Source organism: Rattus norvegicus, chromosome 11 (genome assembly GCF_036323735.1).
Source record: "Rattus norvegicus strain BN/NHsdMcwi chromosome 11, GRCr8, whole genome shotgun sequence".
In the NCBI taxonomy this organism is placed as follows: domain Eukaryota; kingdom Metazoa; phylum Chordata; class Mammalia; order Rodentia; family Muridae; genus Rattus; species Rattus norvegicus.
Genome location: NC_086029.1, coordinates 48,471,954 through 48,542,730, shown reverse-complemented (window position 1 = coordinate 48,542,730; position 70,777 = coordinate 48,471,954). Strand labels below are relative to the sequence as shown.

General features: G+C 47.8%; 1 protein-coding gene and 2 long non-coding RNA genes across 6 annotated transcripts in view; 1 reads left to right on the top strand and 2 right to left on the bottom strand.

Annotated features, from left to right (window-relative positions):
- Positions 1-7,054, top strand: part of LOC103693523 (uncharacterized) — a 13,291-nt gene extending 6,237 nt beyond the window's left edge. The window contains exon 4 of the long non-coding RNA XR_005491277.2: positions 5,671-7,054. This is a non-coding gene — a long non-coding RNA (uncharacterized LOC103693523). The remainder of the gene's footprint in view (positions 1-5,670) is intronic.
- A 27,833-nt stretch (positions 7,055-34,887) lies between these two features.
- Positions 34,888-51,674, bottom strand: Ets2 (ETS proto-oncogene 2, transcription factor). 2 transcript variants are annotated; one of them, NM_001107107.1, is made up of 10 exons: positions 51,450-51,674; positions 48,011-48,082; positions 45,192-45,303; positions 43,403-43,522; positions 42,895-43,095; positions 41,523-41,606; positions 40,704-40,928; positions 39,608-39,871; positions 37,999-38,117; positions 34,888-37,079 (listed from the first exon to the last, which is right to left on the bottom strand). In NM_001107107.1, the coding sequence occupies exons 2-10, from the start codon at positions 48,080-48,082 to the stop codon at positions 36,864-36,866; spliced, it is 1,413 nt and encodes a 470-aa protein (NP_001100577.2). In that variant the 5' UTR covers positions 51,450-51,674; the 3' UTR covers positions 34,888-36,863. The 2 variants fall into 2 exon arrangements, with proteins under 2 accessions (NP_001100577.2, XP_006248239.1); XM_006248177.4 differs by lacking the exon at positions 51,450-51,674 and adding an exon at positions 50,991-51,420 and having other exon boundaries at positions 34,891-37,079.
- Positions 51,675-61,075: 9,401 nt separating this feature from the next.
- Positions 61,076-68,092, bottom strand: LOC120095640 (uncharacterized). Of its 3 annotated transcripts, none has more exons than XR_010056076.1 (3): positions 67,884-68,092; positions 63,060-63,286; positions 61,076-61,391 (listed from the first exon to the last, which is right to left on the bottom strand). It is a non-coding gene; the product is annotated as an uncharacterized LOC120095640 (long non-coding RNA). The 3 variants fall into 3 exon arrangements; XR_010056077.1 differs by having other exon boundaries at positions 67,941-68,049; XR_005491276.2 differs by lacking the exon at positions 67,884-68,092 and adding an exon at positions 66,836-67,296.
- Between the last annotated feature and the right edge of the window lie 2,685 nt (positions 68,093-70,777).

Here is a 70,777-nt window from a genome sequence, read left to right as displayed (position 1 = left end):
AACATCCTGTCCCCAGCAGTGCACGCGTGTCCCAGGCACACAACATCCTGTCCCCAGCAGTGCACGCGTGTCCCAGGGACACACCATCCTGTCCCCAACAGTGCACCCATGTCCCAGGGACACACCATCCTGTCCCCAGCAGTGCACGCGTGTCCCAGGCACACACCATCCTGTCCCCAACAGTGCACGCATGTCCCAGGGACACACCATCCTGTCCCCAGCAGTGCACGCGTGTCCCAGGCATACAACATCCTGTCCCCAGCAGTGCACGCGTGTCCCAGGCACACACCATCCTGTCCCCAGCAGTGCACGCGTGTCCCAGGCACACAACATCCTGTCCCCAGCAGTGCATGCGTGTCCCAGGCACACACCATCCTGTCCCCAGCAGTGCACGCATGTCCCAGGGACATACCATCCTGTCCCCAGCAGTGCATGCGTGTCCCAGGGACACAACATCCTGCCCCTAGCAATGCATGCATGTGCCATGCATTCAGCATCCTGCTCCTAGCAATGTATGCATGTCTCAGGCATGCAGCATCCTGTCTCTAGCAATGCATGCATGTCCCAGGCACACAACATCCTCCCCCCAGCAATGCATGCATGTGCCATGAATACAGCATATCCTGCCCCCAGCAATGCATGCATGTCCTAGGAATACAGCATGTCCTGCCCCCAGCAATGCATGCATGTCCTAGGAATACAGCATGTCCTCCCCCCAGCAATGCATGCATGTCCCAGGCACACAGCATCCTGACAACAGTTTGCTGTCAATCATTTTTATGGGAGCAATTCTAACAGCTATGGAGTGACACCTTGTTGTAATTTCAGTTTTCATTTTCCCACTAACAAGCTATTATGGGCTTAGCCCATTCATTTATTCTGCCTGGGTCTGCTTTCTTCCACATTTAAAATGGAATTACTTGTTTGTTTTTTAAATCTTGATTTGTAGGAATTATATTACCTATTTCTTAATTTATCTTTTTCTTTCTAGTTACACTCTAAGTTTCTTGAGATATTATACCCTCTCTCTAGTACCTCCCACAGATCTTCGTAAACATTTAATGCAGGATTTTCAGCAAAAGGAAGAGCTCTGCTTGTATGGTTTGCTGACTTTACTAAATAACTCAGGCTTAGGAACAGAATGTGTGTAGTTTTGGGACAGGGTCTCTCTGTGTAGAGCTGGCCGACCTGGAACTCACTCCGTAGACCAGGCTAGGTGCAAACTCTGCCTCCCAAGCGCTGAGATTTAAGCTGCACAGCACTGTGCCTGGCAGGAATGGAGTATTTTGACTGGCAGTTCGACTTTTTGTTTTGAATTGAACTCCCCCTCTCTCCCCCACCATATTGGTCTTCTGTAAACATCCAAGAGATTGATTTTCAAATGTTACCAGTCAATTCAGCAAATACAGCTTGAATTTAGGAGTTATCATAAGTGCCATAGTTCATTTTTACAGATTCAGGAAGAGCTGAAGCTTTCATGATGGGAGATCCCTTCTAGAAGGCAAAATATTTATAGTCTTAAAGACGAGAACGTTCTGTGCTGTCTTTCACCTCGTGCTTTCTTCTGCTTCTGCAGTTGACATTTCTCAGTGAAGCACCAGAGCCTAGAGGGGGAGGAAGACACACAGACACTTTTATTTGAAGACAAAGAGGCTGAGCATCCACCAAGAGAATAACTTGAGGGTTTTAAAGCCCTGTCTCCCTTCCAACTTTGCTAGCCAGAAGTGTTGTAAACTTACGTTCTGGAAAGACACCTGCGATGATGTCACCTTCATTTTCTTAAATTAGATTCTAGGCGGACTGACTAGCCCAGGAGGCCAGGGATCTGTTCCCACCATCATCCATCCCAACCATATCTCAGACTATACTCCCAGTGTTACCCTGCATTTGGAAGAGCTCTTAACCTCAAGTTATTTCTCAGATCCACCTAGAATCTGTCTCATCTGTTGACCTTTGTCTTGAATTTTATTGGTTTTGTTACTTGTGTGTGTGTGTGTGTGCACATGTGTGCATACGTGTGTGTGTGCATGCATGTACATGTGCTTGTGTGTGTATAGGTGTTCACGTGCATGTGTGTGTATATATATGTATGTCTATGCAATGGGTATATGTGTGTGTATGTGTGTGTATGTACATGTGTATGCACATGCAGTGTGAATATGTGTATGCATGTATCTGCATGTGTGTGTGCATGTGTGCATATATCTGTGTGTATACATGTGCACAGCTGTATGTGTATATGTTATCTGTGTACGTATGTGTATGCACATGCAGTGTGAATATTTGTATGTGTGTGCATGTGTATGTATGCATGTATCTGTGTGTGTGTGTGTTCATTCCCTGGAAGACTGGAATGGTGTGAGGCAGTAAGACCATGCATCCAGTTTGTTCATGGGGTGTATGGAAAGGTTGTTGTCCGGCATGCACTTAGCAGTTTTAAATTTATCCCCTTTAAAACTTTCTTCTAAATTCTGTGTTTTAGCCTTAGTCCCCTTGGGAACCAATTACTTAATGCTATTTAATCATCCTCAGTATAGTGTGAACTTTTGACCTTCCCCTTTCTAATAGCTACAGCTGTAATTTCTATTCAGAGCCTACGACCTGGCCCAGATCTTCTCCACGCTGGGAAGTCATAATTCAAGCAGGCACTGTCCTTTCTTTTAATTTCCTCAGAAATGCTTCCCACGCTCCTCAGTTCAGTTAGATGCTGCCATTTGAGTGACCACAACATGAAAGGAGCCATTCTTCACTTATGACCTTTCCCAAGACTTTATTTAACTATTTAAATCAGCATACCTGGCTTTAGATTTGTATGGTGGCATTTTTAAACAAATTATTTTCGTTGATTTTCTTCTTCCTCCATGAACCCTGATCCGCCTTGCACCCTTCCACCACCCGCCCCCACGACCTCCTGATGTCTGATGTACCCAAGGACCTCAACACCTTCCCTACCATGTGGTGCCCTTTCTATCATAGCCTCTGCTCACACCTCACCCTCACTCAGGCCTTCTCAAATGTGTCTCAGTTGATGTTCAATGCCCACCAATCTCCATTAGAGGGAAATATTGACATGAAGCACTGTAATACTAGACTTTCTAATGTTAAAGCCATCCCATCTTAAGGTAGAACAGGTTTTCCTCAGGGTTGCTAGAAAATTCCTTAAGATAATTTATAAGTACATTAGGATTGGAACGTTATTTTTATCTAAATCTGACCTATAGCTTGTGTGCGTGTGTGTGCGTGCGTGTGCGTGTGCGTGTGCGTGTGTGTGTGTGTGTGTGTGTGTGTCTATGTGTGTGTGTTATTTCTGTCACACACTGGAGCTTGGGTTGATTTAGACTCACAGACAGACTATGCGTCTCTGGGATCTTTTTCTCGGCTATGCTATTTTGATGTAACTAATGTTTTCAAAACTTTGAAAGTCCCTTTTGGGATATTTTAATTGAGCTTTAAATTTTATCTGTGGTTGGTAATATACTCACATTTAAGTTTTCTTCTTATATCCGTGTTGTTACCACGCTCCCTAAAGCTTTCTCATTTGAAAAAATCTTCATTATATTTTTCAGAGTAGGATATTAAAGCTGCTTGTCATTCTTGTTTCTTCTTTAGTTTACTTTTTCAAAATTAAAAACAAATACTTACTATGAGTGTGTATATGTGTGCACATGTATCGTGTATGTGTGCATGCATGTGTGTATATGTGTGCCCCTGTGTGTGCACATGTGCATGTGCATGTGTGTGTGTGTGTGTGTGTTTGTATGTGTACACCTTTGTGGGGTCAGTTCTCCCCTTTTACCTTTACTTGAGTTCTGGTGTTAGAGCTCCGGTTCCCAGGCTTACAAACTGAGGACCTTTACCCTCTGAGTCATCTGCCTGCACTAATCCTTCAAGCTTTTTATTCAACAGTGTAAGAGCTGCACATCTTCATTGTGAACCAGCTCACTATGGAACTTCCTATCTCCATGTTCCCAGTTACCGCCTCTCTCACTGCCGCTCCCCTCCCTCCCAGCATTTTGAACAAATTGTGTCTCAATTTAGAGGCATATAAATATTTCTCTAAAATGTCTTCTTGAGAAGTAAAGTCTGGCACCACCCATCACGGCCTTTGAATAGCACAACTGTGCAGCTGATGCTCTTATCTCCCAGGTCTCAGGAATTATTTGGTTGAGAATTTATCAGTTGACCTCTGGCCTGCATTCCTATATTTCTCCCACTATCTCTTCCCTCCTCTGACCCCGGAAATGTCTAATTTTCTTGTATGCTCTTGGTTAGGTTAGCCAAAGGGAGAAATATTTTATCCTTGCGATTTCCACATGTTCAGTGTCCCTGTTTTCTTAGTTATGTGCACACGGGGATTTTAAGAATGAAACGTTGAATGGTATCAGCTCGACCTTCTGCTCCCTACAAGCGTTGATTCTATGAGTTTCGGTTTCCTCAGAATGCTTTTCTATTTCGGCAAACCCATTTATCTCTCTATCCTGTGCCTTGGCCCACCTCCACTATTTTGGGGTCCACTGTTTCGGGGTGTGTGCGTGTGTGTTTACACTGATGTTAATGTTTCACTAATGTTCTTTCTGAGATCTGTGGGAGAGAGGCTGAGACCTCCTCTGAAGGTTCCTGTTCCCATGGGGTCCAAGGGCAGGAGCCCAACATGTCTGCAGCGGCAGGCTCTTGCTCCACTCTTTGGTTGGGACCAGGGCTCAGGCCTGGACCTTCACAGACATCCCTCACAGGGCTTGGAAGCAGCAGCCTCAGGAGCTTTCAGAGTCCTTCCTTCCAAACTTTTCCCTGGCCAGAGCCTCCCAGCCGTGACCTGCTCTGCCTTTCTGGTTCCCCTGGGAAAGCAGAAGAGCCCTAGCACCTGTGGACATCACAGGGGATGCCACCAACGGCAGAGCTTCCAAAGCCAACACCCACTTTTCATTGAACGGGCTCTTTGCCATTTTTCAAATGTTTGCCCTGTCCTCATCTATAGAACTGATATCAACCCTGGCTCACTGGGCCGGTCTCCTACAGGTTAGGAAAAGCTTGCTTCGTATGCAGCAGATCCACAGCCATCTCTTGCTTTTAATGTTCACTTGCCAGAGTCTTTGATCTTTTACTGCAGTTTGCTCCCCTGAGGCTACCACCCTGCCTGCTACATTTAGGAGGTACACATTCAACGATCAGATTTTCATTCTCAGATATTGCTTGATGATGGAGTATTTTATGTCAAACCATTGCCAAATATTTTTGAATTATCCAATACTAACTTTCCACTGCCAGATAGATTTCTGGTCCGCATAGTAAGTCATGTGTAAGAGCCTCCCTCCCTTTTCTGAGTCACCAGGGTTTGTTTCTGACTTTTTCGAGTTTCATTCCAATTGGTAGCACATTAACTTTTCCTCTTAGACAAACCTTCTGTGAACCGTTTATCTAGATTCGACTCTCTGCAGAAAAATGTGTTATAACTGCCCCACCTCTCGTGTTGATGAATGCCACTGTTCATAGCGCAGACTGTAGAATGTACTCCGGACAGGAGTGACTTTTCAGAGGGTGTGATAAATCTTGCAGAATCTCAGTGAGATCAGGGACTATTTGGTTGCTATGTAACAACAACCATTAGGGGAAATTTCCAATCGCACATGCATCAACTCCTTCCACCACCTACTGCCCTGTACCTGTTTCTAGGAACTGGACTTCAGAAACCCGGCCAGAAGAGACTAATGCACCTACTTCCATGGCCTCCGATGGCGAGACCTGCTTGCTGGCACCCATTTGTCTCCTGCCAGCATCTGACTGATTCTACTCCAGATCCAGAATCCCTCCTAGCATCTGGGATACAGAGGTCTGACAGCAGGAAAGATGGTGGAGAGACTTGCCGCACTATGCCAGCTTTGTACTACAGGAGTGAACCGTCCTTCGTGGCACTGACTCTCTATGGCTCTGCCAAAAGATGGCTATAAAACCAACCGATTCTTTGTTTCCCAGATGCTAGGGTTCTTACCTGTCTCCCCCACAGAAATTTACTTTCTCAAATGAAACCTGACACCAGCAATCTCTTTTCAAACCTTCCCCACCCAAGCTCACCTCACCCACTAATATTCTTTGGTTATAGTGTCTGAGCGAGAATAGAGGTATGTACGGAAAAGTGAACCGTGCTCACCAACACAAGAGAACCTGGCGTGAGCGGAGATAAACCCCCACCCCCCAGGTTGTTTATGGTCGTGGTGATCTGTCACAGCAGTGGAAACCCTGGCCAAGAGAAAAATTAACTCGGATTCAGGAACACAAACATTCCATGGCCTCTTTTATCATGGGTTCTGGCTTATGGATGTGTATATATATGGGGGTGAGTTGGAGTACAGTTAATGAAATCAGGGAAGAGACTGTGAGAAGGGGGAACGCTGCTGAGGAAGGCATGGAGGTTAATAGGGGCTGCGTGCCATCCAAGTAGAAAAGCAACTACCAGGACGGAAGGGTAAAGGAAGGCCAGGAGTGTGCAAGGAGAGAAAAACTCAGGATATTTGAAAAGGTCACAGTAAACTTAACACTTTGCTAATTTTAGAAGTAAAAAAACCATACATGAGTGGTGATAGTCTTAAAAAAAAAACAGGTTTGATCTGAGGAAAGAGAATCAAAGGCTCTATACATAGAGAGTTGAAATCTTTACTGGAAAAGAAACCACAGATAAGAGTGGCAGCGTGACAGGCTTTTCCTGCCAGGATAGCTCTCAGGAAGAAGGAAAGACAGACAGCAATAAACATTCGTGATGAAGCTGCCTTGAAATACGGTTTGAAAATTCCCCCAAGGAGCTGGTCTTGGAGCAGTCATCTGACTCAGTGGTTCCACTCCATGAGCACCGAGGACACGTGTCTACACAGACATCTGTACACCAGTGTTCCTGGCAGCACTGCCCATAATAACCAAAGGATGAGAAGGCCGGCATTGGCAGATGAAGAATGGAAAGTCAGAACAGGACACATTGTCTGCCATCAAAGAATGAACTGAACCCATGCTCAGCTTGGATGGGAACTGGAGTCTGTGTATTTAGTGAAAAGTACTAACCACCAAATATGGCTCCTGTACGGTTCTGTGTTCATCACACTCTGCAATGGGCAAGTCCTCCATGACAAAAAACAGATCGGTGGCTGCCAAAGGGTTTCAGGGAAACACAGAGAATGTTGTTAACTGGACTAGGGATGCAGCTCAGTGATGAACTGCTTGCTTAGCGTGCGTGAGGCCTAGTGTTCAGTTCCCGGCACAAACAACACAAATACAGGGGCTGAGAGTCCTTCTTGGTGCATAGGTTTTCTTCCAGGCTGTGTGCTTTACAAAGGTGGGTTGTGGTGTGTCAATGCCCGAGAGTATTTGGATCTTACCTAATTGCTCACATGGTCTGGAATCATTCATGGCCTGCTCATTGTGTGAGCTATAGTCCTAACTTAACTACAGGGCCTAAAAGTTAAAATAAAATGTGAGGATCATAGTTCTGAATCAGAACTTTAAAATAAAATGGAAAGGAAGAGGAGAGGAGGTGGCGTAGAGGGAGGCATAGGAGATGGAGTTAGAGGAGAGGGGGCACAGGAGAGGGGGGCACAGGAGGGGCATAGGAGAGGGGGCACAGGAGGGGGCACAGGAGAGGGGGCATAGGAGAGGGGGCACAGGAGAGGGGGCACAGGAGAGGGGGCACAGGAGACAGGGCGGCACAGATAGCTATGACAAAATACCTGAGACAAACCCTGAACAAAGGGTTTATTTTTGGCTCTCAGTTTCAGAGGTTTCAAGCCATGGTTAGCTGGCTCTGCAGCCCTGGGTCTGAGGTAAGGCAAGACACCTGGATGGCAAGATTGTGCAGTGGAGGCAGAAAGCAGAGGTGACCAGAAGTGACAAGAATTGAGATACCCCCTAGGGCCTACTTCCTTAGCTAGTACCACCTCCATCACCAGCTTGGGACCAAGCCTTGAAGCCAGGAGCCTGTGAGGAACATGCATATTTAAATCCTACCTAAACCCTACCAACAGATAAAGGTTAATGAGTTAGGAACTTAAAAACCATTACATATGATAACGTCAAATTTAATTTGAAAGAAATACAAGGCACAGAAGCCAATCTAAGGAAGAGAGAGAATGGGGAGAGAGAGAGAGAGAGAGAGAGAGAGAGAGAGCACAAAACAGACAAACAAAAAACCCACAAAGGGAGAAAGAACTATTGACGCAAATTAACTTAAAAAAATAGACATTGCCGCCCTCTGACCCTGAGGAAATAACAAGACCCAGGCTTCCTGACTACCCGGCTACTTGACATCTGGATACAACAGATTAGACGGCTCTTCTAGAAATGGACTTTAAATAGTTTGGTGCTATTGTTAGTTTGTTTCCCATTGCATTGTTTCAGAGTAGCATCTGAGATCGGTGTAAAGGGAAGAGGTTTATTTAGCTGACAGAGGCTGAAATCCAGGTGGCTGCATTGCCTTCTCTGAGGAGGGTCCCCTAGGTTAGGGCACAGTCTCTTATCAGTGTAGGAGGCATTGTGGAGGCATTTTGTGTGAGAGACAGAGATCACATGACAAGAAAGAAAACCAGAGTACAGGAGAAATTAGATTCACTCCTATTTCTTTTCAAATTGAAACCTTAATAAGAGTTGTACAAAAGAGTGAGTTTGGTTATGCCATGTGTATAACACTTCAATCAGATTCTTGAAATGTCCTCTTCCCAACCCCTCCCCTGGAACTTCCTCCTCTAAAGTAGAGTTGGCCTTTTCAGTCTTGGGAGAATGATGATCCCAAGGGAGCTATGCTAATCCCTCCTGAGGGCTGTGTCCTAGTGGTACAATCTACCCACTCCTTAAAGTCTCAACACCTCTTCTGTCTCCAGTCTCGAGACCAAGCCCTAGTAAATGAACCCTTGAGGAGCACCTAAGCCATGGAAACATAGATGAGCCCCAATAATGGGCAAACTGAAGGTTAAACTACACGTGCCTGACTTTCTATCTTGAGGCATTTTTCAGATGTCGGATGCAGAAGTTGCATCCTTAACAGAGCCCTGTAGCTTTTCAATGAGTTGAAGAGGTAGCCATGACAGTTCAGGCAGCGGGTGAAACTAATGTTACGGAAAGTTGCAGAGCGGAGTTCCAAACAGAAGGAAGCTATTCAGAATAACAGCTGTAAAAATTGCATGGGGGCTTTTGTGGGTTTTAGCGAGCATTGCAGTTTGCTCCCCTCAGCATGCACCTTAATATCTACAGGTAGAAAATGACCAGGGAGCTATAAGATATAACTCAAGGACTAGGCCCTGTGGGGGTCACCCAGGGGGGGATATTAAATTCTGACTTGTGAGAACAGAGGCTCCACACAGAACAGCTTGGAGAAGCCACTTCCACCCGGGCAGCATCGGGCCCTGCTGGAGCATCTTTATTTTAGACTCCCCTAGTAAAGCATGTGTGGGCCTGCCAGGCGTCCAGCCTTCAGGTTACTTAGCTACCTTCCAAAGTGAAGCCCTGCAGCCTCCAAAGAAACCCAGAGTTATCTGGATCCCAAACCAGGCCATACATAGACCTACTAGATTTAGCATAGCCCAAATGAGAAAGGAGCAAAAAGACAGCTTGGTCACATACTGGTCAAGAACCCTGTCAGCGTGCAAGGTAAGTCAGTAAGAAACACGGAGAGTCAAAATCTGAGAACTCCAGTGATATGCAGACAGGCTTAAGTCCTCCAGCTCCCTGAAGTCACTGAGAGGACAAGCAGAAGACACCGAAGGGGTAATGGCTGCAGTGTTTCCAATTATGATGAAAATCATACAGCTAGACACCTAAGAAGCCTGTACCATAGCGTGCGCGCGCGCGCGCGCGCACACGCACACACACACACACACACACACACACACACACACACACACATGCATACACATTTGTGTATACAGTCCATGATAAAACCTCATATAAAATAGCTTAAAAGAGTAGAAGAATTCTTGTGAACAGAGCAAGGGAAGGAACATCTGTGCCAAGAGAGCAAGAGTGGCAATGGATTTCTCTCAGAACCACGCAGTGCCAAAGAGAAAACCAGGGTGTGTTTAACAGTAGGCAGATTGACAGATAGTAAATAAGCCCTGTGTTAACGAGTGGAAAGTAACTGTTTGGCAATGGGAACAAAATCCGTTTGGAAACAAAGACCCACTCCGCTTCACTTCCAGGGACCTGCCATAAATTTAGGAGAGTAAATTTAAGCTAAGTCCCTTAAACCACAGGCGTAAGAAACCTATGTCTGCGTGATTTAAAGATTACCCAGCACTGCTAAGCAGACAGATGGATACATCCAAAATATTTGCCTTGTTAAATTTTTTCTTTTAAAGTCACTTAAGGGCCAGGAGGTGGCTCGGCAGGCAAAGGTGCCACCAGAGCTGACAATGTGAACAATCCCAGAATCGTAGAGTAGGAGGAAAGAAGTGGTCCTCTGGCCTTCTGCGTGAGAGCACAGGGGTACTCATTCCCCACACAAGAGAAGTGGATGTGACTTTTTAAGTCACTTAAAATTTGCCAGATGTGGTGCCCACCTTCAACCCCAGCACTTGGGGGGGGGGCAGAGGCAGGTGGATCTCTCGGGACTACACAGTGAAACCCTGTCTTTAGAGAAAGGTCCTCAAAATTTGAGGCGAAATAGCAAAACCATATTTTTTCAGTCAAAATCACACAAGAAATAAAGCAGCCCAGCAGAAATCTGGCAAAGGTGTGATATTCTAAGGACGCGGTGTTACCTATGGAGTGGCTGAGCTGCTGGGTGCTGAGTATCTTAGCATGAGTGCGTCTTAGACTGTGCACATTTGAAATACCAGGGGTATAGCTTTTCACCCAATAACCTGTATAAAATAGAGACTATGCATCCACCCCAGAACATTAGAATGGGAAGCAAAGGTATAATAGGGATTTAGGAGACATGGGAAGGAAAAAAGCAAGATGGTAGACTCACTCAGCTATCCTGTAGCTACACGATGCACATTGGTGACACTCTGATCAAAAGGCTGAGAGAGCCTATATGAGGGTAAAAATACTCAGAAGGTGGGCATGGGTGAGCCCAAGGGGAAGTGGGCAAATCTCATAGGATGAGCAAACAAGGCCGGAGAGAGGGCTCAGTGGGTTACGGTGCTTGCTGCGCAACCCTGGTGATCTGGGTTCAATTCCCAGAGGCCACATAAAAGTGGAAGGGGAGAATTGACTCCACGAGTTGTCCCCTGACCACCACATGTACACAACGGTATGAACATTTCCATATTACACACACACACACACACACACACACACACACACACACACACAGAGCTAAAACTTTGAACAAACAAACAGAAAGTTGGTTAAAAACAAATGTGTTGGGTCTAAAAATCGCTATTTGCCAAGATGACTAGTGGATGTGACCGTGTGGACTGTGACGTGTACAGAGCATGCACTCTCTGTGTGTGCACTCAGACGGATCCTGTGCTGAACCCAAGAACAGGCCCCAGCAGATTTAAGAGAATTGAAATCATACAAAGTTTATATTTTGCCCACAGCAGAACTTCATGTGTCAACAACAGAAGAATCTGGAAAATCCCCAACTATTTGGAAGTTAAACAACATACTTCTAAACAGCTCATGGATCAGGGAAGAAGTCACAGGAAGGATTAACACTATTTTGAGCTAAATGAGAATAGCAACACAGCATGTACAAGTTTGTGGGAAACAGCTAAGAAAAGACCTAAGCTTTCATGTTAAGAGATGAAAAATTAAACCCAGAAATAGGAAGGAGGATATAATAAACATGAAGTAGACAGGAGTGAAAAATGTCAAACCTGAAAAAAAAAAAAAAGAATCAAGCAAACAATAGCAGTAAAAACAGATGTGCAACCCGCAGCTGGTAAACATCTAATGGGATCCACTTAGCCCAGGAGATGTGCACTACCGCAGGACCAAAAGGTGGCAGGACAGACCCTGCAGACTGAAAACCAAACCGGACAACCGAACCAGCGACAAACAAGCACGGGGAATGCTCAGACCAGTTCACTCTAGCCATTTGGAGTACATCTTTGTCACCATGATTGTGTTTGCACTAGATTGTGTTTGCTTTTCCTCTTAGAAGGTGTGTGCAGAACAATGGAGCAGTGTCCACCATGATTGGGCGCAGGTAGTGAGCTCACAGCCATGCCCTGCTCTCTCTCCTTTCCAGGCTCAGGTGGCCCCTCCCCTTCTGTAAGCTCTCCCTCCAAACAATGATGCCACCAACTGTGGGTAGAACTTATTCAAGGGGAAAAACCCGCATCTCTGCTGTCTTGTTCCAGGCATTGTTTCCTAAGCAGAGTATAATGTTTATATTGCATTTATACTGGTTATTATAGCTAATCTAAAGGTATTAACACACACAGGGAGATGAACATAGACCATCCTATGTAAGGGAGGTGGAACACAGATTGTGTTTCGGGGCTGACCAGGAATGAGTACTCTGCGGGTACAGAGGAAACTATATTTAAAATATCCAAGAGACTAGGAAGATGACTCAGTCCATAAATTACTGGTCTTTACAAGCATGAGGGCTGAGTATGTTCCCTAGAACTCTCATTTAAAACAAAAAACAAAAAAACAAAAACGCCAGGACTGGAGGCCACACTTGTGATCCCAGCACAGGGAGACAGAGACAGGTAGGTCTCTGGGGCTTGCAAGTCAGCCAGTCTGGCAGGAACATCACTGGAAAATACCTGTGGCCTCCATATGTGTTACATGCATGTGAACACACATACACTTTTGAAAATCTAATGCATAGTTGGGAACTGTAAGGCAGCTGAGATGTTAGTCAGCAGGGAGACTCACTACATACATGTCTGCCTACAAGGATAGTGTTGTAAACTTGTCACTCATAGGGCAGGGCAGGGCTGGGCCTTCCTTATGGTCAGCATAAGGAGATAGTGAATTGAGACTAGCGAACTGCGGACCCTCTAAGGGATCGGTCGTTTGGCCTTCAGTAGGCCCCTTTCACAAGGACCAACATGAGAGCATGGACTGGCTTCCTCTAGCTACCAGGGATAACTTGAACACAGCCTGCAGCCGTCAGCATGGCTCCGCTCTGTAAACAGAGGCCTGACCTATTTAATTCTTCCCAGAGGTTGGGTAAGAGCTTGACTCACGCAGACATGAAACTGTGGCCTAATTGGATACTAATTACTCAGAGAGCTGCTGTTTACCCAAACTTCCAGTAAACTGGACTCCTCACGCCATTTGAGCAGGCAGCAAGGGCAAGAGGCAGCGAGGAGTGCAAAGCAGGTCAAGACTCGTCATCCCTGGAAGTCCTTTTGTAAAAGATGTGATGTCACTAATTGCTCAAGGATAAACAAAAGCAAGGCTGGTGAAGCCTAGTTTCTGGATTGAGAATGGCTTTCCTGCGTTTCTAAGGGGCCATCCTCTTGGAAATATTTTCAAATATGTAAGACTAGTGGGAATGCCAGGCAGGGTCCCCTAACAGTGTGGTAGCACACATGCACACACACACATGGACACACGTACACACACTGTGATAGAGTAATCTGCAATGGAGATAAACCTCTGTATATCCAACAACTTAGCAAAGAAAAGGAGGTGGATGGGCAGCCTTTTAGGGGACCCAGGTGATGTCAGGGTAGGACTGGGCAGGAGGGACAGTGGGGAGCAGGCCTCTGCACGCATGTAATCCTTTCCATGGAGAAGAACGTTAAGTAAACCAAACCCAACATGTGTTATATTCTTGCTTACGTGTGAAGCCAGAGGAGGTGATATCATAGAAACTGAGAGCAGAGGTCACTGGAGTCACTGAAAGGTGGGGGAGGGGAAGTAAGTGTCAGATTAAAATGGTGTGGGATGATGAAGTCATGTTTATTGTATATTTTATAAAGAACTAGAACCAATCCCCAATACTACATAGTAAATGCCCAAGGAGGGAGAAACGCACATGACACAGAGTTGTCACCATGTTACACAATGCATCAAATTAGCATACTGTGACCCATACATATGTATAATTTCACTCACACAAAACATTTCTTTGAAAAAAAAAACAACCCTGTATATATGGAAGCTATATCACTATTTTTCCAAATGTCAGCCATTATGGGTGATTCATTTCAATTTAAGCTTTTCTTTTTCTTCATTCCATACGAAATGGACCCGAGGAGAACAAAATTCCTTCTCGGAACATTGTCACTCCTTTCCTGTCACCCGTGTGTCAGCGGCAGCGCTCCCATGACTCTAGACACTACGGTGGTAAAGGGCTTTGACAAGCTGGAATAGACGACTGGCTGCCTCCCGTGAACAGAGGAGCCATACAGCTCACTCAGAACTAAATAAAGCCACCCTCACCCCCACCGCACCCCGCTCCCATGGTGCCGTGAGTCTCCTGTGACTGCGGAACAAAGTGCTTCCACGCAGTCTTTCCACAGCCGTACCACACGGCTCAGCCCTCAGAAGTGCGAAGGGAGAGGTAGCCTAGGCGCATTGGAGACCCTCTCCTAGCTTCTCTGCAGCTCCTCTGGCTGTCCCTTACTGGTGCTCTGCGGCTGCGGCTTCCCTTCCTTGGGTTCTGCTGGACCTTTTATCATCTTATACTTCATTTCTGTCTTCATGGCTCCATTTTCTCACTTATAAAGATACCTGTCATTGCCTGGGGTGCCCACCCTTATCCATTGTGACTTTATCCTAACAATTAAATTATTTCTGGGACGGGGGAGAAAAGCCTTCCAATGTTGTTGGACCTGTGGCTTTGGAAAGGTTGTGGGCTTTGGGTTCCTCCTTTAGTGCAGAGACTACATACCAAATGCTCATTTTTTCCCCAATTCTGCAAATCTACGTAGACCCTAGGTCCTACAGCACTGATCTGGAGAGAGGAAGTCGAGACCAAGCCACAGGGAAGAAAGGGCTAGAGAGCTGGTTGCCATGGTGATTCCCTCTGCAGTTTCCATGATACTATGGCTGCCTCCCACATGGTCCTGTGCATCCCACATGGCTCTAGGTTATTTTGAGTCAATCCATCCCACGCAAAGGGCCACAGGTGACTGGACAACCTGTCCTCCTTCCCATAGTTTGGGGTCCAGAGAGGTCTTAGAGAAGGAAGGGCTTCACTTCAAGGGGGAGATGCAGGGTGAGTTCCAGGCAGGAGTAGGTAGGCTCAGGGCCACTGGGAGGCTCAACTGCAGCAGCCTCCAGCCTTCAGGGATGGTCTCCAAGCAAGGCAAACATTGCATCTGGGGCTTTCTGACAACCATGACTGAGTCTTGGAGGTTTGCATTATGGGATATGTGTTTAGGAAACTCAAGAAAAGGGCCAGGGTCTTAAAGTCACACTGGGACTCCGAATGGGACATTTCTATCAGTATGTTCAGGGGATAGTCTACCATGTGTCTGGAAAGCCAGGGGCCCTCTGAACTCCTCCCATCCAATTCATCCTGATCCCACACCCTCTGTCGCCTCTGACAGAACAGGCAGAGAACACTTTTACTTCTGTGAAGACTGCTTTCTGCGGACTTTGATGGAGTGAGCTGACTCACACCCTTACCCCTTTCAGAGACTCTGTTAGCACTGCATCAGGTACTGGTTTGATTTTCTTTGAAGGACGACTTCTGTACCTGACATTAGAAATGGTGCAGGCACAGGGAGAGTCATTGTCCCTGGGACATCAATTTTGCCATTGCTCTAATCTAGTGGATTTTGTTCAGCCCGGTCTCAATGATTTGGACTTGAAATTTCATCCACGAACAGAAAAGAATATTCAAGTATGAAACCAGCTTCGGATTGGCTGTTCACTATTCTTTTGAGCTAATCACATCTCAGCAGTGTTCATGGAGGTCAGAAACCAGGGGCTTACGAGAGAGGGGGAAGCAGAGAGGTGGCTCAGTAGAAGTCCGTCCTCTGGTCTCACAAGTAGCTTATACTGTGTGTATCTAAGGGTGGGTCCCCATCTGGACCACTGCTGCCTTGGTTGGTGTCTTGGTGCTGAGGCCCAAGGAACCCTGAGGATGCCTTGTACGGTGGTTTGAATGAGATGTCCCCCCATCGCCTCTGAATAATAAATTGGTTCCTGTTGATAGCACTGTTGTGGGGGGTGGGGCTCCTGAGTATGGCCTTGTTGGTCACTGGGGTAGAAGTTGAGAATTTAAAGGTTTGTTCTCTCTCTCTCTCTCTCTCTCTCTCTCTCTCTCTCTCTCTCTCTCTCTCTCTGCTTCCTACTTGTGAATCAAGATGTGAGCTCCCAGGTTTGGCTCCCGTCCCCCACACCTGCTACTTGAGCCGTCGTGGACTCTGGGGCTGTAAGCCCAAACAAACTCTTCTTCATGTTGCTGGGGTCCTGGTTTTTTATTACAGCCATAGAGAGTAGTTAACACATCCTTGTCCCTGTGCTGTGTCTCTTTGCCTCCAGTCTCAGTCTTCAGGAGCCTGGGCAGAATCAGCTGCACAGAGGTCAGAGGTCAAGGCCAAGCCTTGACCCAGTAACATTCCTTGAGAAGGCCTGGAAACCAAGCAAAAACACCCCAATCCAGAATGGCTGCAGGGAACAAATACCAGGGTACGCCCAGAGGAGAGGGCTGGCCAACTGAGACTGAAATGCTGCCATTGCGTTTGTTCTGACGGGTGTGTGACTCTGGACAGTGAATTCTACTTAAGGCAAACTTTTCTCACTGTTGTACTGTTGTACAGGCTATGTCAGTATGATTCACAATTAAAGAAAAAAAAAGTGCAGAGAAAACTGGGAGTCTCCAGGGAATTTGTTGGTTGGACAATTGGTAAAACTAGAGCATGGAGCTTCAGAGACAGTGGGATCCTTGGTTATGGGTACCAAGGTGGGATCTCTGGCCTTGGGTCAGATCAGCTGGTAGCAGCTCAGATCTCAATCAAGACAGCCAAAGGGGATAGAATGGCCGACAGCACTGAGCTCCAACCTCTCGCCCGCTATTTCTGAAGCAGAACCTGAACTGGCTGGGGTGTCATGCTCACTGGGGGATGGTCTCAGAAGACAGGAAAAGAGACAGGAGATGGGGGTAGACAGTGTCAGGCCAGGAGTTGGAAAGCAGGCTCTCAGGGGGGCAGGGGGGCAGCTGAGAGAACCTGGGCCTGGTGGTTAGGGGAAACTAGAAGAAAAAGATATTTGATGGCAGAAAAAAAATCCACAAATCCCTCTCCACAGAGGAAGTCTGAAAGTTGAAAATGTTTGTAAATAACTCCAACAAAGGTCTGGAAAGCCTGTTTGACCAGCTGCCCTGTCAGGCTGCCTGTTGGGGACACAGGAGCTCTGAGGTTTTTCCTTCAGATCCACTCTCCCCCTCTCCCCCTCTCGTCCCCATCCCCTCCCACTCTCCCCTCCCCCTGTCCCCCTCTCCTTCCCTCTCCCTCTCTCCTTCCCTGGTTTCACCATTCTTTTGGGGGGAAGGGGGAGATTTCCACCCACCAGAGTGTCTGAACTTATTATGCAGGTAAATAAAGAGAGCTCACAGGGTGGGGGCAGGGGGGAAGAATCACCTGCTCTGAAAAGCTTGCCAGGGAAAGCCTGTCTCTTAGAAGAGCTGCAGAAAGGAAGGAGAGTAGGGCTCATAGGCTCACACCAGGACAAGGTGTGTGTCCCTCCAGTTCCCTGACCCTGCTGCTCCAGGACAGGTGTTCATCTACGGAAATTCGAGGCCCAAGAATAAGCTTGGATGGGGGGGGGGGTGTTATTTTCATCTGATTTCCTGCTGGTAGGAAGAGTTTTTTTTCCCAGTTGTGGAATGCAGGCAGTGCAGGTGGGGTAGCTGGATCCTATACATGGCAGTTGTCTTTGATGTTTTGAGGAAGCTCCCACACTAGCTGCACTGTCCATGCTCCCCAGCAACACTGCCAAGGCTCTGCTCTCCCCAGCCCCACCAGTGTTTGCTGTCTGTGGTCTCTTTGATAGTTGCTGTTCCAACTGGTAGGAAGTGGTGCTTCATTTGGGTTCTGATTTGCATTTCTCTGATGGTTACTGACTCTGGGCCCAGTCCACACATCTCTTAGGTATTCAAATGTCTTCTTTTGAGACACCTCTTTGGATTGGTCGAGAAACTCTTGAAGGAACTTCAGAAAGGAAACTTTATGACTCTTTGCTTATGCCATAAGAAGGCTGAGATGTGTGGGTCACTTTCCTGCAACCAGCAGCTTTAGATTACCAAGTAGCAGCCAGAAAAAGTTCCCTGGGGTCCTTAGCCAAGATGTCTCTCTCTCTCTCTCTCTCTCTCTCTCTCTCTCTCTCTCTCTCCCCTCTCTCTCTCACACACACACACGTGTGTGTGTGTAATATATGTATATGTGTAACACATATGTGTGTATACATATATGTATATGTGTATGACACATGTGTATGTATGTATCTGTGTGTACGTATGTGTGTGTATAAGTACATATGCGTATATATATAGCCCAACATTTTAAAGAGGATGGAGGCTCAATCTTTAGGGAAGGAAAGGGTGTCAAGAAAGCCACCTTCTACACCCTCCCACACCCTCCTGCACCCTCCCACACCCTCCCGCATCCTACAGCTCCTGTGTTTCGAGTCAGCAGTAATACTTAGTCCTCACTCGGGCAGGCTAGATAGATACCCTGTCTCAGTTAAAGAAAGTTGTCGTTGAGCTGCCCCACCCCCAACCCCAGGAAGAAACGTTCATTCTTACTGTTTCCTTTATGCAAAAGCATATGCGAATTTCTTTTACACATAGAGAGATTTTTAAAAAACTCAAGTCAGTTAACTGCCTGTCACTGGAGCAGAATCCCTAGTGCGACAGTTAATCCTGACTCTCTTTGACAGAGTGTAGGATCACCTTGGAGACGAATCTTTGAGTGTGCTATGAGGGCCTATCCAGATTAGGGTACAGAAGTGAGGAGACCCATCCCCAGTGTGGGCAGCGCTTTCCTTGGAGTGGGTTCCAGGACTGAATCTAAAGGCAAAAGAGCTGAACGGCAGATTCATCTCCTTCTGCCTCCTGACTGGGTGTGGAACCAGACCTGCTCCCCGCTGCTGCTGTTGTGGGCTGCCCTCACACTGTGAGCCCAAATAAATCCTCCGGTTGCTAGTTATTGTTTACAGCAGGGAAACTGGGGCCTAGCATGCTGAGATAATCACTTAAGAGAAGGAGGTTTGTTTGGCTCACAATTTCTCCGGACATTCCTCTCCGACCTCTGCCTTTGTTACCTAGGTCTCATTGTGAGGTGAGAGAGCACATCACAGAATGAAACCATTCACTTCATCGTATGCAAAAAAATGGAAGGTCACACGGCAGTCCTACAGAAGTCTCCAGCTACCTAAGTGCCTGGCATGAGGGGTCACCATTGACTTTGAATCAGGTAGAATCCAGGGCTTTGTGCATGCTGGGTCAGCTCGCTGCCACTGAGCAAGCAGCTCTGAGCTCTGTGATTCTTTTGCCTTTGCAATCTCCTCATCAGTGCTGTAATTAGAGTCCTAACCGCACTGCTTTAAGCTACCCACCCTCCATCCCCACACAGTAGAGAACCTTCACAATCCTGGTTCCTACAAGCTTCTGAGTCAAGTGCAGGTCTTACAAGCCAGAAACTTGTCTGTCTGTCTGTCTGTCTGTCTGTCTGTCTGTCTGTCTGTGGTAGGATCTCAAAAATGTCCTTCTTTGATGAATGGATGAATCAAAGCCAAAAGCCGTATGGGCACAAAACACTTGAAAAATTCTTTTAATTGTATCTTTTTGCTTTATTTCCCTCTCTCCTGGCATAGTAATGGAGTTCATTGAGAAATTTTGTAGATTGGTCTTCACCTTCCCTCCTGGATAAAATGTTTCAATTCAGGGGAAACTGCAGTGCAAAAGCCCCTGATCTTCTCAGGCTGCCCGTGTCTGACCTTTAGACCTTAGCTTGCTTGCTATTTTTGCCTGCATATTCTCCAGTTGTCTCCATTTTCCATCACTCTTGTGGGGAACGTCTGCAAAGCACTGTGGCCACACTCTATCTGCCCCTCATTACCTAATGTTGCCCTTGATGGAATGTCACCAACTCTGAGTCCTCAGGACTCCATGTTTCCTCTGTTGCTTCATACTCTCCTTGGGAACAGAGCAGGAGACCTGCTCAACAGACTAAGGTGGACGATGCCCTAAGACTGTGGGTCTCATCAGGAGTGCCCACTGCTGAATGCTCCCCGGATTCTAATGTACCTCTACTGGCATGCGTGTGCCCATGAGGTTCCTCTGGTCTGTGTGGCTAGGTCCTCTGGCCAATGGCTACCCAAGCACTGGCAGACAGTCGGTGGGAGGACAGGAATAAGGATAGGACAGTTGGCACCATCTCAGATGACATCACTCCCAGCTCCCTCAAGAGCTGAGCATAGTGCCCCCTCCCCGCCATTGCTCCCTTCTGGGTATCTTGTGTTTGTGGAAATGGATGAATTCATCAGTTAGAGGGGACTCTGGCATCCATCAAACAGAAAGAGTTAAGCCAGGATCAAGCAGGTGGCCTATGGGTACATGGGTTCCTACTGGGAAGGGTGGTTCAAACTGCAGGTCACCTGCATGGACACCAGAATCCACAAACACCCTCTCTGATGTGTTTATAGGAAGATAAAGAGAGGATATATCCCAGGTTCCTGGTTCAATCCCAGGTTTTAGCATCAATGTTGTGTTATTAAAAGATAAGGAAAGGGAGGGATATGTTCTATAGAGGTCTGGGGAAAGGGGGTGCCTCAGTGGGCCCATGCTGAGAAATCCCTTTCCCCTGAGGGACCAGCCGCACAACTGTATAGTATAGGAGTAGAGGAGTAGAGGCCGGCCATGAGCACGTGGAGAGAAGAGGGGAGGGGAGTGGGGAGAGAAGGGGCAAAGGGGCAAGGGAGAGGAAGAGGAAGAGGAAGCGGGAGCAAGAGCCAAAGAGTGAGGAGGGGCGAAGCAGCCCCTTTTACAGTGTCAGGCACAGGTGGCTGTTGCCAAGTAACTATGGGGTGGAGCATACCTGGCTGTTGCCAGGTAACCATGGGAGTGGAGTTTAGAATGCTAACACTCTCCCTGGGACCCTGGTTCCTCTGGACTTCTGTCAGTTTCTTGAGAAGCAATAGGAAGGAAAGTCTCTGGACAGGCTGGATTTGGACTCTTCAGAGCCAGGTCCAGCTGTCCTCTCTGCTCCACCATTGGGCTCCCCCCCAACTCCCCACCATGAACACAGTCAGTGCTAATTGTCAATTTGATAGGACCCAGGATCACCTGGGAGATGAGCCCCTAGTTAGGCCTGTAGGGATGATCTTTAATGCCTTCACTAATTGGGATCCATCTTCGTTGTGGGCGAGACCATCTCCTGAGGGGATCCTGGACTGTGTAAATGGGAAAGGGAGGGAGCTGAGTAGCAGTGTGTACACAAGTCCCAGATGTGGATATAGTGTGGCCAGCTCATCCGGGCTCCTGCTGCCTTTCCTTCTGCACCATGAAGGACCGTGCCCTCAAACCACAGCCAGAATAAACCCCTTCTCTCTTAAGTTGCTTTGGTCAGAGCATTTTACCACAGCAAAGGGGAGTCACTAAGACAAAGAGGGGACCAATTCTTGGGAGCTTTCCCTCAGGGCAGAGGTGCCCCTCCTGGCCTTATCCTGCACATGTGGGGAGTCTGTGCAGCTCCCTTCAAGGCCCCTTTGATCCTTTACTTGTGAACTCTTCCTTCTTGCATGTTCTCAGCTGAGCTGCATGGCTAGGCCTTCTGTCAACATGCTATTTTTACCCAAACCACCCACCATTTTCCCCTCGCTCTTTGATGCTTTTATGATGTATTTTGCAACACCAGTTGGGAAAGTAGGGGAGGCTGGGGCGCCTCTCTGCTGTTTTCCCAGAATGCCTTCACAGTCCTGCAGGGAGGACCTCTGAGATGTTTGCTAAGGGACACCAGAGACTTGCTGCTCTCCACAGGGAACTGAAGCTTTCTCAGCCCTGCCCTTCCTCCTGTGCTCTGATTCCTTTCTGCGGACACTCTGGAGGGCTCAATGCTTCTTGCTCGGCTCTGTCCTCCTCCTCTTCCTGAGGCTTTGCCGTCTCTTCATTGACAAGGATACCACAGCTGTACAGCCTCAGGCTCCCTGTCCCATCCTGTCCCGATGGTCATCAGTGTCATTACCCATGGATATTCTGGGATACAGGAGAGACCGTCACTGTGGCGAAATGCCTGGCCCATCACCACTCAAAGGATCACTCACTGTCACTCCAGGAGCACAGGAGAGACAGACATTCTGTGGCCACGAGCCTCCTAAATTCAGAGGCTCCATGGCTCTGCTTCTTATGGCTCTGCTTCCTTTACCTGTGTCCTCCAGGCCAGCTACCTCCTTAGGACCCTATAGAATATTCCATCTCTAAGGCAAACAGGAACCGAGCCACCAGGGCCAGCCCCCTTCTTGGCCTGGAGGACAGGGGGACAGCCAGTGTCCCTACCTGTGTTTTTCTCAAGACACAGTGACAAACAGCATGGTCCACATGCTGGAAACAGCTCAGTGCAAACGGAGTGGCCATTCCCAGGCACCGTCCACCCAAATTCCAGCAGGTCCTAGCGGGATGTTCTGTGTCCAATTCTGCTTACCTAAGGCTGATGGGTCGATGCAGCTCATTCTTTTTTTTATTATTATTATTATTAACTTGAGTATTTCTTATATACATTTCGAGTGTTATTCCCTTTCCCAGTTTCCGGGCAAACATCCCCCTCCCCCCTCCCCTTTTTTATGGGTGTTCCCCTCCCCATCCTCCCCCCATTGTTGCCCTCCCCCCAACAATCTAGTTCACTGGGGGTTCAATCTTAGCAGGACCCAGGGCTTCCCCTTCCACTGGTGCTCTTACTAGGATATTCATTGCTACCTGTGAGGTCAGAGTCCAGGGTCAGTCCATGTATAGTCTTTAGGTAGTGGCTTAGTCCCGGAAGCTCTGGTTGCTTGGCATTGTTGTACATATGGGGTCTCGAGCCCCTTCAAGCTCTTCCAGTTCTTTCTCTGATTCCTTCAACGGGGGTCCTATTCTCAGTTCAGTGGGTTGCTGCTGGCATTCGCCTCTGTATTTGCTGTATTCTGGCTGTGTCTCTCGGGAGAGATCTATATCCGGCTCCTGTCGGCCTGCACTTCTTTGCTTCATCCATCTTGTCTAATTGGGTGGCTGTATATGCATGGGCCACATGTGGGGCAGGCTCTGAATGGGTGTTCCTTCTGTGTCTGTTTTAATCTTTGCCTCTCTATTCCCTGCCAAGGGTATTCTTGTTCCCCTTTTAAAGAAGGAGTGAAGCATTCACATTTTGATCATCCGTCTTGAGTTTCATTTGTTCTAGGCATCTAGGGTAATTCAAGCATTTGGGCTAATAGCCACTTATCAATGAGTGCATACCACGTGTGTTTTTCTGTGATTGGGTTACCTCACTCAGGATGATATTTTCCAGTTCTAATCATCTGCCTACGAATTTCATAAAGTCATTGTTTTTGATAGCTGAGTAATATTCCATTGTGTAGATGTACCACATTTTCTGTATCCATTCCTCTGTTGAAGGGCATCTGGGTTCTTTCCAGCTTCTGGCTATTATAAATAAGGCTGCGATGAACATAATGGAGCACGCGACTTTTTTATATGTTGGGGCATCTTTTGGGTATATGCCCAAGAGAGGTATAGCTGGATCCTCAAGCAGTTCAATGTCCAATTTTCTGAGGAACCTCCAGACTGATTTCCAGAATGGTTGTACCAGTCTGCAATCCCACCAACAATGGAAGAGTGTTCCTCTTTCTCCGCATCCTCGCCAGCAGCTGCTGTCACCTGAGTTTTTGATCTTAGCCATTCTCACTGGTGTGAGGTGAAATCTCAGGGTTGTTTTGATTTGCATTTCCCTTATGACTAAAGATGTTGAACATTTCTTTAGGTGTTTCTCAGCCATTCGGCATTCCTCAGCTGTGAATTCTTTGTTTAGCTCTGAACCCCATTTTTTAATAGGGTTATTTATCTCCCTGTGGCTAACTTCTTGAGTTCTTTGTATATTTTGGATATAAGGCCTCTATCTGTTGTAGGATTGGTAAAGATCTTTTCCCAATCTGTTGGTTGCCGATTTGTCCTAACCACAGTGTCCTTCGCCTTACAGAAGCTTTGCAGTTTTATGAGATCCCATTTGTTGATTCTTGATCTTAGAGCATAAGCCATTGTTGTTTTGTTCAGGAAATTTTTTCCAGTGCCCATGTGTTCCAGATGCTTCCCTAGTTTTTCTTCTATTAGTTTGAGTGTATCTGGTTTGATGTGGAGGTCCTTGATCCACTTGGACTTAAGCTTTGTACAGGGTGATAAGCATGGATCGATCTGCATTCTTCTGCATGTTGACCTCCAGTTGAACCAGCACCATTTGCTGAAAATGCTGTCTTTTTTCCATTGGATGGTTTTGGCTCCTTTGTCAAAAATCAAGTGCCCATAGGTGTGTGGGTTCATTTCTGGGTCTTCAATTCTATTCCATTGGTCTATCTGTCTGTCTCTGTACCAATACCATGCAGTTTTTATCACTATTGCTCTGTAATACTGCTTGAGTTCAGGGATAGTGATTCCCCCTGACGTCCTTTTATTGTTGAGGATAGTTTTAGCTATCCTGGGTTTTTTGTTATTCCAGATGAATTGATGCAGCTCATTCTTAATGAAGCCCATTCTGATCAAATGCTCCCTTCCTGTGAAGGACTCAGGGCTGGCTCCTTAGCGGGCTCCCTCTGCTTCACGTTGGCTTAATGTTTAGGTTTATTTGAGTCGCTCTCTGCTACATTGTTCCCTGTTCACCCATTGCCTGTGTCCTTTTTAAAAAATCTTCTACCCCTCTTGGGGCTAGAGTGATGGCTTAGCCGTAAGACCAGGCACTGCCCTTGCAGAGGACCTGGTTCAGTTCCCAGTACCCACATGGCACCTCACAGACATCTGTAACTCCATCTCCAGACCCAATTTTCTCTTCTTTCCTGGGCCCTAGGCATACACAGGGTATACAGGCTCGCACACAGGTAAAACATAAAATTAATCTTAAAATAAAAACGGTTCTTTTTATCTGGCCCTTCTCTCTCCTCCCTTTCCCTGCCCTCCAGTCCATCCTCTCTTTCTCTCTCCTCTCCCCTTCTTTCCCCTCCCCCTTACCCCTCCTCTCTTCTCCTCTCTGCTCCTCCCCATCCTTCCTCTTTTTCCTTTCCTCTCCCTGCTCCCTTCTCACCCCTCCCCTCCCCTCTTCCACCCCTCCTCTCCTTCCTCTTCCCCTCCCCCAGTCCTATTCTCCCTTCCCCTTCCCCCTCCTCTCTTCTCCTCCTCTCTTCCTTTCCTTTCCTCTTCCCTCCCCCATCCTTCCTTCTTTTCCTTTCCTCTCCCTGCCCCCTCCTCGCCCCTCCCCTCCCCTCTTCCCTCTTCCTTTCATGTTCTAGTTTGGGGCCCAGAGACTTGCACAATCTCAGACAAGCACTCTACCACTAGGGTGCATTTCAATCCTCTTTTCTCTCAGGTTTCATTTGAGCATTTGATCTGATTTTATTTTGTCTCTGCAGTGTAATTCATACCCCTTGTTAATTCTTCCTAGTAAAAAGCCTCTGTGTCTGTAATGTTTTAATGTTTAAGGTAGATAGACCCAAGAGCACAGATGCCACCAGGGGTCCCTAAGCTGTTGTGATCCTGATCAGTGTTGGGAACATGAGTTGAAGAGTCCTCTCCGAGTCACGCATTGACTTCCAGCCCAAGAACCCCAAGGTGGGCTTGGATTCAGAGACAGAGACTTTACAGAGGCCCCTGGATTGGGGTCAGGTCTCTGCAGTGCCCTAATGCAGGCTGCTGTTATCTTATGAACTGGAGAATATGGACACAGGAACACCAGAAAACGGTGGCCAAAGCGGAGAGCCATACAGGGTAGATGATGAGTATATGCCCTGTATGTCTGCACACCAGGGAAAGAGCTGGGCGTGGATGATGCTTATTTCCTCAAAGGGAGCAAAACTGGTGACGTCTTCACATCACTCTCCAGCTACAACCAAATAAATGCTACCCACGGGGGCCCTGTATGCCAGTCCCAAGGAGTTAATGCTTACAAGACATGGGAGGTTGGGCTAAAAGGAGCAGAAACAGCTAATGTGAAACCAGCAGAGTGTGTTTTCGTTTGTGTGCATGTGTGTGCATTCGGTGTGTGTTCATGTGTATATCATGTGCAGGTTCTGAGAACTGAAGGCTTAGCTCCTGCTGCAGGGCTGCAGTAGATACCAGCAGAACCACGGATTCCCAACACCTGTTAACTCTCGGCAAAGCTGCCCCCCAAGCTGCCCCTAAAATGCACTGTCCAGGAGAAATAAGTTATTTGGGTCCTAACTAGAAACCTAACTAGAATGCTGGGTCCCAAGCCTCCCGTTCCTGGGGGACCTGCCTCTAGCTGCCTCTTTTCCTCCTGTGTTTCTTCACTGCAGAGCAAAGGCAGGCCTGGCTTCTGGTCACCTCCAAATTCTCAGTGGCTAACACCTTACTGATAAACGCTCCTGTGGCTGAGTGAGCACAGAGTGAATAGGAGTTAATCAAAATGTTTAGCAAGCCTCACAGTCTGTCTGGGGATCCTTGGATGCCTTAGGAAGGTGGAGGTCCAGCATCCGATAATCTAATCCAAAACAAACTTGGTGACTGAGGAGCGAGCATTATGGGTAAGAGGCTGATGTACAGGTGAAAGGGCGCCTTTATCTTGACAGAGTGGTGGTGCAGAGCATGCCAGTCAGGAACAGGATAGGCTGCAGCCCCCAGGAAGATGTCTAGATACTCAGAGGAGGAGATGGCTCTGGGCTTCTGGCCACCTGGATCCCTCAACAACTCCAAGCCACAGTCTACACATCAGGCATAACAAGTCAGGAGCCACTGATGGATCAGGATCCAGCACCTCCCGTGCAGGATTTTTATTCTCTCTCTCTCTCTCTCTCTCTCTCTCTCTCTCTCTCTCTCTCTCTCTCTCTCCCTCTCTTCCTCTCCTGGCTTGACACTATAAAAAAAAAAAAGGATTTTTATCTCTAAGCCTCAATTCCCACATCTGCAAAATGGGTGTAGCAAAACCAACCTCTCGGGGTGACCGAGGAATACATGGCATGGCAGATGAAAGTGAACTTTGAAAACGGCGCTGGCTGTTGGCAGTCATTAATTATGTGCTCATTTTATGATACAGGTAGCTGCACCCAATCCCAAAGTGGGTCCTATTTCTCAGCACCAAGTTCATGTAAAGGTGATCACAGCCGACATGCAGTCCGTTTCTATTCAGAGCCCATGTCTCATATGTTGTTTGTCAGCCTCCATGTTCTGTCTTCCAACCAGCCAGCCTCTCTTCGGTTCACTGGGTGAACCCGTGCTTCTGATCTGCCATGCCACGGGATCACATGCTGGGCCCCGGCTCTACGTTTGAAGAGACTAGGAGTTGGACATGCGGGAACTGGCTTTGGCAACCCTGAACCATTGTGCCACCTGAACATGGCTTCGGGAGGCAGGGAGGGGACAGTTACTCATAGCGCCTGGAACAAAAACCATGTCAGTTCCAGTTGCAAAGATGTCGTCACACCAGCTATGCCCAAAAATGGTCTTTCCCAAGTGTCATATTTCAGGCAGGACTCACATGATTGAGCTCCACCCAGGAGTTACAAAATGCTTTCATAACTGGGGGTTTCCCCCGCTAGGCTGTGGGTCTCACCCTTCTGTATTGCTCTGAGAGAGCTGACAGATCAGCATCTGGCACAGATGAAGAGATTCGAAGGTCATGGGTAATTTAAAATGCAAACTAAGGGCTGCGGATAGAGGAACTGGGAGCTTGAAGGAGCCCCTGCGTGACATCTGCAGTAGTGTCCGTGATCCCTTTATAAAAATAAAAATTGTTGTGTTTTATAAAAGAGAAAGAGAAGCCAGAGATATGCTTGGTGGAGATTCGGTATGGTGGGGGGGGGGGAGGTTGGAGGGGTGGGAGGTGTGCCTCTGTGGGCATTCCTTCCTCCTGAGGAACCAGACACATGTATAGAATAGAGTTTATTTAGGGCATGGGGAAGGGAGTTGAGGGAGTAGAAGAGACAGAGAAAGACAGAGAGACAGAGACGGGGGGGGGGCACATAGAGGCTGGCATGAGCATGTGGAGAGAGAAGGGCAAAAGGAATGGGGAGAGAAGGGACAGAGGGGGAGGGGAAGAGAGCAAGAGAAGAGAGGAGAGGGGGAAGGGGGAGGGGGAGAGAGTGAGGGGGGGAAAGCAGCCCCTTTTATAGTGAATCAGGCACACCACCTGGCTATTGCCAGGTAACTGTGGGGCGGAGCCTAGAAGGAATGCCAACAACAATTAATAATATTTTTTATTTAAAACAATTATACAATATATTTTGATCATATACTTTCCCATTGTCTAAACTCTTTCCAGATCCTTCCTACCTCCATATCTACCCAACTGCATGCTCTTTTCTTCTCTCAAGTCAAAAACAAAACCCCCAAACTGAAAATCAAACCACAAACCTACAAAGAAAATGCCAATAGGACCAAAAAAAAAAAAAAAAAAAAGTCCAAAGAAAACAAGAGTGTGCCCCACCTCTTCCCCAAACAAAACTTATGGAGTTGGTTTTGTGTTGGCTACTACTCCTGGGCGTGGGACCTGCCCTGGAGTGTGGCTGATATTCTCAGGGATACTCCATTTGGGATAACTGGTTTTCCCTCTACCAGAAGGTATGCATTACAAACAGCTTCTTGGTTAGGGGTGATACTTTGTGTCCACTTCCCCTCCTCCATGCTGGAATTCTGTCTGGTTTGAACCTGTGCGGGTCTCAGGCATGCTACTGTAGTCTCTGTGAGTTATTTTTGTCAATCCTGGAAGACACTGTTTACTGGGAGTTATTCGACACCTCTGGCACTTCTAGTCTTTCCCCTCCACTTCCAGACAGATCTCTGAGCCTTGATGTTGTGTGTGTGTGGGGGGGGGGGGCATTAGGCTACATTTTATTGCTAACACCCTTTAGAAGAGTAACAGTAACTGGTTTTTCCTTAAGCCCATGACCTGTATAACCTCAGTGTCACCTATAAGTTCTGTCCCATGGAGTGGGTCTTAAATCTGACAGAAACTGCTTGGTTATTACCATAACATTTGTGCCGCAACTGCACCGCATATCAGACAGACAGACGCCTTATTGCTGTAGGTTGAGGGATTGTAGCTGAGTAGTTCTGATGATTGCTTTCTTCCTCCGATAGTGTGCAGAGTAACTTCCAGTGCTGTGCATGCTGGTCAGTCCTGGTGGATCTTCTAGTTGGGCGTCATCTAGGTTTCTTCATGTTTGGTGACATAAGTATGTTGTGTCTTCAGCAATAGGACCTTACCATCACATACGGATAGAGATCATAGCATTTGCAACAGCCTGTGGATTTGGGTGGGGGGTGTCTATGGACCGCTTTGCCCAATGATTGAAGGCATTCCTGATGCTGGAGATTATCCTGAGCAGTGTAAGATGTGCAGTTGGGGCAATCACTCCTTATACAGTGACTCCATTTATGTTCCTTTCGTATATGTGTATGTTTTAGGAGGTTTCTAGAGTGGTAGGTTTCCATATTGCTCTTCAGAAGGTCTTTGGTGTTAGTTACCCCTCCCCCGACTCCCTCCTTTACCTTTCTCCCCCTCCTCACACTTCACCCTCCTCCTGTTGTTTCCTGTATCTCTTTATAGCACTACAGTCCCTTTCCCCTTCCTTGGAAGACCCTGTCCCTGGTTCCTGATTATCTACCCTTGTGGATATTTGATTTGAAGCACACATATCTAAAGCTTAAAAAATAACATCTGTATATGAGAGGAAACATGTGAAATTTGTCTCGGTCTGAGCTTCCTCACCTAGGATGATTTTTTTTTCTAGCGCTATCCATTCGCCTGAAGTTTTCATAATTCGATTTGTATTAATAACTGCAAAATATTTCATTGTATAAATAGTGTGGATTTTCATTGTTATTTATCAGGTGATACCCAGCTAGGCTATTTCCAGTCTCAGGCTATTATGAATACTGCAGCAACAAGGGTAGATGGGCAAGTGTCTCCATAGTGAGATTAGTCTTTGGGGTACATGACCAGGAGTAATGTAGCCGCGTGCTGTGTTAGATTGATTTTCAGCCTTTCGAGGATCCTCCAACACTGATTTTTCGTAGTGGTTGTACAGTGAGTAAGCATCCCCCTTTCCCCTCATTCTCCCCAGCACGTGCTGTCATTTGTTTTATTGGTCTTCGCTGTTTTGACTGGCGTAAATGAAATCTCAAGGTAGTCTTTAAATTTGTATTTCTCAGATGGCTAAGGATGTTGGACATTTCTCTAAGTGTTCCTCATCCATTTGTGTTCCTTCATTTGAGAACTCTCTGCTTAGTTCTGTATTCTGTTTGTTTGAATTGTTTGTTTTGTTGATGTTTGATTTTTCTTTTTTTTAGTACTTTGTATATTCTAGGTACCAAACCTCTGTCAGATGTATAATTCATCAGTAAAGGTCTTTTCCTATTCCATCGGGTCTCGCTTTGCCTGATGGCATCCTTCGCCGTACGAAGGTTCTCGGCTTCATGAAATCCCATGAAGTCCCATTTACTGATTGTTGGGTTTTAATGCCTGTGCTATGAATATCTTCTTCAGAAATTCTTTTCCTGTTCCCATGAGTTCAAGCCCATCCTTTACTTTCTCTTTTATTAGAATCAGGGGTCCTGGTCTTCTGCTGACATTCTGATCCATTAAGTTTTGTAGAGGGTGATAGCTATGGATCTATTTCTAGGCTGCCTACAGCCATTCAGTTTGGCCAAGATGGTTTGTTGAAGGAAGATGCTGTCTTTCCTCTAGTGTGTCTGTTTGGCTTCTTTGTGAAAAATCCATGTGTCTATAAGTCTGTGGGATTATTTCCAGGTCCTCTCTTTAATTTAGTTGATCACTGTGTCTTCTTAAGCCAACAAGCCAAAAGGAGATGTGTGCACAGAGGGACTGAATTGACTTCCTGTCTTGCTGTTTCTCTCACTGTGTAGCTCTGGCAAGCTTGGGATTTGATGTGTAGAGTCAGATAGCTTCGAACTCCCGACAACCCTCCTGCCTCTGTGTCTCGTGTTTTAGGAGTACAAGAGGTGCACCACTGTCCCTGGTTTTAATTTCACTGTTTCTCCACCGCGGAGAGGCTACTCGTTCCTCAGCTCAGCAGGGGCTCAGTCTTGAGTTAAGGAATAATAGGAGGGGTGGGTGAGATGGACCAGTGGGCAAGAGCATTTGCTGCCAAGCTTGAGGGTGAGTTTGATCCCCAGGTCCCACATGGTAGAAGGAAAGATGTAGGTTTGGGCTCGGCCTCGCTGCTAGGGCATACGAAGGCAACAAAACGGGGAGGCGCTAGGCTACATTCCATCCTGCTGGGGCGGTGGTGGTGGCAGAACTCAGCCTAAGACGGAGACCCCAACCCCAGGTAAGAAATCACACAGGCTGAGGCCAAGGTTGGGGTTCTCATACTCCTGGGTGCCCAATTGCTGCTGGAACCACGAGGAGTTGAGAATGGGGGGAGGTGTGGCCAGTGATGAGCAAGGGGAGGGGCTTAGCTCCGGGTGAGTTTCCCTATGACGCAGGCTTCCTCCATAGCAGGTCTTGATGAGAGAGACAGTTTGCTTGTCCAAACTGTTTACTTATAGTGGAAAGTGGAAGCATACCAATTACTGGGGTAGACCAGAGATTAAACATCTTTTGCGGGAGGGAATGTCTGGGAAGGGAAGCTTATTGGCTAAACCCTCAAGGTCCATTTAGATACCTCATGAGCATGGAGAACTCTGTGCTCTGTGCTACATGACTAGGGGTCACAATTCTCAAGTGGGCTGTGGTGGTCGTGTGCTCCAGGACAGGAACCCGGTTGAGAGTTGATGAAGTGCCTACTGTTCTCAGATATAAGAGTACATACGGGGTTTTCTGACTCCACTCAGCCTTTCCAGTTTCTGTCTAGTGACCCAATTTACCTGACAGAGAAAATTGGCTCTCACAAGTTTTCAGACTTGCACATGGGTGCTATTATGTTCTTGTTCTCTCTCTCTCTCTCTCTCTCTCTCTCTCTCTCTCTCTCTCTCTCTTGTATGTGCATGTGTGTCTCATATAAATGTAATAAAAATGTTAAAGAAAAAGGATGACTTTTCTACATATATATGTTCCCTTTTCTTTTTTTTGGTAAATTTCATAAAAATGATATCAAATTGAAATCAGTCACACGTAGAAAACATCTGAACTGATGATATCTCCACAAATAACCACCTTATAATAAAAGTATTGTTCATTCATTGGGTTCATTAATGGGTTTGGAGCAGATATTTCACAGCCATGTGGGAAAACCTATACATCATTTTCTTGTATCTTTAAAAAAATATTAGATTTAAAGAAAATATTAATTTTTAAAACTTGGACTTACTGTGTGTGTATGCCACAGCACTTGTGTGGAGGTCAGAGATCAACTTTTAGGAGCTGGTTCTCTCTTGCTATGGGTTCTGTGACTTGGGCTCAGGTTATTGGGTTTGGGAGGCAAGTGCCTTTTCCCAGTCCCCTAGAGATAGTTCTTAGAATCTTATCGACTTGCTGCTATAGGTTGATCTTTGAATGTCCTCAGATGTCCATGTGTTGAAAAGGTTTGATCTCCACTAGGGTCTGGTGAGACCTCTTCAGGGATCTTCAGATCGTGGAGAGCACACCTTTGAAGGAGATTATAGACTCTAGCCTCATCTTTCTCTCTTATTCCTTCTGCTGTGCCAAAATCTGGCACCATGAAGCATTTGCCCACCACAGAGGCAAAGCAGTACAGGCAGGTGGTCAGCCGACCACAGAATGTCATTGCCAAGAGTGTGATCCCAAATGACCTGCTTTTTCCTTTATAAATAGATGATCTCAAGTATTTTGTTTAAGCAATAGAAAGTAACACTTTTATTAGGCAGATAATTATAATTAGTATGATTCAGAACTGTCAAAAATCAGTGATAAAATATACTATTTTCTTAGAAGGTTTAGGATTGGAGTGGTGCATCATGAAGGAACAAGAAAGAGGAAGTTTCAAGTACTTAAGTAAAAATGTGTCATCATTAACTGTGGAGGGGTGTGATGGAGATGAGGAAAGTGGATTCCAGGGGCCCAGGGCTTCTTTGCCCACTTCTACCATATTCTATTCCTTTTGTTCTTTGCAAGCATCTCTCCTTTCCAGAATGGCTCTCAAAGCATGATCTTCAGGTTCCTGATGTAAAACATTTTGTAATAATACTATTTACTCTTAATAACTATGGCCTTGGTGCAAACACAAAAATTAAGAATTCCAGGTTCCTTTTCAGAGGTTGTCAATTGCTTTCTTCCCTACATTTTGAAATAAAGAGAATGCTCCCCAGAAAAAGTCCCATGTAAGAATGGATTTGATAAAGCAGTTAAGATTCATTTCCTCACAGAACAGACTTCTTTTCAACTCTGTAATAGAAGTCTGCTGCATTCTGGATAAAGCATGGTGACTGCCTGAGAAAGTGTGGTGGCCATGTTGGAGTTACCAGCTAAACTAACCACTTCATTTTACTACTTTTTTTTTTTTTTAACCTGAAAGAACAATTGGTAAACGATATCTTACTGTGGATATTTGGTTGATTGTTTCTCAGAATTAAATGAGACAAGCTTGATGCTTTCAAAGTAAACAAATTAGGAAAAGGATGGTCATTGATGATAAAAAGTTGAATTTTCAACATTTAAGAACTTGTATCTGAGACTGTGAGCTTGATAACTTTCTGAAGTTTTTCCATATAGACAGGAAGAGATATTAAGACTGGAAATCCTTTGACAGTATGTGCTAACCTATGTTATTTTGCAAATAACAAATGCAGGTTACAAAAATCATACATAGGCAAGGATTCAAAATAGACTGCTATGGTAGAATACAGTAGCAATAAGCTACTCTATGGCTTCATCTGACCATAGTTCCCCTCCTGTTACCATGTATGTAGCAGTATCTTATAGAATAACCACAGTATCAACATTTGAGAACTTGTGTGCCATTGAACACTCTTCCTTAATTTGATTATGAATCTATTAGGTCTGACTTCATATACTCAAGATGTAAGAGCTTAAATATTAAAGAGATGGGTAAACATAGGAGACAATGCTATAATGTACTTGAAAAAAAACTTAAGTGCTCTTAGGTTAATGTATGTGATTTCAAAATGAGAATTCTAAACGTTAAAAAAAAATTGTCTGCATGCGTGTTCACATGCTTGCCTTGCCACTGAAGAGGGAGTCGCATCCTTTGAAACTGGAGTTACAGCCAGCTGTGAGCTTCCAAGTGGGTTCTGGGAACCAAACCTAGGTGCTCTGCAAGAGCAACAAATGCTCTTAAACTGATTTAACTCTTGCTCTGATTTAACTTTTAAAAAATTTAATCTGTAATACAATAGCAAGCTGGTGTTTTGCAGGTGTTTACCACCAGCTCCCTGGAGGACTTGGGGGGCTGACTTCAGCCCCTGCTGGGTGTTAATAGTGTCACAGTTGGGAGACTTGTGAGACATAGGTGTGGTTTCTCAGTATCTTTGTGGACATGTCCTGGGAGTCAGAGGATGCACCCTAAAACTATCAGCTACACATGATCTCATTGATGTCAGAACTCCAGCGAGGGAAATGGTGCTGTGGCTTCAAAAGGTGCTTCAACCTCCGACTCTAGTGTTTCACACAAGCTTCCTAAAATCTCTTCTTTTTCCAAACTTCTATTGCAATCCTTCCCCAGGTAGATTTTTCACTATAAACAGTTTCCCCCTCCTAATTCCTTGAGGAAGGGCTTAGTGGATTCCATCTTGTTTCTAGCTTAATAAGCTGGACTTCAAGGTCATGCAGATGAGGGTGTGGAATGAGTTCAAATCTTCATCTACCTGGTTTGTGTGGGGGCTGGAGAGGGAGGAGTATTCCAAGAAGCCAACATTACAAAGAGGCATTGTCATAAACCAAATACTTTATTATTTGAGAAAGAGGAGGCCAAATTACAAAACCTTCATACTTAAGACCACGCCTAAGACTTCTGAGGACTTCCATGACTGTTAGATTCAACCATGTAAAACCGTCATCTTAGCTGACAAAACTCGGGCTAAACTTGGCAATTTCATGTGGCTCGACTGCGTATAAATTGACTGTGGATTAAGCTTTTGACTCGAGTATGTTCCTAGTCCCATGTCTGTTTATATTACACACAGATGTCCCGGCGACAAACAGGTCCCTGTGCTAAACCGCAAAGCATTTCTCTCTGGGCATGCAGGCCAAGGCAACCCAGGGCTGGCACAGCAGGTCCCAGCTGGTCCTGCATCCCCTGTGTGGTCTCAAAGGCTCTTTATGAATATCTGGTCTGAGGCCACCATGCTGGTAAATGGAGAAGCCCATTCACTTTAGAAACCATATGACTGGATGAAAGCATGGGGGTCTCATGGGGGAGTTAGCCCTTCACCACATAAGAACCTCATACAGACTGCTCCAATACACCATTTCCCAGCGTGCTTGCCTTGTCTGTGCTTCTAGGTATCCACCCCACCCCCACCCCACCCCCCAAAAAAGAGGCGCAAACTCTCTGAGCACACGGAGCAGAAAGAGGAGCATGCAGCCCAGATGGTAAGAGACGTAGCAGGTCAGCGAGACAGGAAGCACCACGCTTCATTTAAGGTCAAAGCTGATAGAAGATCTTTCCTGATTGCCCTCACCCCTGCCCGCCCGACACACCTCCCTTCACACGACAGAGATAAAAATAAAGCTTTCGTACAAATTGCATTTTTTTTTCCAGTGAGTTACTTTTGCAGTAAAAATAGCTGCTACATAAATCCCTTCTGATATCTGAAAAGGAGTCATAAATTTCCAAAAATAGTCTTCTTATTGTAGTCACACAGAATACCTTGGGGTGAAGGAAGGGAATGACTGGCTGTGGGGTGGGGGAGGGGCGTTGCCTGGAAAACACAGTTACGCCAAAAAATAAAATACATTTGTGTATAAACTGGCTTAAGGCATGCAGGGAAGTGGAAAACACGTGCCATTGGTCAAGAAAAATACTGCTCTACGGCTTTACAGTCCAGGAAAGAGCGGAGAGGCCACATGGACCCTCGAATAATAACATTATGTTTCTTATAAAAAAATATATATACAAAGTCCTGACTGGAGAATGAACCAGTCAGAACAAAAACAACAACAACAACAACAACAGAACAAAACAAAAGTAAAAACCAGGGTCATCCTTCAGACCCCATTCCTGCTGGCAAATAAAACAAAAACAGAATATTATGATTTCTCTCAGTTGGCCCCTAAGAGATCAAATCTGTGAAAAATAGCGTTCCTATGTGCTAGTGAAAAAAAAAAAAAAAAAGATAACCTACCAGGTATCTGCATTCTTGATTCAAACAAGTTATAATTACTTTAAATACAATATACAACTTCTGTTAAATAGAACTGTCGCAGGATTCGGACAATTATAAGATACAATAATATATACAGACAAACTGACTTCTGAAATGGAGCAATCACACCATCCATCTGCCCAGCCCTCTCAAGCGGAGGTGGCGTTTGCGCTGGATACTCCCGGTGGCCAAACAATGTTTTTCAGTGTTTGTGTATCCACCACATGCTGGCTCCCTGGAGCATCTCAAATAGCCACAACGATTGTGATCTGCACACGGCCTGCTCGGTGCCACGGTGGCTTCCTGGAGACTCTTCCCTTCAGAGTCTCATACAGGACAGAGAGGCCCTGTCAGTTTCCACCATGGAGAGTTGGCTTGTGGGAGAGGCGTGAGATGAAAGGCCACTGCTGCTTGGTGGCTCTCCCCAGAGGGGTTTCATCCTGCCCTCCCATGGGTCTTTGGAGCAAGTGGGTCAGGACGGGCTTCCCACTCAGTCCCTGGGGCCCGGGGCTGCCTCAGGGTGGTCCTGAGGACTTCAGTCTTCCGTATCAGGCTGGACGCCCAGGATGGCATGCAGTTCCTCCGGAGTGAAGCCTAGCAAGTTCTGCAGGTCGCACACGAAACGGTACACGTAGCGCTTGCCCGATGTCTTGTGAATGATGTTTTTGTCATAGTAGTAGCGTAAGCCCCGGCTCAGCTTCTCGTAGTTCATCTTTGGTTTGTTTTTCCTCTTTCCCCACCGGCGGGCCACCTTTAGGAAGACACGGAAAGGCCAGAGTCACCTATATCCTCTCTTGGGTCATAACCGGCTCCCCTGGCCCCAAGGGCTCACCCAGAAGAACTTAACTGTCATGGGGACCCACAGATGTTCAGTCTGGGTCTCTATAAATGCATGCAGATGTCCTTGCCTCTGTCCCCAGCTACAAATCAGCACAGCCTCTTATACCAGCCATCTGCAACCAGGAGTGCCCCCATTGTCCTGATTTCAAATTTTTATCCTTTCTCTCTTTTAAAAAAAAGTCAGTTTTTTTGTATTCCAGGCTGGCCAGGAACTCACTGTGTAACCGGTGAGGATGACCTTGGAGTTCTCATCCTCCAGCTCCTGCCCACCCCTGACCTTACCCAAGGTACTGTGATCACAGGGTGACCTGTGTCATCACACCCGATTTATGCGGTGCTGGGGATGGAACCCATGGTTGCGGGTAAGCTAGGCAGCCACTCTGCCAGCGTAGACACACATCAAGCCATGTGATAGCTGAAGAGAGTATTCTGGCCCATGAGTCATGCTCATTCCTCCAGACACAGAGAGGTTGACAGATTATTAGGATGGCTGGAATCATGCCTACCAAAGCCTTCTCCAGCAGGAAGCCTCAGTGCCAGCCCTGAAGGCTGCTGGGCCACTTATGTGTTTTGCCTAACTAGGAACAAAGGTAAGCTCCCTCTAGAGCTTGCTGAGGGTCACCAGAGACCCTCTGACAAGACAGTGTCCACAGAGGGAGAATGCTACTCAACGAACATCAGGCCCATTCATCCACAAGGCAGCGGCTGCCTTTCAGCCTAAGACCCAGGGATTCCTGGTGGAGGAGGGCTCTTGTTGGCTTTCCTCGTACTCAGGGTTGGCTTTAGAACCCACTGTGACAGACTGAGACTGAGAGGGCCAGTAGCCATACCTCATCGGGGTCAGCGAGCTTGAATTCCCATCCGTCCCCCGTCCAGCTGATGAAAGACTGACAGGACTTGTCAGAGAGTAGCTCCAGAAGAAACTGCCACAGCTGGATTGGTCCACTTCCTGGGGTAAAGAAAGGGAGGCCAGTTACACAGGGAGTCTGAGATCTTCAGGGATCTGACCCTCTCAGTGACCAGGTTGCCTTGAGAACATGTCCCCGCTGGGTGGGCGTTGTGCTGATGAGTAAGTGGGGCTTCAGGGAGCACCCAGGAAACACTATAATGGTCAGGAGCCACAGTTCTCTCTCCTCCCTACCCACTACTCATGTAAGAGGACAGCTCTGGGAGGAGGATGAGGACCAGCAACTCTCATTAGCACTAACCCTCTTGATGCTGAATGCCTTCCTGTACAAGAGCCTTAAAAGTTCATTTCTGAAAATATCCAGTGGTATTGGAGTAGGGACTCAACGGCCATTTTTATCAAAGGTCCACCCTCATGGCCAAAAGGAAACTGTATCATGAGACTTGCTGCCATGAAGCACACAGGGGTGACCTACACTGACAACTGTCTGTCTTTGCTCCACAGGCACTCAGAACCACCACTCTGAGAAAGAGGCTTTCTGTCCCCCTGTCTCTCTTAAGGATGTACAGCAACTTGTCTTGGGTTCCCTATCACAGTTTAGGAAAGGAAAGATGAGATCTGATCCTAAGTGGTCACCTTCCTCTCAAATATAAAAGGCTTTGGGGAAGCACAACGAGGCCTCAGATTGAACCAGACCGAGCTGACTCACTTTTGTGGCCACTAGGACTTTTCACCTCTGAACAGATTCACCAATGGGTTTCCACACTGCCTAGGCTAACACCACGGGGTTAACCAACAAACAGTACTGTTACCATCCTGGTAGATATTCCTAATGCTGTGGGGTTTTCTTAGCGGTTCTTAGATTCCTAGGTATTGGGGCAGCCACAGGTTCAAACCCCTTTATGAGTTTTTATACATATATGTAGCCGTTTGTTTTTGATGATGGAAAGAAAAGTCCCACATCCTCATTTTAACCTCCTATCTTAAAAATTGGGTTTTTAAAAAAAAAAAATCCACAATGGCTTCTTGTGGCCAGCATATGAAAAGAGGATCTATTTAAAGGCATCCGAAGGAAAGAAAATGAACATTCTTGATATTCTTGCCCTGGTTTTTTAAATCGTCTGGTTCTAAAAAAGCAGCTCTAAGATCTGTTCTCTGTCTAGAAGAGCTCTCTCGTCCTCTCTAGGATAGTTTTGGAGGCCAAGTGGGGTAAACAGTGCTGGCATCCTTTGACCAGGCCAGGCTGGTTTGCATTCCTGGAGATCCAGAGTGAGTCAGAGTCAGGACCAGAGTCGGTCTGACCTCCGACCTCCTTACCTCCCATCCCAGGTAGAAGGTGTGGCCTGGGATTCCCCCCCAACCCCCCGGATCCTAGCATGAAAACTTCTGCAAGCCTGGCCCTATAGCTATAGGACTTGCATACAGTGAACCTCAGAGTATGAGGGTCATGGCAAACCTGGACAAGGCCTGAGTAGGCATGGCAGGTGCTTTGGTCACCTAGGAGCCTGCTGGGGCCCCGAGTGCTCACTCACCAGTGAAGCCAGCCAGTACTGCCGCAGGAATAACTGGTTTGCCTTGCTCAACTGGGTCACTCCTCTCTTGGATGTAGTCCTTGAAGGACATGGTCGGCTTACTGAGGCACAGAGACTGGCTACAGTCCTCCTCGAAGCTCTCGAAGGAAGGTACCCGCTGCACATCCAGTAGGGACGATTGGCTGTTCCAGGACCGCAGCAGCGAGTCAGAGCTCTCGAAGCTGTCCCCACCGTTCTCGGGAGAGTCGTGCTCCTTGGGTTTTCCTGGTTAAAAACAACCAAACAATGCTGAGACCCCTCTGGGGTGTGAGAAGAGTCAGCACCTCTGGGTCATCCAGTCAGGGGCATCGTGATTCCCAACCCCTGCATCCCTGCCAACCACCCCCAAGGCTACACACAGGGCTGGTACGGCATCATTCAGACCTCCTCTGAGCACTCCTAAACTCAGGCACTAATTTCTTGGACAACTTTATATGGAAATAACATGAGAATGGATAAAATGTAGCCTCGTGTGGAAAATCGCTCTACGATCACGAGGAAGAGCAAATGCCACACTACAGATAAAACCCGAGACTCCAAAGACAAACACCAAATTAGACATCCAGCCAACGCTACACGTGACACCCCAGGACGGCAAAAGCCAAGCCGTGATGACACAAAGGAAAACGGGTCGCTCTTGTAAAGAGGTCTGGGAAGAATGGGAAGAAGCCTCACAGACTGCTAGAAACTCGGCCTCCATGCAGATGGCGGTTAACACAGGAGCGCACAGCCCTGTTAATCCAACCGGATGTGTGGACCGTGTATGTTACATTCTTTAAAAAAAGGAACCTAGCATATTCCCATACGTCTCAGCAGAGTACTCCACCACGAGGAAGTTAGCTTAAATTTCTCTAGCTACCCAGTGTTCCTCACTGTTTACCAACAGAACCTGGACCAGGGTTTCAAACAGGTGCTTTCTGGATAGTCACTTGGAAGGTGGCCCAGTCCTTTAACCTCCTTCTCCAGTGGCTGAGGACAGGATGTGCTTACCAAGCATCTCTCATCCTGACTGGCTTCCAGGACAAACCAATAACCTTATTCTAGAACATTCTCTTACCAGAACTGCTGTTGAGCAAATTCAAGTTGCCACCGGGGAAGTCCTGGCTGATGGAACAGTAATTGACACTGACGGTGTTGAGCCGAGACTTGGGCAACATCTGGAGCTCCTGCTCAGAGCCGAGAGCCGCAGGCGTGGCTGACGGCGGGCACATGCCATCCAGGAGGCCGTCTTTGAGGTAGCTCGGTGCCTGCATTCCATATGGAGCCTGCTCCACGCCAAAGCCTGAACACAAGGGTGAATCAGACATCAGACATGAGACGGCAGAGACAGCCAGCATTCCAGTAGCTAGACCAACACAGAGGACCCCATTCTGTGACAGCTATCCGAGTGCCAAGAGTCCAGGGCACAGAGTTTTCCACATGTTTGTTCTGGCCACCTCCTGTGTCATACTGCACTAGTGTCTACTACTGACTTCTTCTTCCTCTTTATGGTTAAAATGGTCTAGAGCAGTGGTGCCTCCTAGAGATTACAGGAGCCTCTTAAGGGATGCTAAGTTTTCCAGGGGCTACATAAAAGTCAAGGAACAGGTGAAGTTGATTTTCCATTTTAACAGCCCCTGCATAGCAGTGGTCACCCTCAATATATAAAGAGTATCCTAACTCATCAAGGAATAGTGTATATATTCTTGGTTTCGTTTTAAGACCTCTGAGTTAGTCAGGGTCTTAGATTCTCAATGCACATTTCACGTGGCCCCGCCACATTTCAGCTTCTTGGTGGACCAATGCCGAGGGCAGACCCCACAGGAAGGCCTAGGCTCTCCGAGGAGCTGGAGAGAGACCAAAACCAGAGATCTTAAGGCATAGTCACCTGACTGACCTAATGTATTGCTGTTGATCCAGTGAGGAACTGCATTGAGGTGTGAGTTTTCCTCATATTGGTCTTCTGTCTTTTCTTGGTTCTCTGAAAAAGAGACACAGAAGAAAGACAGTTTGAAAACTCTACAAGGAGAGCTGTACCTCGACCTCCTGTCGTGTGGATACCGGGACGACTCGCCTCGCCGCCGGCCGTTCACATTCTTCCGTTTCACTGCAATACCCTTATGTTTAAAATTACAAGATACTTTTCTAATAATCTGGGGTAAGTTTTCCGAAAACCGGTGATGTCACTGTGTAGAACAGCCCGGTTTGTGCGTTCACTTCAGGCCTGTGTTTATGAAGAACCATCTGTCCTGGGGCTGGGAAAACAGTGGGTGAAAGCAATGGGCTTGGCTCCTGTCCTCCGTGGGGCGCCACATCCTCTAGGTTGGTCTGAGATGTCCAGAGGTCCTCACAGAAAGTGTGTGCTCTCTGTACGTAACTTTACTAGGAACACGGGATCACACACATCATCCCTTTAAGCCAACCAACACAGACATACACGCTGAACAAAAGCCCAGGAGGCCAGAGTTGCCACATAAATGGCTGCCCAGAAACGCGTCGGGTAAGACCAGTCCATGCTCCCCAAGAATTGGGGAGTCTTTAAAGTCGGTTTTCTTAACTCTAGGAAGCTTAACTAAACCAGTCTGGCGGCAGAACCACACGTGAAATTCTGAGTTTATATGTTGAAAACTAACCATGGTGCTGTAACTTTTTGTTTGTTTGTTTGTTTTTGTTTTCCTTGTTTTAACTTAAGTTAGCCTGACTGTCACCATTCCTCATTTAAACCCAGGTATCTTTTAAGCAGGTCTCACTGATCTTCTTTAAGGTTGACGACAAGAGCACCCCTAGCCTTGATGAGAGAGTTCTGAATCCCGTATCTGCTTTTAACGTTTCCGTGTCTATACAAGTCGACCAGTCACAGCCGGTTCTCCAAAATCCTCAGTGGGCAGGAGTCACTTCCTAGCAAATCCAGAATGATCTGTGTGTACTGCCTCACACTCAGGCCACCCTGTCTCTCTCCGTCCTTCTGGTGAGTTCACCCACCTGGCACCCTGGCTGGCCTACATTTCCAAGGTGCTCTGAGCTGGTACAACCAGAACAGCCTGGCAAGAGCCAGCAATTTGGTGACTCAGGCTATTGCCTCGTGGCTACACCTGGCACTCCACGAACATTGCACACACTTCCCTCCGTGGAATGAAGCCCTGTCGCCACCTCCCCGTTCGACTTGCTTGGGGGGGTGTTCTGAGGCAATGGACTCTACCACTGGGCAGCCTGAGGTGGAAGGGCTCCCTGGGTCGGTCCCCGCCTGCCTCCCAAGTCTTGCACCTTACCTTTGATCATCTGCTCCAGATGTTCCCAGAGGATGTCACCCACAAAGTCGGGCGCCAGCTCCAGAAAGCGCTCCTTGCCGAGGTTACACAGCATCTGGCCGTTCATGCCAAATCGCTGTAGGTTCACATTCACCAGGCTGAACTCGTTGGTGGCCCAGTGCAGCCACTGGCACACCTGCTGCTCATTCCACAGCCAGGGGTCTGCGAAGGGAGGGCGAGAGCGGACACCGCCAGTGAACATCCCAGAAGACAGAGAGGGCGTGTGGCCCTCAACAATTCCCCAAGCCCAGCCAGCTCCGAATCAGGAAATGAACACACACGACCCTGCTGTGACACAGGGATGTTCTAAGGCACCAGTGGCACTTGGTGTTTAATTAGTGCGGGGTTAGGTGTGCAGCAGACCACAGGCTCGTGGTGGCTACGTTTCTTGGGCTCCTTGAAAGAGACAACCAGGAACGTTTTAAAGACGGGCCCAGACCAACCAGTCCCACGATAGCCCAGCACTTACTTTTGGGAATGCCAAGACGCCGCTGCTCCTTGTGGAAGCCACTGAAGGTGGCTTTTAAGGCTTGGCTCATCACCGCCTTGCTACAGGGAGTGAGCAAAGGCAGCTCGCAGGTGGCCGAGTCTAGAGAGAGACCACAGGGACGTCAGGACTCGGGTGGTAATGTCCACAGAAGCTGAAAAGCCCCAGGCTGCAGAGAACCCTGACTGCAAATCTTGACATGATTCTTAACAGAATCCAGCTGCAGAGCTGGGGTGCCACTCCGCGTTTCAGCAGTCGCCGAGCACACAGGAGGTTCTATACCCATTATTACCAGAAAAAGAAACTCCAAAAGCAAACAAGGAAAGATTTTTAAAAAGTATACTCCATTACCATAATCACAGAGATATAATTTGGCGTGCTATTTTTTCTTTTTAAAAAAAGTAAGCAAAGACATTAGGAACCAATTGTGCTTAAGAGTTCCTAGAATTACTCCAATTACAGAAAGGAAAATCCAGAATAAAAATGAATCTGGTGTACACGGCTGTAATCCCAGCACTGGGGAGACAGAGACAGGAGAATAATGAGGTAACCTTGGCTATCCAGTGAGCTCTGAGTCAGCCTGGCAAAGTCCCCGGGCATTTGTGTTAAACTTTGAAAATAAAAATGAAATATTTTGTGAAGCGTCATAAAGCAGGGATGCATGGACATCATTCCTACCTAAAACGTATTAAAAAAATTTAAATTTTACGGTTTTTGTTCAAAACACTTCGAAGCGTCCAACCTTGCAGCCTGCAGCCTGTGCACAGCTGAGGACCGCCATGAACGTAGTAGCCCAATGCAAAACTGTCAGACATATTCAAAACATGAGGTTTTACTTTTTATAACTTGACTACGTGGCTATTGAGTGTGGCCCCCAACAGATGACAATGTCAGGCTGCAAGGCCAAAAAGCTAGATTGTTCCCGTCTGCCTGAACGTGTTTGGTGGGAGCTGTGTCCAGTAAGCTAAGCAGACGGCAGAGGAAGGCAGGTGTGTCAGGCTCACATAATGCCGCACAGTAAAAAAGGCACGCCACACGGTTTTGTTTTGGTTTTTGTTTTTGGAAAGGAATCTTTTCCGATGCTCTCAGAAATTTCGGGAACGATATTTCTGCCAGATCACACTGCTCTTACGAAAGCACGGGATCTTTAATCAATCTTTCTGGGCTGTGTGCTTGAGCACCCAGTTCCATGACCAGTCGATCTGTAACGTGTTCAACCAATTACTCTACGAAGACACTGTCGAGACTTATGTGACGCACTAGGCTTTTGACTGGAATAAAGAGTGGTAGTGAGGACTCCTACCGAACTATCAAGGGTGAGGAGGAGCAAGAGGAATTTGTGGTCCCAGAACTCAAAGGGGAAAGTGTGTCTGAGTTTGAGTGTCCACGTATGTGCGTGTTGTGTGCGTGTAAGCTGGGACACCTTTCAGTGCCCACCACCTTCAATCTGAGAAAGATGCCAGGGATATGAGGAAGTGTTTGTAAAGATCAAAGTACAACTCTTGGAGTTCCGAGCTGTGAGTGACGGGTCTCAGCTCACAGTGGGGATTTCCTGTGAAGACACCAGAGCGACCAGTTCACTCACATAAGAGGAAAACCGCCTTCTCTCAGGCCCCAGGCGTCTATCAGACTTCTCATACCCAATACTCAAGATATTGACATTCTTGGCTGGAGAATGGTCTATCTCTATTAACTGATCGCGTGTCTTTATTGACCCTGCTGCCGAGGGAGGGAAGCCCCGCACCGTCTGTCAGGGTGGAGAACAAATTACCATGGGAGACAGAATCCAAGCCTGTGGGTACTTCTTGGAGCGTCTGCTCTTCACTGAGAGAAGGAAGCACAGCAAACAGAGAGCCGTCAAAGGTGTCGAAGGCTGGCTGGCGCTGCGGAGCAGAAAAAGAAATGCCACATGAACTTGCTGGATGACGTGTTTTCTTAGTGGTCCACAGTAACCCAGCCATGGGTCCGTCCTGATGACATCAGCCATTCTAAGGTAACATGGGCCAATGACCTCAAAGTAATCCAAACAATTCTATCTCACTCTGCACTCTTTAATTAACCTCGTAGGGCCAGATGGCCTGGAAGGTTATTTTATCAGCATAATCAACTTAATAAAGGAAATATATCCAGAAACGGCAGAATCTTAGGACCACACTGAGGGGTCTTCGGAGAAGACCAAGACCTCTTTTAGCAGATGGGGTGTAGGAAAAGAAAAACCTGAGTTGACATAGGGTTCTGCCACGCAATTCAAGCAAAAGGCTGGGAAGACACGGGAAATCGAAACAGTAACAAGCTATTTTCATCTTTGGATGGCTCCTTTGAAGTATCTACCACCTTAAGTGAAGTGAGAGAATTCCTCATCACAGAGTGGTTTGGACAATAATAATCTGTGAAAAACAACCTTATTTTCCATGATAATAAAAAGTAAAAGAGACTATAGAAAAGAAACTTCCACCACAGGGAAACTTTCAGGAAAAATCGGACACACACACACACACACACACACACACACACACACACACACACACACACAAAGCCCTGGAAACTGCGGACGGCTGCATGATCTCACAGACACAAGGTTTATGAAACACAGCAGCCCCGAATGGGAGGAGCACTAGGCAAGGCCGGTCCACCCCAGCCCGGTTTGTTTAGGAATCGTGAAGAAAAGTTCTATTTCCCAACATAATCTGGAAACCCTACATCATGTGTAACACAATGACCCGTGTGTTGAGTCACGGGCGAATAAAATGTGTAACACATTTACAAATGAAGTCAGCCCAGCAAGAGCCTTCACTCCAGAACTGCAGAAGAATGAGTGATGGCCCCATTGCGCAAGAGGACAGGCTGCTAGCCCCAGGCCCAGTTCCTCAGCCCCCAGACTGCCAACTACCTGGGAGGACAGGCCCCCTGAGGAACGTGAAGGCCTCAACTGGACGTACTTAGGATTTTGCGCAGGGATGATTTGGGTGAAATATTAAATAGATGTCAACAGCGAACAAACCAAACCAAAACCAAAACCCTCCCCCAAGTGTTGCCCAGGCCTCTAGAAAGTGCCTTTCTGGAAGTCCTTTTTTTAAAACCAGGAAGTGAATGAACAGCGCAAACCCTTGCTACACATTTCCACACAGACTCTGGCAATGGACATCTTCTCCGAATCCAGACGTCAGCAAGTTCTTTCAGTTTACAGAGGGCTTTTTCCCACCTCAGGGGTGTGTGCAGCTTCTGCTCCATTATGCCAACTCCTTATACCTTTACCATCTCTGTCCCTTAAGGCACGTGACTACATCAAACAGAGAAAATGAGTGCCAGGTTCTGCCTCTGTGGTTTACACCAGACACATAACCTTAAACATGGTTTAGGGAGCTGGGGAGGAGGCGGAGTAGGAAAAGCACCGGCCGGGCAAACGTGGGCACAATGCGTTAGAATCCTGAGAACCCATGTGCGGCTGCCCAGGGAGACCCCTTGCCTGTAACACCAGTGTGCTGGGAAGGGGGGGCAGATAGGAGAATCCCCAGAAACTTGGGACCAGCTAATAGAAGACAAGAGACCCTGTTGCAAAGAAGGGGTTAGGCAAGAGCCAACACCAGAGACTGTGCTGTAGTTTAGTAATCCTAGAGCTAGGAAAGCAGAGACAGGATTCCTAAACAGGACTAGCTGGTGAGCGACAGGTTCAGTGAGAGATGCTGTCTCAAAAATAAAATGGAACACATTAGAGAAAGACACTTAACACTGGCCTTCTTACTATACACACACACACACACACACACACACACACACACACACACACCCCACACACATATACCCTCACCACACACACAAGAAATGACCAGTTTATGCTACAGAAATGCTCCAAAAGGAGTTAACAGGTCACAGACACAACATGGAAAGTGTTTCCACAGGGAGCCAGCTCTGTCTTTAGTCTGTTTTGGGGTTTGCATAAACAGCCTCGGGCTGCTACAGCAGACAGAGCAGTCTCCCTCTAACCTGGTGGATGCGGCCCCTCCTGGTGGAAGTGACACAAGATGCCTATTCTCCATTTAAGTCAAACAGCCTTCTGGGAATGAGTCTGACCAGTGAGGACACTCAGGGCCAAGCATGGTGACCTGAGTTCAAAACGCGGCAGACCTCCACGGTGAAAGTAAAGAGAGAACTGACTCCCACAAATTATCCTCCGGCCTCTTTGTATATCGTGGTGCATGTGCACAGACACAAATAAATAAAGGCAGGGAAGTTCAGAAACAAACAGCCTTCTCGATCAGCCATGGAAACTTCTAAATGGGTGACAAGCAGGGGATACAGTTTTTTCCAGCTGTTTTCTCTAACAATCACGGGACTCGTTTTTCCCATTCAAAAGGAGCCTCAGGATGAACTCATCTGCAAATGAACTACTTTCCTATCTTGGGGGACAGATACAAATACTACCAAGATACCCATTTGACAACACAGAAAACTGAGAGGCTCAAAGAGAGGAGAGACAATTTCATCAGAGCCACAGAACTAAGATACCTAAAACCTGGGGCCATGTGTCTTTTTCTCTTTATTAATGGAGTTACTGGAACTGACAAGAATAATTAAGAAGCCCATACATACCTTGAGTGTCCCTCGAAAACTGTTGGCAACAGGAGCCACTTGGTCCATGTTCTTGATTCCAAAATCATTCATCTTGAAAAAAAGTGAAAGAGACAGAGTCAAAGAGGTCACCACTAAAGCACATTTCAAAGACAGCATTGACCACTGATGGCGCCTTCAGTCTTTAGCTGGATAGAACACTACAGGTGGCCGAAGTCCACACACTCGGATATGGGAGTTCTTATTTTAAAGGGATCCAGGCAAAGTAGCTCTCAAGAAGAACAAGAAAACTCTCTCTCTCTCTCTCTCTCTCTCTCTCTCTCGCTCTCGCTCTCGCTCTCGCTCTCTCGCTATCTCTTCTCCGGCCTATTCAGAAGCACATGACCCTGAACACCCAGCTCCTCATACTGTCCCAGATCCTGGGCTCTGAGTATGAGATCTGAGAACATCTCTCCTTTATGGGTAGCACAGTTTTGCGTTTCTTCAAGAGGGTAGCCCTTGCTTTAACAGTAGGGGCTTAAATACCAGAGCTGGGCTGACCAACCAAGCAACTACCAGCTGGCCACCTGTGGCTACTGGCACTGGACACTGCTACTGTGAAGGGAGACAGGCTCTGAGGAGACCCGTCAGTTCTCAAGAGCTAGTAGGAAGAAGAAAAATGTCTCTGTACTTTGGATATTTACTTTGTGCTTATATAATGTTGTGAATACATTAGGTTGACTGAGGTAAAATCAATTTGACCTCTTAAGACTGTTTTGAAGGAAAAAAAATGTGACTTGCAGGGGTCTGAAATTTTCTTTTTCTGGGGCCCTAACGTGTAGTTACGAGTTAAGCAAGTGACACACTAAATAAAGGAAGGCCCTTCAACAGTAACAGAGTGTTAGACGGACCCAGTCACCGAACCTCATTTCCACACACCATCACTCTACGGCAGCTCCTGTCTTCCAGGCTCTGAGCTACAGAACTGGAGCCTTCAATAGCTCCATGGTGTGGAGTGTGCAAACCTCAGCCCCACCCCCACCCGCCCCCACCCTCCGCTCTCCTTCATGCGCACCCACCTGCTAACCACACACTGTCACTAAAATTAGCATGCAATTGATAGAACTCACTAGAGGCAGCAGATAGCATAGCCTCAAAGAATTACTTAAACTTCCTTTGATTCCCCTTTCTTGTGTCTTTTTATAGTCAACATTATGGCCAATGGCAGATGGCTTAACAATTCCCTACTAACACATACTAGTCACATGCCTATACCGACATGTGCAGCATGTGCGAGTGAGTGCACACATGTGCACACTCACACCTTGATAGAAGGCATCGAGAGCAGAAAGGAATCCTGGGGGAGGCTTCTGATTGCAGATTTGGGTTAGAATAGTCCAGAAAAGCTGAGACGAATTGAAGGAGCCACCTTCCCGGTAAGGTCACAGCAGGGCCTGTGCAGTCTCCAGAGAAGGCATATTTGTTCAGGCTCTCCCTTGGTATATTATTTAGCTACACTCACTGAATGTTCAATATTCCTCACAGATGAAGGCTAGACAGAATGCCTGATGGGAAGACCAAGTCCCACGTCCTCAATCCTCCTGAGCGCGGGTTCCAAAAGGAAAATCACCTTATTCCGAGACAACTGAGGCCCGATGATACTGAGTCACTGGCCCGGGTCACATTCCTGTGGGGGTGTCTATGGAGGTTCACCTCAGATCAGTAGGGCCTTAAATCCTAGCCATGGCTGAGTGGGCTTTGCCTACCACAGCCCACTGAAGCAGAGTGTGCAATTATGATTAAACCAGGCCTTTCTGTCACACTTCAGCCCTAGGAAATGCCCGCCAACTGAGAACTTCAGGTCGCCTACTTAGATGAAGTCAGCCCTGTAACCTGTTGATTAAACACAAGCCACCCTCAGAAAACCAGCGACACAGACAGAGGTGTCCACATGTTCCCTCCAGGGCCAGTCGGATAGCGCTTTCTGTGGTCCCAATGTGCAGACACTTGGGGACTTCACCGTGATTCTTCGCTTCTGAGATAGGCAGAGAATAGCTTTGGAGATCTAGAATAGAGCTCCCCTGCCTTTTGTGTACAAACAGGAGCAGAAAAGGGAGGCTCAAACTCCCACATAAAGAGCTGTAATTACTGGCTACAGAACAGGGTTCCTTTGTTGCCTGGCTTTTAATGAGTTTTGTAAAAAACCATGTAGAATTAAAGCCCTCTACTAAATGGCTTCAGGCAGACACGCGGCTAATCAAATTTAAGTCCATTTATCCTACTGGATGTGCTTGCTAACCCCTGGGACAAGTCAAGACTCTAGATAAATCAATTTTCAAGTTTAGAGCTTTTTGGTACTTTGGTTGGGGGGGGGGTGTACAAGAAATGGAAGAAAATGGCAGAAATGTAATGGCTGAGAATAGTTAAGTTTTGAAACAAGAATTTCCCGGATAACTGTATCCTTATTGGAACAGGTAATCACTTACATAAAAGAGCATAGGTTTGTATTTAGGTAAAATTTAGGTTAAAAAAAATAAAAGAAAAAAAAACCTTTTGAAGGTTGGTTTGCTTTTCGCTTAGCGATCAGTTTAGAGAGATGAATGACTAATTCCATATATGAGAGTTTGACTATTTCCCTGTGGGATGCGCGGTGTTCACATTAACTGTACTGCAAGATTACTCAGATTTTAATAAAAGCTTAACACGGAGATGTATCTCCCGATTGGCGTTGTGGGCAGACTGATAAGGGCGCAGGAGCTTTCACAGCAGGGAGTAAGTCTCTCTCTCAACAGTAAATGACTCCTGTCTCCAACCAGGACTGCACACTGCTTTACTTTCTAAATTAGTAGCGAGTCAACTACTATTTTAGGCTCCCCTGAAATTGAGTGCAGGCTAGTACAAGTCTTATGAGATTAAATAATAAATTAAAACCAAAAAAAAAGGTCAAATATGCAAACGCTTCGGGTTACCCCTTCATTCATATGTTCTACGGGGAAAATAAAAGCAGAACAGCCACGCGCACCCCTACTTGGACGTGTCCCGTACTGGCTTCCCAGGGTCCAGGGGAACCGAGAGCTGGCCGAGCAGGTGACATGTTCCCGGGAGCCGCAACTTCCCAGGTGTTTCAGGCGTCGGACACCCCCACATCCTCCCAGGCCTAGCTCCTCTCCCACTCAAGTCACCCCAAACCTGGGGCTACTTCGGCCATCTCTCCAGGTGTCTCAAGCCCCCTGGAGAAACACAGACCCGCGCCCCAGGCAGGAACCGCACAGAGCGACCACTGGCTTCCCTAAAACAAAAGCGGGCTGCCCGCTCCCGGCCCGGTTCCCGGATCCCCGGCTGAGGCCACTGGGTGCCTAGGAACCAGCTGGAGAGGCTCCGGGGCGCGCGATCAACCGGCGGGAGCAGGGGCCGCCCGCACTGCACCCCACCCCGGGCGGAGTCCCTCCCGAGGAACGTCGCGCACGGGGGCCGCTCTTACCGCGCCGCAGCAAGCAGGGCCAGCCGGAGGGCGGCGGGGAGAGGAGATCGCGGCGGTCCCGGCCGGCAAGGCCCAGCGAGACGAAGGCGTAGGGCCGATACGGGCGCGCGGGGTCGGAGACGGTGGCAGGGACTGGCGGGCCTTAGTGGTGTCCACTCCGTGCTCAGCACCGCGGTGGAGGAAGTAACCAGCCCGATCCCCTGGCCGCGCGCTCTTCTGGAGCTGGGGGAGGGCCGGAGGGGACCGGGGGAGGGGACAGCAGGGGTGACGGAGGGAGCGCGGAGGAGGAGCAAGCGCGAGGCCGGCGTGGGAGGAGAGTGTGCTCCCGCAGCGGCGGATCCACGCTGCTCCCGGGCCCTTCCCTGCGCCCCTGCAGCCGGCTGTCGCCTGCCTGCTGGCCCCTGCTCCTAAGGCCCAGCTTGGGCCTTGTGCCCAGGAGGTTCAGCTAGAAGGGCAGGGCCGTGTCCGCCCGCGTCTCCCTGGCGCACGGCCGTCTGCAGGTCCAAGCTGGGGGCCCTGGTGGCACTTGGATTGAGTGGTTAGGCTTCTGCGGTAGAACCGGTCCTGTGTTTGGAGCTACGTGTGGGTCCTGATTTCTGGTCCCTCCGACGTGAAAAGACTCTTACGTGGGGTTAGGGAGGCACAAAGTGGGCGGGTGGCGGAGTCGCGAGTGGAAGAGCAGAACGTGGCGCAGCCGCTTGAGTCTTGGGAGGCCCCTCCTACTACCTAGGTGTGGATAGCGCCCCCTAGGGCTGAGCCGAGTCTTAGCGCCAACCTAGCTGAGCACTCCGGCGCCATCTATTATTAGTCTTACTAATGCTTCAAAGCACTGGTGTTTTACTTAACATGGTCTGCCAGGTCAACAACATGCCAAGTCCAACGTGACTCTCCCAAACTCATGGTCAAAACACCAGCCAGAGGGTGGTTTCCTTTTTGGTGAGAAGGCGCCGAGTCCATGATTGGAAACCTATGTGATTGGTCCGGAGGCATAGGTGTACGTTCAATATTATTGCGTTCCTCCTTGAGTTTAGATCGATACCCGAGATTTGTAGGAAATTGCAAATGGCAGGCTTAGTCAAGGCCGCGGGACCGACGATTGGTACAAGGACAGACTTGCTGGGAAGGGAGTAGAAGGTCCCACCTTCCCTTGTACTCAGGGTTCCTGGTTTCCATGGCAACTCCCCTTCTGAAGTTGTTGCCAATCAAGATACTGTTGCATTTGATACTTCTCTCTAGTGTATCACCTTTGCAGGAGTCAAGGCCCAATCCACTAAGCTAAAACAGCTAGGTTCACAGGGGATTGATATTTCCTCAGGGCTTCTCCGTGTGAATTCAGGTCTGGACCAGAGAACCCAGGTCAAGGAGGAACTCCCTAAATAGAAGACAGATTCCCTGTTCCGTTTCCATGGAGACATGGAGCGGCATATGCTAACTTAAAGAAGGAAAGAAAAAAAAACCAGCAGAAGGTACGGACTTATCTGAAGGAGTGTGTCTGTGGGCCCTCTCTCCCCGCACCTATGCTCACACCTTGACCACGTGCCTGAGAAGCTTGGTATGGATACACATAGGGATCTCTTGAAGCTCAGGTACCCAAAACAGGACCGCCTGTTCCCACCTCTTCTGCTCCAGAGACCGTGGGTACTCTGAGACTTCTTTGGTCCAGGAAGGCCTTCTTGAGCCAAGAAAACATACCTTTCAGGGCTGCTCAGGCTGACAGCTGGAGGGCAGCGCTTGATAATACTGAGCCACCGAAAGCTACAAAAGAAATTAGTACCCCGAGTGTCATGGCACCCCTATTGTTAAACGTTGCTTAGATGATGAAGCAAACCTATAATAGGGTTTATCAGCAGGGCTGAAAACTTGGTAGAGACGGGTTCCAAATATCTGAATGACAACTTTTTTCTGAACTCTCTTTTATGAGCATTTTAGGAAAATCTCTGGCAGGGGTGGGGGGTGGGGGTGGGGGGCCCTCTCACATACATGAAGAGGAAGGACAGTCTTCAGGAAAGCCACCCCAACCTGCCAGGTCTGAGTATGTGATACCTAAAGTAAAAGAACAGTAGCTAGACGTACTCATGGCGGCTAGGGAGCTCTCAGAGACGGCAGGCACCTCTGTGTTCTGTCTGTGGTGGCCCCACCTACCTCAACCTGATCAGTTACATACTTCGGAACATAACAGATACACATTTACCTTTTCTGTTTGTTCCGCCCACCCCCTCTTCCTCTTCTTGGATGGTTTCCTAGTTACTGAGCAGAGTTAGCGCCTAGCCTGGCTGAGCTCTGCGATTATTCATTGACTGTTATGGCTCCGTTCACTGGGAAGCTGGGGCCTTCCTGCAAATTGAATCTAATAAAAGCAAACCCCTTCTGCTCTGAGATCAAAAGTCAATGGTGTTGGGAGGAAATGGAGGCTGGGAAGACGCGGAGTTGGTGAGGAGTGAGCAGGTGAACTGTGGAGGTGGGGGAGTGTGGGAGGCTGTAGCAGTACAAGGGCCAACGTAACTAAACCCCCCACCCCCAACAGAAGGGGAGACAGTACGAAAGAGCATAGGAATTACATAGAGAGTGAAATACAGAGTTCTTTAGGATCTGGGCATAATTATGAAACAATGATTAACCTACCAAGTCATCCTTTTCAGAAACTGCAGGGCAGCCTCCCGAAGAGCTAGTTTGTGTTTACTTTGTGATCTGGCTGGCTGGCTCTAACTTGGGGGCGTGGCGGGGCTAGGATGAGGAGAGGATGGGGCGGGGTCCCAGCTCCAAGTTAAACATTTAGTCTGAGGTGTACCATATTCACTCAGCAAAAACTGTGTGAGGTGGAGAGGACAAAAAGGACTGGGGCTGGAGTGCCTGCCCCTTGAGGATCACACACAGAGTGGAGCCCTTTGAACCCAGAGGGTGGGGAAACAGAGGCAAGTAAGGGCCTGGAATATGTGGGGAGGTAGAATTACCCCAATCTGAGTATGGTCTGGATGCATCAGGGAGTAGTTGGCAGTCTACTGTTCGCAAACCCCACTGGTGTTGGGTCAAGGTATGATATGATAAAGGCAGACTTTCTAACCCCACGCCTTTCCAAACCAGTCCTCTTTTGCCAGTCTGCTAACCTGCACGGTCCCAGGGGTCTGTACTAGGTGACAGTTGGCAGCCTCCCAGGTCCCATCTAAGGGATCCCAGTGCCTGTTAAGGCCTTAAGTCTTCCCTAATGTCAATATGGAGAACCCTAGGGAAAAACCTTTTCCCGCTGTCCCTCTAGCATGTTTTCTGCTTGCCTGAGGCCTCTTGTGACTCTCAGGGCCCTAGGCATGAAGACAGACAGACGCCTTGCGTGGAGCCTGCTCTTTTAACCTCTGAGGGCAGCTGTTGGGCCACATTGCCTGGGATCACCCTAGCTCAGCCTTCTGCTGGCTCTCCAGCTGTGGCCTCCAGGGCAAGTGTCTTTAGGTCTCTGGTCTGAGGTCCAGCCCTTTTTCTCCTGAGCACAGAACAAAGGGGGCCACACAATGAAATGAAAGTAGGGGGTATCATCAGCCATTCCCCTGCCTAAGTAGGCATGGTCTCTGCCTGCCAGGCTCACCCTTAATGGCTACAGGGCCAGCCCTCACAATTGGGAAGGTCGAGACTGTTGCAGTCAAGAGAAGTCTTGGTTTCTTTGATTTTTCTTGGCTTTGGTAGTTCGAGACCCCTGGAGTTATATCTGAATTTCGAAGCTTGAAAGTTCTTCAGAGCCAGTAAATGGGGTCAATGCTCATATTACAGAGAAGGAAAAGGAGGCTGAAGGAGGATTGGCTCCCTGCTCAGGGACATTGGGCAGTTTGCTTGCAGGACTGGGCCACACCCATGGCCTGGATGCTACGCTGTACACTCCACCATCAGCTGTTTCCCTTATAAGGCTAAGACTCCATTCTTCAAGAGCATCAACTGTTTTGAAAATCCACCACTGTGGTATTAACCTGCAGGGTGGTGTGCCTAAGGCATGTCTGAACAGCTGAACTCGTAATAAGGACCCATGGCATTTGTAAAATTGATAATCTCTAAATAAATGTGTCTGTACTGAGTCAGACCCATACAGATCTATGATTTGTAGGGTTTTTTTTTTTTGTTTCTCCCTCCTGAATCAAACATGACTCCTACATTTGCTCTGAGCCACCAGGATCACTGAACCACAAATAAACTAAGAGTTGTTCATGATCCCGTCAGACCTTCCAAAAAAAAAAAAAAAACCCTCAGTCTTTGACATACCTCCAGAGACAAGACAAAACCTGGATTTAGCTGTGATCTATATGAAGAACCAATAGGAAAATGTGACAGGCTTCAGTTGGCATGGAAATAAATCATTACGGTGGCAGAATAGTTCAGTGCCAAGGGTCAAAAGCCACGTGTGGCATAAACTGATGTGGAAGTGGGTAGTTCAGATATCTGTTATGGTTGTGGAGAACTGGACACAGCAAATGGTTTACGAACAGTGGGGGGACTCAGGTTTCCCAGCTCTGAGGCCTGGAAGTTAAAGCAGTGGCTTCCAAGTCTGGTGCTGCCTCTGAGGAGTGGTTTCTTAGGTACCAGGAGACTCCCCATATCCTGGAACACATTCTTAGCATCGTGTCTGTTCCAGAGTAGCTGAGCTACAGACCCCGGTTTCCACAGAGGTCTGGTCTCCACTCTGTGTGCTTTGCTCCGATTGCCTGCTGATTATTCTTGGCTGTGTGTATCTGTGTGCCCAGAGAGGCCAGAAGACAGTGTTGGATCCCCTGGGGAGTTGTGAACTGCCCGATGTGGATGCTGGGGGATAACTTAGGTCCTCTAGAAGAGCAGTAAGTGCTCTTAGCCACTGATCAATCTCTCTATCCCACTGCTGTGGCCCAAGTAGAAGGAAGGTCATCCTCCTGTCTAAGCTTTCAATGGGGGGGGGAAGATCAGCAGACCTATCTTCTGGAAGATTCTCACAGAACCTCAAGTCTCCTAGCAAATAAACGTCCCTTTGGACGCCAATGTTTACTTTCATTTGCCCGTTGTTGCTATCTTGGAAGCCACACAGGTTTTGAACAGGAGAGACTTTCCCATTTTGTGCTGGGAATTCAGTGCAGCCCTAGGAGGGGTATCCACGGTACAGGAAGCCAGCAGTCACTGCTTGAGGCCCGTGTGTGGTCTCTGAGGCAAAGACAGTCTCACTCTTTCCCTTACAGTCTCTCTTCTTTTTATTGTGGACAACTATTCCACTTCTGTTTGGAGGTATATGGGAAGTTGCTGGTCTGAGTGATGGCTGAACCGTGTAGTGTATTTCACACCACGGTAAGGATATAGTTCCAGGTCTGTTAGACCAGCCTGAGTTAGGGAGGAAGAGGCAAGACCATGCTGATAACCTATCCAGGGCTTCACTCCAGCCCATCATATCATGCCTCAGCCTGTAAGCCCTATCCTTCCTGGCAGAGTCAGGAGTAGCAGAACCCCCTCCAGACACTTGGCCACCCCAAAATAGCTGGGCTCTGTGTAGGGAGAGACAAAGGAAGCCCTCTCCCGGTGCTGAGCTGGAACATATGCACTTCTTGGTAGCAAGTGTGAAGTCTGTCTAAACTTAGCGAGTCTTCGTTTCCATCCCACCCTTTGGTGTTTGTGTCGGAAGGAGTGGACTCTTTTCCTGCCAAGAACCACCTGCTGTACTTTAGTGGGGGGCGGGGGGGGGGAAGCAAGCGCTTGACATTTAGAAAATGACTTTTCAATGGAACTCGTGAATTTAAATTCTTCCACAAATTCTTCTAGAGACATCTAACAGAGGAACTATGTTACATTAGTCAGCCAGCCCTTCCTCAGCTAAAGCCTTCCAGTAGCTCTGGTCACTCAGACGAAAAGCCAGAGTTCTGGGAGGTGGACGCCATGAGGCCTGGCTGTCCACGAGCCTCCTCCAGGGGTCGATTTGGCTCATCTCCCAGTGGCCTTCTCCCACTTCAGGCTGCTGTTCTGGCTTCAGTACGACCCCCAGTGGCCAGGAGGCTTCCTTGAGCCACTCCCTCCCAAACACTCCACCCCCAGGGCCTCACCTGGCTTCTCTCTCAAATCCAACCTAGCTAAAGAAGCCACCTGGTGATCTTCCTGGGCGCTCAACTTAATTGACTACGTCGTGCAAATTTATTGATTTTTATTTAAACCCCTGATGCTAGTTAAAGCTCTTTTTTAATTTTGCCCTGTTTTTTTTGACTGTTTTGCTCTGCAGGAGATGGGGCCTTGCCCCTACCCCTCCACTGCACTTCCCAGTCCTTCCTTCCAGTTAATCGATAGTTATTTAGTTAACTGATTATTTTACTTTGTTAATCAATTCTTTGTCTCTCTGGCACGTATTTCATTCCATTAGGGCCGGAATTGTGTCCGACTTGGTATTACCTTTCTGCAGCATTACAGAAATGTCCGACACAGCATTTAATAAGTAATGTTTGGAGTAAATCGCCCCAATTAATGATTCTCAGCATAGCCTTCTGTCACCTTTCAAAGGTAAACATGTCGGTTAGCCAGCCCTGGTATATATCAAGGTTCCATCCGTTAAAAAAAGAGTTCACCGTGAGACACCAGTCAGTCCGTGTGCTGTTGCTATAGCAAGGTGCTGGAGATGGAGTAATTCATAAAGAACATAATTTTATTAAGCCCACGGTTGGGGAGGTTGGAAGTGTTGACCTCTAGTGAGGTCTTCTTACTTCGGGGCAGGGGTGTGTGTTGTTTTGAATTCCCTTTAAATGTGTTATGGTTTCTAAGGCCGTTTTCAAGCAAGTACATCATGACTTCAAGCATCTTCCCCTGTGTCCTGTCACCCTCCCCTTGGTCCTCTGGCCCTCTGCCATCTGACCCCTTTTCCATCAGATGGTTTCACATATGCCTTTATGGAATCTGTGCATACATGTCTGTATTCTTTCTGTAACCGACCATGGCAGTGGTGCCATGAACTGAGAGGCAGGGTACGACGTGTAGCTCTCTCCTAAAAGCCACATGGGCCCGAGTTGATGACTCGGCTAATTCTGAAAAGCTCCCGAAGGCCTCCGTGTGTCCTCAACACGTGAATTTATGGGCTAAGAGTATATAAGCAGTGACACTTTGCTAACTGGTGACATTATTCTCATTTTTATACTACTTCGATTAATCAATTAATTTTTAAATTAACTTAATGTATGTGTGCACACTCACGCACCGACACACTTTGGTGTGTATCATGGCATGTACTTAGAGGTCAGAGGACAGTGTGTGGGAGCCATTTCTCTTTTCCCACCAGATGGGTCCCAGGGATCAAACTCAGGTGGTCACTCGTGGTGATGAGTGCTTTTACCAGCTGAGTCAACTTGTCAGCCCCTCCTTAATGTGTGTTTTTTTTTACTTCTGGTCACAGCGTTCTGTGACATTGCTCTTTGGGAAGGTGACACCCTCTCCAGTGTAAGTCACTTGCCCAAAGTCCCTAAGCTCTGACACTAGCTCTTGATTTTTTTCTCTAGAATATTCTCCCACACACTCAGAACCGAGCTTTAGGTGTGTGTGGACCAAGACGCCACCACCCCTCACCTCTTTCCCTATGATAGACAGAACACGCATTGTCTACGTGAGAGACGTGGTTAGTGACTCAGCAGCCCTTCGGCTCTCTGCTCTTTACACAGACATGTGGACAGCCAGGGAGCTCCGACTCTCAGCTCCCCGCGCTTTGCAGAGGGTGCAGCCTCCAAGCTCTCTCTGTTGGCCGCCATTATTCAGGAGTCTAGTAGCCCCACAAAGATTTGTTTCAGAACTTGGGAGTCTAAACTGTCTCAGCCATGTGGCTAGCAAGAACACCTCAAGTGTAGCCGACTGCCAGATGTGAACTCCGCTGTGGTGAGGTGGGACTCACAGTCACTCTCCATAAAGTGGGGTAAGGGATGGAACCCCCCGCCCCGCCCTGCCCCAGGATCTGATGCCTAGGAGTGTGGCCTTATTTGGATAAACAGACTTTGCAGTCACATCTAAAGATGAGGCCACCCTGGGTTACTGGGATGGGGCTTGAATCCTATGACAATATCCTTAGGAGGGACACGCAGAAGCATGACACAGAAGAGAAGGCCAGCTAAAGATGCAGGTACAGATTATGGTGATGCAGCCACAGCCAAGGGATGCCTGGGGCCACCAGGAGCCGGGAAAGGCGACGAAGGCTCTTCCCAGGGGCCTTCAATGCTACCATGGCTTACTGACACCTTGGCTCTGTACTTCTGGCCTATAGAACAGGGAAGCAGTAAGTTCTCTCACTTAAGATGACTTGGTACAGTACAGTAGGACATGACGGCCACAGATACTCAGTATAGGTCCCATGAGAATCGATCGGGTAGACCAGAGGAACTCAGGTACAATGGGGAGCCAGGATGAGAAGTCGTCTAAGGAAATGAGGGTCTTATCAAGGCTGTTGAGAGTAAAAAATTAAAACAAAACTAAACTAAACTCCCCACCCGCTTCTAGGTATAGAAAGTAAAATAACCAACTCGGCAGTGGCTTGGTGCTTTCATTCTCTCCATGAAAATGAGAACATCCCAGCATGGTGGGTCCCAGCTTCCGTTCCTGAAAATAGAGGCAGCGTCCCAGCCTCTATGAGTTCGAGACTAGCCCACTATGCACAGTGAATTCCAGGCCAGCTAGAGCTATGTAGTGAGTCCCTGTCTAAAAAGAAAGAGAAGGAAGGCGGAGGGTGGGGGGAGGGAGAGGGAGAGGGTGAGGGGGGGGGAGAGAGAGAGAGAAAGAGAGAGAGAGAGAGAGAGAGAGAGAGAGAGAGAGAGAGAGAGAGAGGAATTCTAAAGCCAGCAGTAGCCCGTGGGAACAGCACTCAGTTTATGAGGGCAATTATGTATTGGAGTGCTAACTGCAAGCCCAGGTGTGTGTGTGTGTGTGTGTATGTGTGTGTGTGTGTGTGTGTGTGTGTGTGTGTGTGTGTGTGCGTGTGTGCTCAGTCTCCACAGTTCACATGGGGGAATACTGACAAAACTAAGAGCTTACAAATAATAGCTTGCTAATAAAAGCAGGGAGCAGCTCCTCTCCCCAAACAAAACGTTTGGCGACTCAGTTTCCCAGAAATTCCTGTAGTAGTGTCAGGGACAAGAAAGCCAGAAGAGTGGGCAGGATCGCGTGGGCTTTCCAGCTTCTACCAGTTCTAGGTCCTCAGAGCAAGGTCCCTGGGAACCCCTCAACAGGAGTCCAATCTGGGTGAGGAAAGCCAGCCCCGTGCACTTCTATTCTGGGACCCAAAGTCTAGGCTGTCCCATGTTGCTGTGCTTCATTAGGGCCTCTTGCTCTTCTCTGGCTTCTGGAGGAGGTCACTGCCTTTGTTTCCTTCCTTCCGTTCAGACCTGGCCCCTGCTGGCGTCCTTGTTGCTCCCCTGATCAGGTTTGACTCAGTCCCACCTCTCAAAGTTAGTCACTGTAATAACCACTTGGCTGTGTTGGGCCACACTGGGGTTCCTTCCAGCCTATCTGTTGATCTGTAGCATGGCTAATATGCAAAATACCTGGCCACATATATCTACCTTAGTTCACTGCTGTTGTGTGACAAAACTTTTCCTGGGGAGATGCCACACACCTGTCTACTCACCCCAGATAGGGAACCAATGCCAGACCAAAGTGCAGAAATCACCAAAGTCCACTTTGGTGAACCGAAGACCTTTATTGGGGGTACTTATAGGAATGTAGGTGAGAGGTTACTTAGAGCAGAAACGACTCAAAGACAGCTGCCTCACCAAAGCCCACCCTGGCCTGGATCATCTCACAGAGCTGGGAACCTGGAGCACACTGCACAGCCTGCAGGCAGCTCGACAGGTTGTAGACTGTCCTTTCCAGGTGTCTTGGTTGGTCTAAACCTCTTCCAGGCAGCTCAGCTGGTTTCTGTTTCTTCTAGGCAGCTGGTCGTCTGGCCTGCGTCTTCTTTGCAGCTGTTCTTTGAGAGTCATTGTTGCGGCTTGGCTAGTTTGAAAATAATAAATATATAAATTTCTATATAAATACAGATATAAATATATCTATATAGATATTTTATATAGATATAAATATATTTATTAGATATAAAATATAAATATAGGAATTAAAATATATAAATACATAAAATATAAAAAATAAAATATGAATTTTAAAACTCTCAGCTTTTATTTTAGTGGGGAGGAGGGGGTTAGTGAATTTGATCAGTTTCAGGGACTTCCTGAGGCCATCTTAAAGGAAATTCACCTTCATGTTTTAAAGAGCTTCTCATCAGGATGGAATGATTCATCAAAGAAACTGTTACACAGTATTCTACTTCCTATTCCAGCTCTTACATTTTTGGGTTATTTTACTGGGCTCTTATATCCGTCACCCTTCTCTACCCCAATCCCTTCCAACCCCCCAACACTAGGTAGAGGGGAAAGGGGGCTTAGATCTTTTTAGATTACTTCTTGCTGATTAGGGATATAGAGTTCCTTAGGGTAAGTCCAATCTCCATTGTCAGGATATCTTCAACTACTGCTACTACTACTACTACTACTACTACTACTACTACTACTACTACTATTACTACTACCACCACCACTACCACTACATCCTCCTCCTCCTCTTCTCCTTTTCCTTCTAATTCTTCTTTTTCTTCTTCACATTCTTCTTGTTCTTCTTCCTCTTCCTCTTCCTCTTCCTCCTCCTCCTACTCCTCTTCCTCTTCTTCTTGTCTTTTTGCTCATGACCACTTGTTTGACCAACAGCAACCAGGAGCAGCAGGGGGAACAGCAGCCAGCCCAGGCCTTCTTGGGGGCTCTCCCGTTTATACCTTCTCTAGAGTCCCCAGAATTAAACTATCTGCAGCTGGCAAAAAATCATGTCCTTCCTAGAGCACAAGACAATCATAGTGTTGGGTTTGGGTTGGAAGCTGAGAAAATGCACTTCAGATATGAAGCTTAAAACTGAAAGCCTTATTTATTTATTTATTTATTTATTTATTTATTTATTTATTTCATATTATGAGTAGACTGTCACTGTCTTCAGACACACCAGAAGACGGCATCAAATCCGATCACAGATGGTTGTGAGTCACCATGTGGTTGCTGGGAATTGAACTCAGGACCTCTGGAAGAGCAGTCAGTGCTCTTTTATTTTTTTCTCCCCCCCCCCCCCCCGGAGCTGGGGACCGAACCCAGGGCCTTGTGCTTCCTAGGCAAGCGCTCTACCACTGAGCTAAATCCCCAACCCCATCAGTCAGTGCTCTTAACTGCTGAGCCATCTCCCCAGACCCCAGCTTTACTTTCTGAATGCTCAGGGATGTGGTCAGTTCGGAATTTGAACTGCATCCCGAAGAGAGATTGTATGACATTTTTAAAGGATGGGAACACAAGATGAGGGGAGCTGGGGAGAGCTACAGTGTTATCCAATTATATGTTGACACTATGGGTTAAGCAAGGGCGTACTGGTTGGAGACTGGACCGTATCCTGAGCACCCGGCTTCAATGTCCTTAATTCATTGTCCTAGACATTAGATCGGGAGCTCAAAGCCCTTCACTCATCTCCCTAGGCGTTAGGTGTGGAGCTCAGTGAGTACAATAGCCAATTCATTGTACGTTTTTACGACTTATGCACCCTGGTTTAGATAGCAGCAATTTCTATATTCCTTACCCGTTAACAGACAATTAAGGAAGTGTTTGGAGGAGCAAGATAGGAGTTCATTCCTAGGCCCTGGGAACATGAACTTGTTTCACCACGCCAGCAAAACAGAGGTTGTCCTTGAGATGACTGGACTCAGATGGCTGTTTACAACAGAAGCCGCTCAGCTACTGGGAAGTCCTCAGCTCCCCTAGGGCCTCAGACCTTGAATTCAGTTTCTTCCTAGGATTAAATGGAGTCTGAAAATGAAATGGTAGTACTTAGAACAGATCTGTTTTTGCTTGTTCCCAGCAAGTGTTTGTGACTGTGAGCAAACTGAAGCGGCCCCGTATCCCACACCTGGGATTCAAACATAGTCGCAGGACATAACTTGGTTTTAAAAGAAACCAAAATCCTCACTACATAATTCTTTCCGCCTGCTCTTCCCTGACGATCCCGGAGCCTGTAAGTGACTATAGACGCCCACCAACGGATCAGGAAGAGCACCTCGCAGCAGTAACATGGGTGACTATAGACACGCACCTAGGGGTCAGGAAGAGCCGCCTCCAACAGTAACAGCCATTTGCTCTCAGCAGCGTCACCAGTGGTTATGAGACTGACGACAGTGATCTATGGGTGTAGACGGACAGACTGCCTGTGGGCAGTTAGACAGACACATCACACCCATCTAGTAAAACCTTAGAGGTTGCTTCCCCGTGGGGACTTATGACCTCCCAGCTGTGGGCTTTTGTTACAGCTTACAGTACTGGCTGTGAGTTCCCTCTTGTGGAGCCTTACCTATGACAGACGACGAGCCACTATTGCACAAGCAGGCGCGTCTTGCCTAGCATAACCGTATTTCAGCATGTAGGACCAATAGCTAAGCTGGAATGTTGGCTTTCTCCAACCAGCAGCCTGCTCTGACAGTACACAAACGCGTAGACGGCAGGATGGGTGTTTCCTGTTTACTCCCAGCTTAATTTCCCCCTGCAGCTGAAACATGGGCATGAGTTGTTTCAGTAGGGTCTTACTGTCTAGTCCTGGTACGCAACCTATGGTATACAGTAGCAATAGCCTTAATGACCCTTGGAGCTGTGGGGGGTTCCCTGGCCAACAACTCATAGGAGGTGGCCCACTCCCGGCACTGGGGTTTTCCTTCAATAACCTTATGATCTCTGGGAGTGTCCATTTCCATGCGTGAAGGGTACCTTTTGGATTTAAACCTTTTAGATGTTATTTTAACCCATTTTTCCTTTCAGTTCACCCAGCGTCGGCAGGATTGTGAGGTAGGTGGTAGCGCCAGTGTACCTGGTTGTCTCCCCAAATATGCAAAACACTCAGAGGTTATTCTTATCAAAACCTTTCCAGATGACAGGCAGGATAAAATCCCGAACCATCGCCCCTTAACCAATAACCAGCAGGGCCCCATCTGTTTTCATGAGGTGTCAGGTGACCCCAGCGGTTCACAACTAAGGAGGTACTTGTACTGGTCAGTAATGTGCGTCAACTCGACACAAGCTGGAGTTATCGCAGAGAAAGGAGCCTCCCTTGAGGAAATACCGCCATGAGATCCAGCTGTAAGGCATTTTCTCAATTAGTGATCAAGGGTGGGAGGACCCAGCCCATTGTGGGTGGTGCCATCCCTGGGCTGGTGGTCCTGGATTCTATAAGAAAGCAAGCTGAGCAAGTCAGGGGGAGCAAGTCAGTAAGCAGCACCCCTCCAAGGCCTCTGCATCAGCTCCTGCTTCCTGACCTGCTTGAGTTCCTGCCCTGACTTCCTTTGGTGATGAACAGTATTGTGGAAGTGTAAGCTGAATAAATCCTTTTGCTCCCCGACTTGCTTCTTGGTGAGGATGTTTGTGCAGGAATAGAAACCCTGAGTAAGAAGATACCAAAGTCACGCATAAGCAGGGTCTAACACAGCATGGGAAGGTTCCATCCATTTGCTGCTTCCTCCACCGATCAAGACTGGGTATGAAGTGTGGATAGAGGAGCGAGGTTACTCAGCCCCTGTGACCCTCAGTCATTCTCCCTGAGCCATTTCATTTCCGTATCCTGGAGCTCTTCCACAGAACCTCCCTCCTCCTCTCCATCCTTGATGTGCTAGCTCTCTTGCTCCGTGAGCCTGACTTAATCCGTTCAGCCTTACTCAGGGCCAAAGGGAAATGTGGTCTTGCTCTCCACTGCTGGCTCCCCGGGTCAGACGGGCGCTTTGGATGTGCCTGTAGCTGTTACCTCCCCGTTCACCAAATCTGGCTGTTGGAGGAGTTCCTGGCTGGGTGAACCCCCTCCAACCCTAGAATAACCTTGGGAACAGTTATCCAGCCTGGGACAGGCTTGGTGGTTTTCTCCTGTTCCACCAGGAGGGTCTTCTGTGAACAACTCTTCAGGTTTTAAGCTGCCAGAAGCCCCTTAGCACACAGTCTGGCTTTCTTTCTATGTTTCTTCCCCCCTCAGGAACTCCAGTGAGACACAAATCCTGCCACCATTGTCTCCAGAAATACGGCCCTCTTCTCTGCTTCCCCCCACCCCGTTTTCTCAATCTTTGTCTCTGGTTGTTGCCTCTTTTGCTTTACACATGCTCTTTGCTCCCCTGTCTAAGTCACTGAGATCTGTCAAAGCCTTTCCTGCTCTTTGAAGGTCTTGCTCCAACAGACTCAGCAAGATCCACAGCAGGCTTGAGGTCCCTGGTGGGTCAGCCTTTGAACTCCTCCACCAACAGCACTCCATCTGGACCAGTGAGCTGGGGTTCAAACGCAGCCCCTCTAATCCCTAGTTCCCTCAATCACCCCTGTCCCTCATCTATGGTCCGTCAGCCCCTGATATTCATGAGGACCTCAGACTAAGATAGCCGAGTGTTCCTAATGGTTCCCAGAAGCTAATCCATCAGGGACGGGAGGTTACTTTACTCAGTTTTCCTGTGTCTCTGGCAGTCAGACTGCTCCCATGGCCCACAGCCTCTCAGGGCAGGGCGGGACAGGCTGGTCCTCCACCGTCCACTAAGTCCAGCAGTTCAAATGTGGAGTGTTTCCTGATCACATCAGTTTCTTGCACCAAAGCAAGGTTAATGCCCCCGCCTGTATGTTGGGTCTTAGATTTTCCCTCTTCCTACTAAAGGTCGGACTCGAGAATCTTCTATTGTGTTTACAGTCTTCCCCTCTTCCCCTCTCTCTGAATCTTCCCATGGGTCCCAAGTTCTCACATTCCAGGAAGAGATTTTAGCCTCCAAACTGTAAGGAGCACCAAGTTAACACCTTCATTGCTTCTCTCCTTTATCTAACTCACCTGCCAGATCCTAGCACAGAGAATGCTGCCCATCTCCCTTTCTCCTCACAATTGCCCCTTCACACAAACAGTTCCTTATGCTCCATCCTGGCCTCTTGTGGTTTCTAACTACACACAACAGTGGACAGGCAGCCTCCGCCTCCGCGACTGACAATCTCCCCCTTGTGAGAAATCTCCAAGACTGCCAAGTTTCCTCCAAACCGTTAACTGTTTTCAGGGCAACTCCACGTTCCTGGGGTAGACCCCGGTCATCAAGCAGGCATGGCCCTCCATGTCACATAGATGAAGATAGCCATCCTAAGATTTCTCCCACAGACGGTCCGTGTGTCCCACAGACATCAGGGTCACCTGATGACTCAGCCCTAGTTACTCATCTTGCTACCCATGACGAGAACCATGCAACTGCAGTCACACAGAGGCACGCCAATGCACACCGTACAGGAAAGGACAGCTCTTTGGGAATTTCCTCCCGGGAAGCTCGGTTGCGCACCTTGCTACCCCTCCCCCCCACCAGGGCCACTCACTTGAAGCTCCCCAAATTCATCTTCGGTTGCCAATTGTGTTGTGTGAAAAACTTTTCTTGGGGAGACTCAAGACACATGTCTATTTTAGATAGGGCTCCCAGGACAGACCAAAGTATAGATAACACCAAAGTGACACAACAGAGAAGGAGCTTCTTGCCCACAGAGTGACCCCGCAACACAGTGTTTGAGGTGAAATGCTCCCCACGGGCTCGTGTTCTTGAAGGTCAGAGAAACGTTGCTTTCTGAGAGAGTGGGTGGTGATGGGGGTCTTATCAAGGCGATTGGGAGCGGGGCCAGGTGTAAAGGATAAGGAGCTGAATCAGGAAGTGGCTGAAAGGGGCGTGGCCAGGTGTAAAGAATAAGGCGTTGAATCAGGAAGTGACTGAAAGGGGCGGGGCCAGGTGTAAAGGATAAGGAGCTGAATCAGGAAGTGACTGAAAGGGGCGGGGCCAGGTGTAAAGAGTAAGGCGTTGAATCAGGAAGTGGCTGAAAGGGGCGGGGCCAGGTGTAAAGGATAAGGAGCTGAATCAGGAAGTGACTGAAAGGGGCGGGGCCAGGTGTAAAGAGTAAGGCGTTGAATCAGGAAGTGGCTGAAAGGGGCGGGGCCAGGTGTAAAGGATAAGGTGCTGAATCAGGAAGTGGTTGAAAGGGGCGGGGCCAGGTGTAAAGGGTAAGGTGCTGAGTCAGGAAGTGGCTGAAAGGCTTTGATATTTTGTAGCAGACTTCCTGTTCGCTCGCTAAGATGTGAGCTGGCCCAGTGTAGCGCTCCAGTCACGGCGGAGCCTGCTACTTCTGTGTCTTTTCTGCCATGGTGAACTGTAGCCCCTCATGAGCTGACACAAACCCTTCCTCTATGTTGCTTTTCATTGTGTATTTGGTCATAACTATCGGAAATAACTAAGACCTGCCATCTGCTGTCTCTCCAGGCTCCAGGACTCATTCTAAATTCTTTTCTCACCGCCCAACCATCCCTCAGTCTTCCCGACTTTATTTCTATCACAAACCACAGGCCCGACCCTCCTCTCACTGCTGTCCTCTGGTCACTCACCACCATCACCGGGCTGAACCACACTCAGCAGCCAGGTCACCCTCTGATTCCTCTCACCTAGCAGCCAACCTTCTCACTGGTAAATCCCATCCTTTCTTCGGAATCCTTAGCAAAGGTCAAACCCTCTTGGTACCCACAACCCAGCGGCAGGCCCACCTCCCACGATGATATCCAGCCCACCAGCCGATCCCACAACCCCAGCTCCCAGCCCGTTCTTGTGCGCACTGAGCCTGGAACAGTTGTTCCAATGTTGTGGCTCCAGGGCCTTTGGACTTAGGGTGCCTTGGAATTCCCCATCCTCCATGGTTGTGAATCTGCCTGTTTCATAAATCACACCCAATGGCACAGAATGCTTTTCTTGACCCTTCTGTTGGGGGCCCTCCGTCTGTGGCCCAGCTGCTAAGGCCCAACCGAGCTTTCGTTACTTTGAAAGTCACCTTGTTAGTATTCTGCTAATCTTATTATTCCCCATATACAAACAAAAACTCAGGGAGGGCAGAACCTCGTGTTCCTTATGGTGTTCCAGCACTTTCTACGGTGCGTAGGATCTCTAGGTGTTTCTGGACACTCCTGCATCTAGTCAATGATTAAAGGATGAATGGGAGAGCTAGGTTTGTCTGCCACACCTTCCCCCTTCTCCAGATCTTTATGACTCTTTTCTTATCCAACTAACCACTCAGGGTCGCCTTTAACCCTGACCAGAGTCATTCATGAATGACTAACGAAAAGCCGGAGAGTACGTTATGAGGACTCTCCCTCTGGGTGACAGCTGCTGGGGGCCATTAGCTTCTTCTGTGACCTTGCCTGTGAAGATAAAGGACTATGTGCCACATGTCTGGCCACAGAGTCTTCGGATTGGCTTCTCAACCTTATCAGCGTCACCGTGAAGCCTCTGAGCTATCCTGACACAAATTGTTTTCATTAATTCCGAGAACCCAAGGAAGCCATGCACCCTCCTGCGATGGCTGACTAAGGAGTATGCGCTCCTTCCTAGAGTCATGTTGCAGACCCTAGTGGCCTCTGTCTCATGGACTGTCATAGCTGAGGATGCCCCTCAGGAGAACTCCATGCCACAAGTCAACACAGAGCCGCTGGGCAGAAGAAGGGTGTTTCCGAGGGCCTCGGTTACAGACTGAGTCTTCCTCTCACTGAAAATACAACAAAGGGGGCTGTGGGGAGTGAGGCATGGTACAGGAATAGGGAGTGTGGGGGATGGAGAGTGGGGGGATATGATAGTAGGGGATGGAGGGTGGAGGGTGGGGGATGGAGGGTGGTCTGTAATTCTGGTACTATGAAAGCTGAGGCAGAATGCTTTATGAGTTTCAGGCCAGTGTGAACTACAGAGTGAGACAGTCTGAAAAGAACAAAAAATACAATAAAAACAAATGATTTGTTGCTCACAGAAAAACCACACTTACAAATAACATGTCCATCAAAGTGCCCATGGGTGTTGGGGCTCATGGTGAGATAGATTCAATGTTTTGTCTGTGACTCTTTGGGACAGTGGCCCAAGGTATCTCCAGGAGCCTCCAATGTCATCTTTTTCTGCTTAGTCCCCACCTCCTGAGTAAGGGAAGAAAAGCAGAGGCAATGACGCAACTGCAGGTGGCAAGGACTTGGGATTTTATTACACAACTTTGTTTAGCTGCAAGGGAGACTGGGAAATGGATTCTCGTTGGGCGACTCTGTCTCTCAGAGAAGTGACGGTAGACATCTGAAGTCTCAGTGGGTAAGAGCACCGGCTGCTCCCGCAGAAGCCCTGGGGTCACTTCTCAGCACCCACACAGCGGCTCACAGGACTCCAGCTCCAGGGGGTCTCGCGCACACCCTCTTCTGGAATCTTTGGGCCGCACGTGCACATGGTGCACATACATAAGTGCAGGGAAACCATCCGTGTACCTAAAACACAATAAACAAATCTAAATCTTTCAAACGTGTGTGCACTCCAGATAGGACACCGAGGACAGACTGAAGAACAGTTCCGCCCATGACCAGCTCTGTGGGCCAGGGCTGCAGTGATTTGGCTTCCTTTTGGGGAAAGGGTAGGGGGTTATGGGCACAGACTGACTCAGAAGCAGCCACATCTCTGAAAGTCCAGCACAGGCAAAGGCGGCATCCTGAAGACCCCCATGGGACGTGCAGTCAGGGGGAAGATGGACACCTTCAACTTATTCCTTTATAAAACTTTGTGAATCTTGTAACTTTTCAGGAACTCTGTTTCTGTCTTGTGCTTTTGAGACGATGTCTTACTGTGTGGCCCAGACCGGCCTCCAACTTTTAGTCCTTCTTATGTGACCCACAGGCTGGCATTGTGTGCATGTGTGTGTGTGTGTGTGTGTGTGTGTGTGTGTGTGTGTGATGAGTGTGTCTGTGTGTGTGATGTATGTGTCTGTGTGTGTGATGTGTGTGTCTGTGTGTGTCTGTGTGATGTGTGTCTGTGTGTGTGATGTGTGTCTGTGTGTGTGATGTGTGTGTGTGTGATGTGTGTGTCTGTGTGTGTGCACACACATGGAAGTGTGCATGAGCGTGTGTGTATGTGTCTGTGTGTGTGATGCATGTGTCTATGTGTGTCTGTGTGTGATGTATGTGTCTATGTGTGTGTCTGTGTGTGTCTGTGCATGTGATGTGTGTCTGTGCATGTGATGTGTGTGTCTGTGTGTGTGATGTATATGTCTGTGTGTGTCTGTGTGTGTGATGTGTGTCTGTGTGTGTGATGTGTGTCTGTGTGTGTGATGTGTGTCTGTGTGTGTGCACACACAGAAGTGTGCATGAGCGTGTGTGTATGTGTCTGTGTGTGTGTGATGCATATGTCTATGTGTGTCTGTGTGATGTATGTGTCTATGTGTGTGTCTGTGTGTGTGTGATGCGTGTGTCTGTGTGTGTGATGTGTGTGT

What these genes read in the sequence shown, in the direction of transcription:
- Ets2 (XM_006248177.4), bottom strand. Translation starts at nt 51,062, where the DNA reads ATGTCACCTGCTCGGCCAGCTCTCGGTTCCCCTGGACCCTGGGAAGCC. An exon ending in GCGTCTTGGCATTCCCAAAA is followed by an intron (nt 43,096 to 43,402) that starts GTAAGTGCTGGG and finishes CTCCCTTCGCAG; the next exon opens with ACCCCTGGCTGTGGAATGAG. An exon ending in AGCTCGCTGACCCCGATGAG is followed by an intron (nt 37,080 to 37,998) that starts GTATGGCTACTG and finishes GTCTTCCTAAAG; the next exon opens with GTGGCCCGCCGGTGGGGAAA.